The following is a 72089-nucleotide window of genomic DNA, read 5'->3' as shown; positions in this document are numbered from 1 at the left end:
GTTGCTAACTACTGTCCTCAAGCCCCTTCTACAACAGAATTCACTGTTGATGATATTACCCACCCATAAACCTCCTCTGTGATTATTTTATTAAATAATTTCAGAAACCCTGTGGAGTTGTCATCAGTTCAGGGACACGACTGAAATCATAGTGAAGAAATTGTTCATCTCTCTTGTCTACCTTTCCACCAAATCTGTTGTTACCCCAGAAGGATGTTTCTGCAGACATCAGCACATCCTCAGATTAATTCTTCACTATCTCTTCTGAAACAAAAGACTGAGATTGAACATACTCACCGTGTTTCCTGTGTGCAAGGTGGTGGGCTCATTGAGAGATCTTGACTGCCAGGATGGAGGGAGGAAAGCAGCTGGACCCTGAGATAAAGGTCTGTGTGACCTCACTTCCCCTCAGGGCACAATTACCACTTCACCTGGAGAGGCATTGACAGTGCAGGCCTGGGGAGCCCAGGAAATTGCTGAAAAACTCTTCACGCTTGCTAATTAATAAGGCAATTATGAGTTCCTTGTTAGTAACTTTAAAATAACTGTTGAAGAGTTTGGGTTGGGCTATTATTATTTTTTCATGATCCCTGGACACTGACAAGGTCTCCTAAGAAAGGATCAGAAAATAGTGAGATCTGATCTATGTGGGACTTACAGAGGGTTTGTGTGTCTCACTGGACTCCAGGTTTCCCTGATCTCTTGACCCCTAATCTTATTAATTCTGCCTTCATTCTCCCCTCCTTCTCCATCACAGTCCTCTTTGGGGAGAGGGTCAGACCTGGATCCAGGTCTATTTGGTGCCCCTGTGGCCTCATCTCCAGGCAGGCTGGTGAGTGGGGATGCAGACCACTACCAGGGTGAGTGCCCCTGATTGTGACATCTGATGCTGTCATCACACCATCCCTTGGTGATGGGTGTTTTCACTAGGAAGGCTCGGTCTGAGAGGGGCCAACAGGATGGGTTACATGGAGCATCTGCTGAGGGGCATTAAGTGGGGGGCGGAAGAGGGTGGAGACTTAGGAACAGGGAGCCTGCCTCCAGCTCTGGGAAGAACCTGGATTTCAGTTCTGAGGCCTGGGGTAGGCTGCAGCCTGCTCCCAGGGCATTGTGCACTAGTGTTCATGGAGTCTTGAAGGAGATGGTGCACCTGGAGAAGCTCAAAGATGAGATGCTTAACCAGAGCTGCCTGAAGCACCTGCCCTATGTCGCTTAATTGGTCAGTTTAAGCCATTAACATTTAGGGTTACTATTGATATATGGTTTGTAGTTCCAGTCATGTTTGTTTGTTTGTTTGTTTATTTATTTATTTTAATTTGGCTTGTTTTTCCTCTTTGATTATTTCCCCCCCTTTACTGAGTTACCTCCCACTGTTGGTTTTCGTGCTGTTTTTCATTTCCTCTTCTTGTAGTGTTTTGCTTAAAATGCTTTGCAGTGCTGGTTTTCTGGCTGCGAATTCTTTTAACTTTTGTTTATCATGGAATATTTTAATTTCATTGTCAAACCTGAAGTTTAATTTTGCTGGATACAATATTCTTGGTTGGAATCCATTATTTTTCAGCGTTTGAAATATGTTATTCCAGAATCTTCTTGCTTTCAACATCTGTGATGAAAAATCAGCTGTTAACCTAATTGGTTTACCCCTGAATGTAATCTGCCTTCTTTCTCTTGTAGCTTTTAATATTCTCTCCTTGTTCTGTATATTGGATATCTCCATAATAATGTGTCTTGGAGTTGGTCTATTACAGTTTTGTATGTTTGGGGTCCTGTAGGCTTCCAGGATTTGGCAATCCATTCCATCTTTCATGTCTGAAAAGTTTTCTAAAATTATTTCATTCAACAGATTGGTCATTCCTTTGGTTTGGACCTCTATACCTTCTTATATCCTAATGACTGTTAAGTTTGGCTTTTTAAAATGACATCCCATATCTCTTGGATGTTTTGCTCATGATTTCTTACCAGCCTTTCTGCGTTGACTATACTCTTTTCGAGTTCATAAACTTTGTCTTCATTATCTGATGTTCTGACTTCTATTTGACCTAATCTACTTGTAATATTCTCATTTGAGTTTTTGATTTGGTTTATGATTTCCTGCATTTCTAGGATTACTGTTTGATTTCTTTTAAATCTCTATCTCCTGGTAGAGTTGATTTTTTGCTTCTTGAATCTGTTTATGTAATTCATTTTCAAAGTATTGTTTCATTATTTGGACTTGCTGTCTAATGACTTCTTTAAGATTCCATTCCATCTGAGTCAGGTATGCCTTGAGTTCTTTATCTGTCCATTTTTCTGATGCCACTAGGTTCTCCTGTAAACTTAAGTTGTCCTGCATTGTTTGTAATCCTTTTTTGCCTTGTTTTTTTCATGGTGTTCACGTTACTTCCCAACTCTGTTTGACTGCTGTGTTTCTGTTTTCTCCTATAAATTTGTTTTGGTTTTGTATATCTCTGTGGTCCCTCCCTTGTGGTGGGAGACTATGTCTAGAGATGTTGGGCTTTATTGTAATGTAAAGCTGAGAAATGCTCAAGTTTTCTCAGGACTTTATGCTAATACCTTACTAGTCTATTCTAGATTTATTCGTACTGACCTTGACCTTTCCCATAAAATCAGATCTTCTTACATAACCCAAGACATAAACTTTCAGGTCTCTCAAATATTTTTCAATGAACCAAAATTCACAGAATGATTGTGCATGTCTCTATGAGTGATGGGATAGAAGTACCATGGCAGTAAATATTTTCTCTGATAAGTGGATGCTTATCCATAATTGGAGAAGGAAAGGGAAGAATGGAGAAACTTTGGATTGGGCAAATGGGAGTGAGGGGAGTGAAGGGGCATAGGGGTGGGAAAGATGGTGGAATGAGGTGGACATCAGCACATATAAGATTGCATGAATGCTATGACTTTACATCTTGCACAACCAGAGTAATAAAAAGTTGTGTTCCACTTGTGTACAATGAATTGAAATGGATTCCTCTGTCATGTATAACTACTTAGAACAAATAAAAATACAAAAATAATTAAAAGAAGAAATACCAGTTACCAGGTCAGTGAAAGGAAAACAAGTGCATATCTCTGCATTATAAGTTTTTATCTCCAAAGACCCTCTAGGATTCTATGCCCATTAGAACTCTTGTATCACCCACTTGCCCTAGGCAGAGCCCACCAATTTTTTCCACTGTGATATTTTCCATATCCCTACTGTCAACTTATGTTCTATGAAGTAGTCTACTATGAGTACTTGGTTTTCCTTGTGTATAACCTAGCCTAACTACATATGATTTGGAGAGTAACAAATACAAAAATGTTAGTAGAATAGTTAGGGATTTGTCTACTTGTCTTTTATCTCCATTGCAGTTACTTTCCTGGAGTGTGAAAGTCTGAGGTTATTCTACTACTGTTGTGTAGATCCTGGCAGAAGACATAAAATGCCTCCAGAAGAAACCACGTTTTTAAGGCACAGCAGGCAGCATGAGCAATGTGTTTCCCCCAGTTTCCCTTTCCCCTGACACCTGCAGTCTAGGTGTGTGGAGTGTCCCAGATGGATGCTGCCCAGGAAAGGAGTTTACATCACACCTGAGGATCCCCACACGTAGGGAAACAGACCTCTGGAAGACAGCTGCTAACAAAGCTGCCTCACTAATTTCCCCACAGGAGGGTGTTACCTATATTTATATTTGTAGAAAATAATTCTATTACAAAAAAATTGACAATGCATAGTCCCAAACTCAGGGTTTTTTTTTTCTCTACAAACAGCAAACTAAAGATAGTCCTGAAAAGCTCTCCATAAGATGCAAACACGTGGTCAATGCATGAAGAATTGTCTACCAACAAATCCACCACTCATTTCTTTCACTGTATTTGTTTCTGGAAAAGTTTCAGGAATCCATGATGTGGCCAAACAATGATGAAACTGACTTTGAAGGACTGGAAACTAATCCACTGAATCTGGCTGCAAAAATATGAATTATGGTTATTATCAACAGGGTGCTCTTCACCAGGATGAGGAAAACCAGAGCTATTCGCCTGCATGATGCCCATGTTGGTCCCACATCCAGCCAGCTGAGGGTCCAAATGCCTATTAGGGTCTCACCCACATCCTGCACAGGAGGTGGAATCAGAGTTCCTCTGTGTGGAGGGAGCTGGCAGCAAAATAAAGCTAAGAAAAAGAAAACAGTGAAGAAACCACAGGACACAGGAAGTAATTTTAGAAAGTGGGGATGGGACTTCTCTTCCACCTTAGGGCTTGAGCTGCCACACTGGAAAGAGAGTGAGAGCCTGCTTGCTTTATTTATATGGGGGAAGCTTCGAAGGTTTTCCCATGGAATGTTCCTTTGCCAGATAAGATAGGAGGGCGGGGGGCTGTCCAGTTTCTATCAGTTGGTTATGCTCAACTCTGGAGCTGCAAAGACAGGTCTGTGCATTGCGATTCCATCAAGCGGGAGGAGCCACAAGACAAATTGCATTGTCAAACCTAAATCTCCTTGGCTCAAGGACAAGTGAAGATGCTCAAGTCACTCAGGGGCGGCTTCCCACATTAAGGTCTACAGTGGAAAGTCAAGTGACTCACTCCATATGTAGTTTGTCTCATTCAATTTATCTATTAATAGGTAAAACGAAGGTTTCACTTGGGTAAATGAGGAAGAGGAATCAACTAGATTTGGGAAACAAGAAAGACAGTAGGGCTTCCTATTGCTCACATGTCAGACCACAGTATTTACTCTTCCCCTGCATGTGACTGTTGCCTCCAAGGGACATGGATAAGCAGGAGCACCTCCCATCAATCCAGGATCCACTTAAGAGATGCCAACAGGAAACATAATTGTTGTTGAAAAGTGTCCTCAGTTCCCCCGGCCTGCACACCCATGGCTGATACAGGCACAGTGATAATTGCAGGTCCACAGGGAGGTGAGGACACAGAGTCACAGAACCACATCTCAGGAGCTGGCCCCCTCCCTTCAGCAATTGTGTTGGTCACAGAGGCCTCAGCACTGAGGTCACCATCCTGGCAGATAGAGAGAGCCTGGTGAGCAATTTAACGTCAGTCTCTGAGCTGCATCTGTGAGCATCTCAGGAGTCTGGGGAAGTGACCCCATCAGAATCTGGTATTCTCTGTTGGGTCTGGTTGAATGCTAGAGCCACACAGGAAGCAGAGTAGTAGACTCAGGAACAGAAGAAACTGTGATCCTGGATCCTGCAGCTGTCCCTGGTGGCTCCTAGTTGAAGGTACAGTGGTCCTCCCCACGGGTGGCTGCTGAACTGGACTCCACCATTTCCCAAGGTTCATGAGTGTGTTGACTTAAAATCATTAAAGCTGCTTATTCTCCCTTATAGGAATTCTATGCTAAATTTTCTGGATTTAGATATGGACCTACAGCATCCGCCAAGCCTGTTGTACAGAATGGGTAGAACTTACAGGAATCCTCCAGCACTGTGTAGTTGGTGATCTGAATGGCGATGCTTGAGCAGAACTTTTTCTGTAACTCTAGGAATTCCCTCTTAAAGTGATAAGAAATTTATATAGAATATTGAATATAATAATCATGGGTTTCTAAACACACCTACTATACATATGTTTTTTAAGGTGTTTAAAAATATCATCCTAATTGTATCAAGTTCACCACCTGGTTTAGGAATTTCATTGTGGAGTAAGGTATGAGTGTGTAATGATAAGTGTAAACTGCTTCACCTTCTGCTCAATTTTTCTTTCAATCTAAAACTGCTCTAAATAATAAGTTTTGTTGAATATATATGTTTGAAAGCTAATAAAAAACTACTCTTTCAATATTTTGAATGCACAAGACTTCATGCTGAATATGTGCCAGTGTGTATATGTGGCTCCTATTGTAATATCAGTCACCATTATTGATTCTTTGCTAACAGTTGTACTGTATTCAGGTATTGATTAACACATTTCAAAGTGTGTCCTCTGAAATCAGCAATTACGCCACCCCTACTCTACAGGGTTGATGGTTTATGTCACAAAGCCTAGAATGTGGAATGGGAAAATAATTCCTGGATCATCCGCTGTTGCACTTGTGTTTCTAACACACAAATAGTGAGTTATTTGGAGCCATCTCTGGCTCCCCACACAGAACTCAGCATGGAACAGGTGCCTGCTGGATTATGGTTACCTCAGAACCTCTGCATTAACAAAATATCTCATTTTTTTTCTCTCATAATTGACATTGTCCTGTAGCATAATTCTCCATGAGCAAAGGGAAACACACTAGAATAAAAGCTCAAAATACTTTCAGGTTAGAAGATAATAGGAATTTAGGAAAACAGAACTAAACACATAACTGGATTGTTTGAAAGACCCCACTATCCACTGTTAAGGAGCCTTGGTGTTTAACTCTACTGACTCTTTCCACTCAGCCAGTCTCAAGTTCCCTCTATTCCCCTAATCAGAGCATGAATTTAGACAGATGTTTACCTTCTGAGAGATCAAGTTTTGCTGGTCATTGGGCAGTCACCTTGGCACATGCCTCATGTGCTTCAAGAGGTTAGCTTGTGCTGCCTTCATAGCAGGGTTTTAAGCATAATTTATGTTTTACAAATTCACACAAACCTCATTAAAACCTGTGAGTAAAAGAAAACCATGCAATGTTCACAGTGGGTAGTCAGGAGAATGGGAAAGTGCTGGGTTTTGGTTGAGATGACACATGCAGCCCAGGCCTCCTGTTCCCCTGCAGGACCCTCTGGATGAGACAGCAGGGACCTGTCAGGATGGCAGCCAGTGATGTGGCTGTAGGCATCATCTTCCTGGCATAGACTGTGGCTGGAGCCCTGGGCAATTCCTCTCTTCTCCTCCATTATCTGGTCCATTACCTCATAGGGTTCAAGATAAGACACACAGACTTGATTCTTCAGCACTTGATTGTGGCCAACTTGTTAACTCTCCTGTGCAGAGGAGTTCCCCAGACAATGGCAGCTTTTAGTGTGGGATTTTCACTTTGTGATTTTGTATGCAAACTACTATTCTATCTTCACAGGGTGGGCAGGGGTGTGTCCATTGTTACCATGTGCCTTCTGAGTGTCTCCTGGGCCATCACCATCAGCCCCAGGGACTCCAGTTGGGCAGGGCTTAAAGTGAAAACTCCCAGGTCCATTGGTTTCTCCCTGTACCTGAGCCGGATCCTCTACGTGCTTGTAGACATCATTATTCTTAAGTACAAGACTGGAAAATGGAGCAACACAACAATGACAGACCTAAGAGATTTTCGATATTGTTCTAGTGTTCATTCTAATATAACCACAGACTCACTGCATGCAGCATTGCTAACATTCCCTGATGCCCTGTGTGTGGGGCTCATGCTCTGGGCCAGCAGCTCCATGGTGCTCATCCTGCACAGGCACAAGCAGAGAATGCAGTGTGTTCATAAAGCCAGCTCCCTCAGGTCCTCCCCTGAGTCCAGAGCCACCAAAACCATCCTCCTCCTGGTGGGCACTTTTGCATCTTTTTACACACTTCCCTGCATGTTCCAAGTTAGTTTAATAGTTATTTATAATCCCAACTGGTTCCTGGTGAACATGACTTTAAAATAGTCTCTGGGTGTTTCCTAGCTTCCAGTCACTTTCTGTTCATGAGCAGAGACTCCAGTTCACCCAGGTTCTGTGTGGATACCTAATAGAAACCCCCTGATCTTATGACAAACATGGAAATAGTAAGTTTTTGCACAATTCTTATATGTTTTCATTGTAACCCATAAAATCTTCATCATAACTATATACAGTTACATCACATGGGAATGGGGTTTTTTACACATGCACTCCTGTGTTTAAGCTGACTTGCTGGTTCTTGCTGGTGGCCTGGTGATCTGGCTGCCTGACCATGGTGAGCTTCCTGCATGCCTGAGGACCGTCATGGTGCATGTGTGGGTTGGATCAAGGTGACTTTTCTCCAGAAGCCTGCATCCCTACCTGAAGCTAGCCTGAGTCATCTTGCATCTGCTTTCTGGGCATTAATTCTTTCACTTTTCCTAGAGCAAGCATTCCTGTTCTCTTTCCTAAAATCCTGTGATGGTTTGGTTTAATGTGTCTGGATCATTAATGGAAAGTTCATGCTATGATGCCATCTGCTGCTAACCTGGCTGCTGGCTTCCCTAGGAGTGGAGTAGAAAACTCAAGTCTCCAGCATAGAGGATGAGGACTTTGGCCTGTAGGTTAAGAAGAGCCTTGCTGAGGCTCACAAGGCACTGCTCTTCCTCTGTGATGTTTTTTATTGGTGCCTCCCATTGTCACAGGCCCCCTCCTGCTGTCAGGCTGCATCTAGGGAAAACCTATCTGTCCTCGTGTGGAGCCTTGGCACTCTGGTGTTCCTGCCAGGACTTCACCATCTGCATACCTGCTATGGATTGCTCCTGAGCTGACATTCCAGATGTCAAAGACTGGCACCCACCTCAGCCCTCCGAAGAGTGACCGAGGGACTGTCCCCAGTTTTAGGATGTAGAGCAAAACGTATGGCTAAGGGCTGAAGAATAGTGCAGTGTGCGGATGTTTGACAAAACAGTGGCCAGATTTCCTGGGTCCACCCCAAAAATGTTCACTGAAGTTGAGTTAGCTTATTAGACATGCTCTGTTCTCACCTCGTTGACCAACAGTTTTCCATGTGAACATGCATCCTGGAGGAATGGCGTCCATAATTGTCGGGAGAGCAAGATTATCCTGTGGGGGAAAGGCCACGCTGCACCCTCTTTTAAAGGGAACATTTCTTTTAAATAGTCTTCATTATCAATTTGTTCTTGAAGCTGATGGCAGAATGCAGAATGTCTATTTTGTTGTTGTTGTTGTTGTTTGTTTTGGAATACTAAAAGATCATTTATTATGGTGTGAATTTTTTGTATGTTAAATATTCTTCAAACACAATATTTAAATCAATTATCCACATACAACACAGTGTATCATAATTTAGTTTACCAAATCATTATTTTAATTCAAATATATGTCTATTCACATATGTGTGTATATATGTATTGCATGAGATAAGATACATATGTATGTTTTGAGGGGGAGGGTATCAAGGATTGAACTGTTCAGGGGCACTTGACCACACAGCCATATCCCCAGATATGGCTCTGCTGGTCCAGAGCATATATATATATATATATATATATATATACACACACACACACATACATATATATTTGTGTGTATGTGTGTGTGTGTATTGCACTTTTAGGTATAATTTTATGTTTTAAAATTTTTTATTTGTTCCAGTTAGTTGTATTAGTTATGCATGATAGTAGAATGCACTACAAACCAAATATAAATGGAGTATAACTTCTCATGCTTCTGGTTGTGCATAATGTATAGTTACACAGGTTTTGTAGTCATATATGCACAAAAGGTAACAATGTCAAATTCAGAATATCTAATTTCTTATGACTAAGCAATTCATTTCTAAAAACATCTAAGCATCTTATACCTCACACTTATTTGCACCTTCATGTTCTGGTGCTAGACCTTTGTAAATCAAAGGACACAACTAGGGCCCCAAATCCCTTGTGTTTTTGCAGGAATATTCAGAAGGTGAAATGATTGCATTGTGAGACACGTAACTTTATCAGTACATTCAGTTTGAATGAAGTGTTCTGGTGGTAACTGGAGGCAAGCGTAGTGTGGTTGTATATATATACACACACACATAACACTTGGATTAGGTTTCTTATGCATGAAACGATTATTCTAGAAAATTTTATATAACAAAGTTCAGATTTATATGCTATTTTACCAATGGCAAATGCTTTAGTATAAAATCTGTTTTCATCATAAAACCTTTTTTTTATGTTTTCTTTCTAATTTGTTGATTCATTTTTAAAATTATCTAAAACACATTTCTTATGTATCTGCTTTTATGCCTCTATGTTAGCTATGTCTCTTGAAGAAAATAACAGTGTTTATATCCTCAAACACCATTTGCCTTTGCTAATGAAGATTGTCATTTGCCCATTGTCACCTGTCCATCCCAGTTTTTTTTCTGTATCTTGGTCTGGGCTCCACATGTGAGAGAAAGCATTCCACACTGGACTTTCTGAGTCTGGCTGATTTCATTTAGCATGATGTTTTCAACTTCTATCCATTTAGCAGCAAATGCCATGATTTCATTCTTCTCTATGGCTGACTAGAACTCCATTGTGAATATAAATGACAGGTTCTTTATTGGTTCATCTGCTGACAGACATCTGGGCCGGTTCCCTAACTTGGCTGTTGTGCTGCTATAAGCATTAAGGTAGCAGTATCTTTGCAGTATGCTGATTTTTTAAAGAGAGAGAGAGATGAGAGAGAGAGAGAGAGAGAGAGAGAGAGAGAGAGAGAGTTAGTTTTTAATATTTATTTTTCAGTTTTTGGTTGTCACAACATCTTTATTTTATTTGTATGTGGTGCTGAGGATCGAACCCAGCACCCCGCACATGCCAGGTGAGCGTGTTACCACTTGAGCCACATCCCCAGTCCAGTAGGCTGATTTTAATTCTTTTGGATAAATACTAGAAAGTGGGATAGCTGAATCATATGATGGTTCCATTCCCAGTATATACATACATACATACATACATACATATATATATTTTTTTTTGAGGAATATCTCTCCTTATTTCTACAGTGGTTGCATTAATTTGTAAACTCATTGACAATGTACAAGTTTACCTTTTATCCCACATGCTCATTAGCATTTATTATTATTTGTATCTTGAAAATTGACATTTGGGCTGAAGTGAAATAAAATCTTAGTGTAGTTTTAATTTGCATTTCCCTTATTGCTAAAGATGTTGGATTATATATATATATATATATATATATATATATATATATATATATATTTTTTCATATCTTTTTTGGGAAGTGTCTGCATAGTTCTTTTGCCCATTTATTAATTGTGTTATCTGTTTTATTTGTGTTAAGTTTTTTGAGTGTTTATATATTCTGGATAGTAATGTCCTAACTGAGGAGTAGCTGGTAAAGATCTCCCATTGTGTGGGCTCTCTCTTCTTGCTCTTAATTGTTTTCCTTTGCTGTAGATAAACTTATTATTTTGATTATGTTCCACTTATTTGTTCTTGGTCTTATTTGTAGCATTTTAGAAGTGTTTTAAATGTTTTAATATTTTGGTTTATTTATATTGGTTCATTTCAGTTATAAATGACAGTAAAATCCATTTTGATATAATTACACAACCGGTAATATATTTTTTTCTAATGGGAAATCTCATTCTAGCGTTTGCACATGATGGTGAGATTCACTGTTTTGTATTTATATATGTACATAGAAAAAATTATGTCAGATTCATTTTTAGGAATCTTTAGGGATGTTAGTGTCTGTGCTCAATTGTTGGAGTGTTGAATCTACATTTTCTTATAGCAGTTGCAGAATTTCTGGTCTAATTTCTGGATGTTTTAATCCACTTTGTGTGGACTTTTGTGCAGGGTGAGAGACAGCCATCAGGATTCCATATTCTATACAGGAATATCCAGACATTTACAGAAATGCTAGATCTGGCCTGACAGACCATCTCTATCTGTGGCTGTTATTAGGGAGGAACCCATTAAGAACACGCTCCAGTCCTTCTGTGGATGTTGATCTGTTTCTCCTCCTGTCAGGATTGGGGGTCAGTATTGGGAGAATACATGTATCCACACTAGGGGATAGCAGTTACAATTGGATTGAGCAAGTGAGTCCAATTAACTGACTCTCATTTGTGCAGAGGCATCCAGTGACTTCCAAGGTGAACAACTAGCACCACATTCTTCCGTTTCCTGGTTCCTGTGTTAATATCCTTCCTGTAGGTGTCTCTCTCTCCATTTCTCTGATGACACCTTCAATGATGCTGCCACTTGTTGAAATGAAGAACAGGAACCAACTAGACTTGTGGCAGAAACTTCTCAGGGAAGCAAGGAATGCCATGGGACGTGCACAGCTCACTGCCAGTCCTTCACATGACAGGCCTCAGTATTTCCTGTTCCCTCCAAGTGAGAGACTCTGCCTCCAGGGACCAAACACTCCAGGGTCCCCTTAAGACATGTTATGAAGAAACCTATACTTGTTTTTGCTGCATGTCACCTGGGGAGAGAGTTTTCACAGTGTCCTCAGGTCCCCAGCCTGCATGCCCATTGCTGCTACAGGCACAGTGATCACTGCAGGTCTCAGTGGAGGTGAGGTCACAGAGTCACAGGCTCATATCTCAGGACATGGCCACCTCCCTGCAGCACATGTCCAGGTCACAGAGCTCTGTGCACTAGGATCACCATCCTGATAAAGAGAAAGAGCCTGAGGAGTAATGCACATTCAGTGTGAGAGCAGCATCTGGGAGGGAAGACCCAGCTCAGGAGTCTGGGTAAGTGATCCCATCAGGACAGGAGAGGCTGGATTGAATACCAGAGAAGCCAGAGCCACACAGGAAGCCAAAACATTGAAGAATGGGCTCTGGGTAGTAAATAAATGGGGTTCTAGCCTCAATGCCAAACTGGACCTAATTTAACTTCGTGTGATTCTTGATAACAGCCATTGCTATGGTCTAATCCACGTGAAAATGAAATGTATTTTTCAAGGTGTATGAGGAGGTTGTCTGAAATTCACTCAGTTGCTCAGTTTCTATTCCAGGAAATCTACATTAAATTGTCAGGATTTCTATAGCCAGACCTATATTTTTCCCTGCCTGTTATGTAGAATAGGAAGAGCTCACAGGAATCCTTTAGTCCTGTGAAAAATGAGCTGATGGTGATGCTTGAGCCGAAGGTTTTCTCTGACTCTGAGCATGGTGCAGCCCATGGGAACAGTAATTGTACCAATCCTGAAAGCCTCAGAGTTCAAAGAGAATGAAGCCACTTCTCTCTAATGTGGAAAAGTACATGTATGAAAAAAATGGACATGATTATTACAGGTTCCCAATACCACCTATTGGATATGTATCATTTTTCCATGTCAAACATATTCTGATTGTAGCCAATGCACCATCTGTTCTAAATATGATAGTGGAGCAGGGAATAAGTTTACAAGGGGTATAGAAAATCTCTACACTGTCTATCAAGTTTCTGTGAATCTAACATATATCCAAATTTTATATTCTGTTAAATTTATACAGTCAAAGGACCTCAGAAATTCTGGCATTTAAATTTTTAAGTGGGCATGTTTTCAGGTCCCTATGTGCCAGTTAGGATGGGTGGCTCCTATTTTGATATCATTTATTAATCTTGTTTCCTTGAGAGATTTTTAGATAACTTGGTATTAATTAACTAATATATACTTATAACTTCTGAAACCATTAAAAAATATCTACTCAATATTATTTTAACTTATATTGATGCTTTATGTCCCAAGACTTAGGACATGGCCCAGGAATGTGGCACAATACCTGTGATAATTGTTATTTTTCTTGTGTTTGTCACACACAACCAAGTGAGTCATGGGGTAGCTGTTCTGATGTGGAGTCAGTCCTGCCTCATTGAATGGGACTCACCAGGGGGCACACCATGGGACAGGTGCCTGCAGTGCTATAGTTCCCTCAGTGTATCTTGCCATTACTAAACTATCTAAATGTTTATTTGTAATTAATATTGTATGTAGAATCAGTCTTTTCAAGCAAATGAAAACATTTTCCAAATAAGAAGTTATAAATGCCACTAGTTTAGAAGATAACAGGAATATAGAAAAGCAGAACTAAATATGAGCTGGATAGAAAAACTCCAATCATTAACTTTAGGAATGGCTGTGGCTCATCCACCCTCTCTGTAACCAGTCAGGCAGTTTCAAGACACCTCTCAGCACTTGATCAGAGTACAAATTTGGATAGAGAATTAACCTTTATGCCCCAGTTCTCCTGGTCATCAGCAAAATCATCTCAGCACCTGCCTCATGTTGTGAAGATTCCAGAATCACCATGTTCTGCCTTCACAGCCGGGATCTATACACACTTCATGCCTTAGCTAGTCACACCAGGCTCATTACAACCTGATAATGAAAATAAAACATTAAGTAAGCTTTCACAGTGGAAACTCTGGGGAGTGGGCAATGCTGGGTTTTGGTTGACAGGACATGTACAGCCCAGGCCTCCTGTTCCCCTGCAGGACACTCTGGATGGGACAGCAGGGAACTGGCAGGATGGCAGCCAGTGATGTGGCTGTAGGCATCATCTTCCTGGCACAGACTGTGGTTGGAGCTTTGGGCAATTCCTCCCTTCTCCTCCATTACCTGGTCCTTTACTTCACTGGGTGCAGGGTAAGACACACAGACTGGATTCTTCAGCACTTGATTGTGGCCAACTTGTTAACTCTCCTGTGTAGAGGAGTTCCCCAGACAGTGACAGCTTTTGGAGTGAAAATTGTCCTCAATGATGTTGGATGCAAGCTGCTTTTCTATCTTCACAGGGTGGGCAGGGGTGTGTCCATTGGCAGCACCTGCCTCCTGAGTGTCTTCCAGGCCATTAAGATTAGTCCTGCAGACTCCAGCTGTTCAGAGCTTAAAGTGAATATTTCCAAGTACATTGGCTTCTCCAGAAACCTGAACTGGATCCTGTATCTCCTTGTAAATGTCATTTTTCTTATGTACATAACTGGACAAAAGAGCAACAAAAACATCACAAGCCTGAAAGATTTTGGATACTGTTCTGCTGTTCGACATGATAGAACCTTAAATTCACTGCAGGCAGCATTTCTCACATTCCCTGATGCCCTGTGTGTGGGGCTCATGCTCTGGGCCAGCAGCTCCATGGTGCTCATCCTGCACAGGCACAAGCAGAGAATGCAGTGTGTTCATAAAGCCAGCTCCCTCAGGTCCTCCCCTGAGTCCAGAGCCACCAAAACTATCCTCCTCCTGGTGAGCACCTTTGTCTCTTTGTACACACTTTCCTGCATGTTCCAAGTTAGTTTAGGTGTTATTTATAATCCCAGCTGGCTTCTGTTGAACACGGCTGCAATATTGACTGGGTGTTTCCCAGCTGTCAGTCCCTTTCTGTTCATGAGCAGAGACTCTACTGCATCCAGGATCCACTCTGCCAGGGAGCAGAATAGGAAGAATGCCAATCATGTGAGAAAAATATACATCATTTAGTTTTGTACAATCTTATCTCCACAGACTCTTAGTGATAAAGCAGTCACACTGTCAGTGTGCAACACATGCACACACATTTGTATAGTGTGTTATAATGTGTGTCTCTGCACCTTAGTGTGTCTGATCATCATTATGTATTACGAATAAAGCAATATTAGAAAAATTTATGTAAGTTGTGCAAATTTGAGATTTTAAAATAATTCTCATTTACTGATAACAATCTGCTTTTATATAATATTTATTTATTGCATGTTTGTCTGCCATTCTAGTTGATTAAGTGGTTAAAATGCCATGAATATATCTTTACTTACCTACTTAATTTCTTAGGTCTTAGCTATTTCTGGAGTCAGATGTGCTACTGCTGTTCCTCAGGCATTCATATCTCAGTCTTTTCTCTTGGAAAAAAATGTCCAAATGAATATATTCAATAGAAATTGACTGTAAAATTACAGTTAGTCTTCATGTGAATGCAATCATGGACATACTTGGTTTAGGGTTTACCAATAAACCATGTGTACTTCATGACACTTGTTCTGTGTTTTGAATGTCTGTATTGATTCCTTTTCTGCAATTTATTCTCATAATTCCATACTTTACCTTTTTTCTTTCATGATGTGTATTTACTATATCTTAGATGAACCTAGATATAATAGTACACATGTGGATAGTCACACAATAAAGATATTTAGAATGTTTGGCCTCTTACTTGACAATATAAGACTGTTGTAAATTAATCTGTTTACCTTCTTTCAATGTACTTTTAATTGCTCCTGTGTCTTTAAAATAGTTATATGCAGGGGTCATGATTGGTCTGCTCAGTGAGATTTCACTAGCTGACCACAGCTCTGCAGGCAGCTCCAGTGTCAAAAAGAAGCAAGGTCCCCCTCACTGGCTCCTCCCCATTCCTCTCCAGTCACAGTCCCTGGGTGACCACAATGTGACAGCTAACTACATGGTGACTTTCTTCCATTTGTATTCTGTATAAATGAATCGATACAGTACAACTTCTTTAGTGTTTGACTTTTAAAGTTCCATATGACTGTTACCTTCTCTTCATTTTCACAGTTAGTGACAGGATTCCACTGTGGGGGTCTCCAGCAATGAATCATCCCTCCCTTGATGCCAAGGTGAGGCTTCAGTTTGGGGCCCCATGGATAGTCCTGCCATGAAAGTTCTACCTCATGTTGGAGACACAGCAGGGCTTTCTGTTGGGCGTAAGTGTGGGAAAAGTTGGGTCTCTAGCTTGCAGGTATACACAGATTGATTTCTCCTCATTTTACAAAATATTTCCAATCAGTTTTCTAAAATTCATGTACATATTTCATAAGAAAAATCTCTTAATTTCAAACTATATCACTTGATATTTACCTTGATTCTTATGTCTTTGTTGTTGTTTTCTTTAACCGTTATTTACCCAGGACAGGGACACAGGTGAGTAGTGGAGCACCTGTTGTTCACCCCCTCTGTGATCCTGGTCCCTTCTTGGTTTCCTTGGTGACTCCTGCCCACTGTCCCCCTAGAGTCTTCTCTATCCTCTGCCCTATTGCCCCTTGCCCAGGTCTCTTCTCTCCCTCTATCTCAATCTCCCCCTCCCACAGTTTTAACCTCCTTGGACCACTGCCTGCTTCCACGATCTTCCTGCCCCAAACATGCTATTCACCCCTACAACAACTCATTCCCTAAACCCCTCAGGGAACTTCTGCTGTGACTTCTACAAACCACCAACTTTCACCCTTTTCCCAATATCTCCCCATACCCACTTCCTCCTTCACTCTCATATATCCTGCCCTCCCCTCCTTAGCATCTGCAGTGCTCCATGCCCTTAAATCCCCTCTCTGAACTTTGCATGTCCTCAATCCCTGTAATGCACATTGACCCCTCAGCTTCATGTAACACCATCAGATCCTCTCTCCTACTCTCTATGCTGCCATGCCACGGACTGTCTGCCTCACCTGACTCTTACCCACCAACACCCTGTCCCTTTACCCTTCTGGATCCCACTGTCCTCCAACCAAGCAGTGTCTCTCCTGCAAACACTGCGGCCTGCTCACCGGATTTCTTGGTGTTAGGTGCTCACACTCATACCAGTTAGGTGCTCACACTCATACCAGTTTTTAACCTATGCCTGATGTTTGGATGTTGAATGTCCCCACAGATCAGTGTGTTAAAGGCCTGGTTCCCAGGGTAGACTCTTTAAGAGGTGGGGCCCAGTGAGAGGTCCTCAATCTCTGGCTGCTGCCCATGAGGAAGACTGTGGGATTCTGGAACTTCCTCTTCCTGTCTGCTTCCTGCCTACCGAGGTGAATGGTTTTGCTCTGCCACAAACTCTCACCATCATGTGCCACCTAGTCAGTGTCAAAGTATTGGCACCAATGGGACATGGAATGGACCATTGAAAATGACCATTTTCCCTTTATGAGTTGATTATCTCTGGTACTTCATCACAGTGAGGGAAAGTTGACAGAGCTGTATGCCACACTGGCTTGGTGGGAAATTATATGGCTAGGATTAAAAATGATGAAAGGTGGCCCTTTTTTTCTGGCACGCAGAGGTATAGATATATAACTGTTGTGTATGTGGACATGTCATCAAGATGCATGCATGGTGACTACCTAAGTTATAAAAGTGTGGCCATGTGTATCATTAGGGGTTTTATGAATATGAGTTATATTATGAATATAAATATGAACATGCCAGGGACAAAAATATAAATACCAATTTTTCTATTCAAAAAGGGAGGAATTAGGGAGTATAAAAAGAAAAATAGGACCAAAACACAGCTGGCAAATAATTCCTGTGTTTCTGGGGCATGTGTGAGAGAGATATATCATATATATATCATATATATATCATATATATCATATATCCAAAGGGCTTGGGTATCTCTGTATTTAGGGACTTGCCATTTGCAAACCATGGGCCTCTCTCTCTGCCTGGCTCTGTCCACAGCCAGCAGCTTTTCTCTGCAGACATTGCACATTACTGCTCTCTCTTAACCAGGGATCTTCATCCAGCTTCAGATTTACATTTACTGCTTCATGCATTGCCCTCTCAGGGGCTACCTCAAGGGATTCCAACCCTGCTACATGTTGTCTGTCCTCCCATGTTTTCCCTTTAAATCTCAATGGAAGCCTCTGTGTGGCCTTAATTCCATCATCCTGCATTCCTGCCATGCAATTTTCACAGGGATGACACCAAACTTTCCCAACAGGTCAAGCAGTATATCTGGGCCCCATTGGACTGTGGATGCAACAGCCTCTGAATGCCTGGGCAGGTGACCATGGTGAGTACTTCCTGTGAAAACAGATTCCTGCTGATCCCTGTGTGGGAACATTGTCCTGATGGTCTTTTCTCAAAAGAGTTTTCTTTTGAACAACCTTAAGGGATGGGTTGGTCCTGCTAAGGAATTTTTTCATTATCCCTTTGCAAAGAACTTAACTTCTCTTGATTGGCAGTAATCTCTCAACAGCATTGCCTTCCTTGGTCCCAGTTTTACATGTTTTTTTTTTTCTTACCAAACTGCAAGTTTTAAAAATTCTTCTACTCTGCTTTCTTCTGCTGCTTCTTGCAGTCATCCATACTCTTGCCAATGGCAATGTTATAGTGCCTGGAAACTTCCTCCCTCAAATTAAATAAAACACCACCATAAAATTTCCCCCAACACCTCCAAAGTCTCAGGACATAAGCAAAATGTAGATTCTTCTTTGTCAAAACATAACACTCATAACCTCTACCCCAATTCCTGATTCATTACCTTTCCCCTCTGAGTCTTCATAAGCACAGTCCGTACTGTCTGCATTCCTATCAGCAACTGGTCTTCTGAGTTTGCACCAGAATCTTCCATTAAACTCCACTTAAAACCATCTCAGTCAATCTCCATCCTGCATCTCCAAACTTTTCCAAGCTCTTCACACAAACCAGTTTCAATAGCTCAGAATTACATGGTTTTACTAGTCACAGCAAGGATCTGATTTCTCAGTACCAATTTCTCTGTTCACTTTTAATTTCTCTGACCAAAATCCTGAAGAAAAATAATCAGGATGAAGGAAATTTTATGTTGGCTCATGGTTTCAGAGATTCAGATTGTGGTTGGCCAACTCCATTGCTCTGTGTGTGAAATGAGGCAGAAGATCACTGTGGAAGGGCATGGAAAAGGGATACTTCTCACTTCACAGAAATGAGGAAGCAACAAGAGAGCAATCAAAGTTTCAGGAATAAATATAAACTCCTAGTGACTTTGTTCCTCCAGCCCATGCCCCAAGTGCCTAAAATTACCATCCACTTAGTTTGCTCAACTGTGTATAGACCTATTAGGTTACAGCACTCATAATCCAATCATTTCACCTGTGTATACTCCTGCAGCAAAACACTGCTAACAGAATTGTAGGATGCCTCATATTCAAACCATAAAACCCTGACATGAATATTTGATATCATTGGAACAAATAGTGAGGTGGCCTGGAATGGATAGTGAATTTGTCTGTTAAGAATAACCAAAGAATTAATTTCATCTCCTAAATTACCTTATTCTTATCTCAGCGAGGTTCGAGGAGGAAACTCTTAGTGATATAAACTCCCTGAATTGAACATGAGGATCTTTGCTTGAGGATCTGTACCTTCTAATTCCATTATTCTCACCATATAGATATGCTCTGTTGACAACTGAGAAGCTTCACTGATGTTTTAAGCAGTGATGAAAACTTGGATAAATGGCTTTATGCTGGACCCTACACTTGAGGCAAACATCATTCATTCAGAGATGTCACTAAAGATTTTGGCTTATGGCCAGACAGATATAAAGAGGTACCCGTAACACAAGAGGTGAAAAACCTCTATAATGAAAACTACAGAATACTAAGAAAGAAGTTGAAGTAAACCTCAGAAGATGGGAAGATCTCCATTGCTCCTGGATATGCAGAATTAATATATTTTATCTTTAGGGAAAGGAAAATTTTTTCTTTTTGATCTCATATTGGTGATGCTTTAAATAAAATTTTAACTTTGATTTATTGGGTCTTTCATTTGGTTATTTTTCAGAATTTCTGTTTATTGAAATGATCTTTCATTTTTGGTGTTTTATTTCTTACTTCATTTCTTATTTTTTAAAGTATGAACTTTCTAAATTCTTTTTCTGATATTTCCTCCACTGTGATGTAAACAGAATCAGGTTTTTCAGTGTTGTGGGCTAATAAGGAAGCTTGTACCCTTGCTTTTTCATATTGTTTGTATTTCTAACATGTGAAGGGATGACTACATCCTCTAAGTTTTGCAAGGCACTATTTAGTGAGCTTCTTTCTCTCATTTGCTTCCCGCTGGGCAATATCTAAGTATTGACACTCCCGTGAATCATCTGCTAAGCCCTATATCAACATCATGTGTACATTTCAGCTCAGGTGTATATTACAACACACAGTGCGCACCCCCGTACTCCGGCATACTGAAACATACATACACACAGTCATTCCCAGACTCTCACGTTCACCTTAAACACACTCACGATGCAGACACCAACACAACTGTCATGTTCCACTCTCTGTCACATAATCACACATTCATCTTCATGTGTGCCTCAGTACGATGTGTGTGTGTGTGTGTGTGTAAATTTGTGCTCATCACATGCCTGTGAAAGCCATGAAGAGGTGGCCTTGCCTGCAGTACCTCTTTACATTCCTTCCAACCTCCCACACACAACCAGGGCAGCATGTCCACATGCAGCATTTAAACAGGCTCTGGTGTTCGCTGGGAATGCACAGCTGTGATGTGAAAAGCCACAGAGATCAAATTTCAGGCATCCTCAACTCCTCCGTGAACTGCAGGCATGAGCTTGACCCACTGCTCATAAACTGAAAGCCTCTGCCCTTTGCTCCTGGGTGCTTTAGCCCTCTTATGCCAAATCCCCTCCTCCTTCAGGCTCCCTACCTTTCCTGTGCAGGTATTTTCTCCCTCCCCTTGTCTATCATGTCCCCCAAGCTCCACTTCCTTTATTTACACTCTGTATGGGCCTTAGTCCATTACTCACCAAGACCTGCATCCTCCTCTCATGATCTTTACACACAGCAGTTTTTATCACATTTCTCTGGAACCTTGATCCCCTTTTGCCTTTGAACGAAGCATTGTCATTTTACCCTCTGTTAATGGGACACCTGTCATCCTACTCCCCTCCAGAACCCAATATCCTTAACTTCCTCACACACATGCTGTCTTTGTAACCTAAGCCCAGCTCTGACTTGAGCCCCTGAGCAACATGTGATATCCTTCTGTCTTCTCACTCTCCACCTTCTGCTCTTCCCCAGCATTTTGTAAACCCACCCTCCAGGCTCTTCGCTCCACCATCTTAACTCTGTCATCCCATTTCCTTGTGTCCTCTGTCACTCTCATCTGTCACACAGCCAGACAGTCTCCCTCTTCTAAATGCTTAACTATTAAACAATTGCTGCTGGTTATTGTTGACATGTGCCCCAAGAGTTGGAGTGTGTGTACAGTGATCAAATTCTGTTGCAGGTCAAATGGAGAAAAATTATGAGAAATTAGTTTATCAGGAAGGTATCAAACAAATTAATGAGTGAAAATTTGTGGAATTTGTTGTTGTTGTTTTTCAGAGTCATATCTGTTTTCACCAGCCTCTACAAAAGTGATGTTTTCAGCATACTGTAGTTTCACAGTGGTTGCTTTCAGGGCAGCCTTGGAGCTGAAGAGTTGGAAATAGGATTAAGCCTGTTTAGAATGACAGGAGTCTCTCCTGTGCCTTCCCATATGGACTTATTTGGCTGTTCTAGGTAACTTTACTTTTGATTGGGGCCTCCAAATTACAGCAGGCCTCAGTAGTATGCATGCATTCAAAAAAGCATCAGAGATGTTGGACTGCATTACCCTGCGTAAGGCAGGATGACCACATTATAATGCTCTACCTTCCGGTGAACCAAATTTCAATCTCAGAGCCATTACCATCTACCTACTTTTGTCTGGGTCTCTGTTTATTTCATCTTCATTCTCTAATCAAACTAATGGTACATTTTTGGAAAACTATGTATTAATCCCACTTACATCCCACGTACCCTTCAACAAAAGCTCTACAGATGATAAGGATATGTGAGATAAATATAGAGAGAATTGTTAGCTTACAATATCCACACTCATTTCTCTACTGTATTTTCTTCTGGCAAATGTTTTCAGGAGTATAACACTTGTTCAGTTATCGTGATTTAAAGGACTTCCCAGGACATAGAACTCATTAATTTGATTTGTCTTCAGCTATAAAATTCTAATGACTATCTACAGGACACCATGCATCATCATGAGGACAATCAGCTGTATTCCCAGCACCATGGCCATGTTGATACCACATCCAGAGAGCTGAGAATCCCAATGTCCTTTGGAGTTTACAATAGAAAGACAAGTCACTATTCATAAGTTTTTATTTATTTATTTATTATTAGTTGTTGAAAACATTACAAAGCTCTTGACGTATCATATTTCATACATTTGATTGAAGCAGATTATGAACTCCCATTTTTACCCCCTATACATATTGCAGATTCACATCGGTTCCACATCCACTTTTTTACATATTGCCATAGTAGTGTCTGTTGTATTCTGCTGCCCTAAGACTAAACAACTGCATATTGTGCAAAAACATACAATTCATATACTTGAGAACAAATTTAAAATTGGTTTATGCCTCAGAAGTAGAGCCTGGATAGAATGGAGTCAGGGCTCATGAGAAGAAAGGGGCTGACGGTGGGAAAACACATGGAGATGAGTGAATTGGTGTTCACCAACAACAAACTGGGATTAAAATCAAGGGAAACACAAACATTTAATAGGGAGGAGAGGGTGTAGAAACTCACAAAGGTGCCCACCAGGACAAGTATTCTCTGGGTGGCTCTGGACTCGGGGCAGGATCTGGGGGAAACTTTGATGCTGTGAATGTGCTGAACCCTCTGCTTGTGCCTGTACAGAAGGAGAACCATGGAGCCACTGGACCAGATCATGAGCAAGGAAAAGACAACTTCAGGAAATACAAATAATGCTGCATATACTGATTCTGTGATTTTGTCACCAGCTTCAGAAAAACAGTACCCATAATTTGTTTTCCTTGTCAGATTTTCGCTACTCCATTTGCTAAACATATAGAGAGGGAAAATGGAATTCACCACCATGTATAGGATCCAGCAGAGGGAAATGGAGAAGCCAATGAACTTTGGAGCTTTTCCTTTGAGAGCCTTCCAACAGGAGTTCATGGGGCTGATGGTGATGTTCTGGAACACACTCAAGAGGCAGGTGATGAAAATGGACACACTCCTGCCCACTCGTTCCATGTACAAAAGAAATTTGCACACATAGTCATTGAAGTAATGTTTCAGCCCAAGAGTTGTCATTGTCTGGGGAATTCCTTTAGAGAGAATGATCAAGGTGTTGGCTATAATCAGGTGCCTGAGAATCAAGTCAGTGGACCTTAATGTGCACTCATTGCAGAAAAGAACTAAATAATAATAAAGCAGAGAGAAATTTCCCAGAACTCCTACTGCAGTCTGCGATAAGAACATCAGTCCCATGGCCACGTCTCTGGAGTCCATTTTCTCATTCTCATATTTTCCTTTTAATTACAGCAATAGTCCTTCCTATGAGCAAAAAGACACATTAAAAATTTTGAAGGGAAGCTCATTCATGTACACCTGTAGTTCCCAGCTCCTCTGGAGGCTGAGACAAAAGTTAGGTTTTAGCCCAAGTATTAAAACTGAGCCTGGGAAGCATTGCAACACCTTCTCAAAATATAATTATTTTTTACACCAAGTATAAGTTTTACTGTATGCACATATTGGATTAAAATATATCAAGGTGCACATGTGAATGAGGGGAGTTCCCAGATTTTTTTCATAGAAAAGCCAACTTGAAAAATCAGTTGATGATAACCTGGAGGAAGCATCAAAATGCAGTGGAGGGAAAAGAAAACAGAATTTGCCACTTCCAGATTAAATTGATATTTTATAGTCATTTTGAAGAAATGGAGAATTCTGTCACCACTCACAACACACAACATATCAGTTTTGAATAAATATCAGGCTTAAATTTTAAAGAAAATGAATGTAACTTTTACAGTACTCTGTTTCTTGATCTGTATGTGCACAGAGAAGTGTGTTTTATTTGTAAAATTCCACTGAGCTGTGCACTTATGACTTCTGCATGCTTCGTTAATTAAAAAATGTACATGTCATCAAAAAAGTGAGCTGGGGAAAAATCATCTCTTGGATGTGTTGACCTGCTTTAGGTGTCTGAACAAGATGAAATATAACAGCGAGTGTCCTTACTAGGATCCTGAACATGCATCATTGAAGAACAACCATAGTAATAAATATTCTGATCATAACGTTCAAAAGGACAGTGTCCAAATATTTTCATTTAAAAAATTTGTTTTAGCCACTCAATTTGATGCCCATATATGGAAAGAAAATCATATTTACTGGTATATGCAGGCATATATGGAGTAACAAAAAGCCCAATATGTTTGGGACCTTTATTATCTGTTCTATCCACATAGAGTCCTTGGGCTTATTAAGCTGGATAGACACTGAAGAGGAAGAGAGTAGAGATCCTGCTGCTGAGCTACACTCACAACTCAGTCAAGTAACAGTGAACCTCTGTTCCCACATGCACTATCCCCACTGGAGCACCAACAATACTTCAACACAAAGGAGAGAGGAACCAAAAACCGTAGACCAAGAACCAGGCATCAGGAAGAAACAACTAGAGGGGACCTCAGGTCATATCTCCTGGGCATCTCATATAGCAAAAACAGAAGTCCCAAGAACAAAAATGATTACTACTCACCAAGTAACACTTGTAGAAATGAGGGAGAGTAATTCTTCACAACAGAAGTGTGAGTTTGAGACCTCCAAAAACATGAGAAAATATGCAAACAAGATTCCCTGTGAATTCACAATCCCCCAAGAAAGGAACCCTCAGGTAGGGACATGGATAAAATTCCAAAGAAAAAACATAAAAACCTGATTATTAAAATGTACTAAGTACGCAAGATCTAAGGAATGACTTAAGAGAACAAATACAGGAGATGAAAGCCCACTTCAATTAAAAACACTAGAGATAGTGAGAAGAAACAAATCAGAGCTCCTGGAAATAAAATGCCTAATGAATCAAATTAAACATTCACTTCAAAGTATGGCCAAAGATTAGATTGCAGAGAGAATGAACTTCAGTCCTTGAAGGCAGAACTTTAGACTTGATGACAGGTGTCATAGAACCTGAATATTCAGTATGCAATAAGTCAAAAAAGAAACCAATAAAACAGGATGAGAATACACAAGAATTCACAACAACATCAAAAGACAAAGCCAGAGAGTCCCTGGGATAGGAGAGAACATGCAGATACAGACTAAACCATCAAGAACCTCTTCAGCAAAATAGCAGAGAAATTTTCCAACCAAAGAAAGGAGATGGACAGCCAAAGTGAGCAGCATATAGAGCCTCAGGTGGACAACACCTAAAAGGTCCAGTTTGAAAGGCTTTAACAACCCTCAGACCTCATTATCTTGCTCAGTACATGGCTCAACTAGAAATGGAAGAAAGATAATCCAGGCATTGACTGTCTAGTCTCACTGACTATTCTGAACATCTCGGTGGAAATGATTCTTTAATTTCTCATTAAGAATGTTTTTCCCCCTACCTTGCTTTTTTTTTTTACTATTCTGATGATTTCAAGGAAATATATACATGCACATAAGTGTTTTTTCTCATTTTTTAGCATTTTTGAAAATGTTTAACATTTAAAAAAGTTTTTTCTTCCCCTTGTCTTCAGAGATTTAGGGATTTTTATTAGTATATTTGGTTTTGTATTTTATTGTTTCTTTGTCTGTTTCTCTTCTTTTTCTTTCTTCTGAAAGCCCAATTCTATTGTTCTCTTCCACCCTCCATTTACTGTTTGACTTCTGTTTTTTCTGCTCCTTTATAACCAGCACGTGCTTCATCTCTTCTGCATTCTCCCTGTTCAATTTTTGAAATTATGAACCCTTTTCTATCTCCCAATCACACGCTCTTTTTTTCTTAATTAACCGTATTATCATAATTTTTAGCACTAATTGGTTTATATGATTCCCAAACCCACATTAATGCTGTTGCAGTTGTCACTGCTGTGGGTGTGATAGTTGACACCTGTTGTTTGCTTTCCTCCCAGATATAGTTCATGGTTACTTATGGGTTTTGCTGGTACCAATCAGTGACTCTACCATTTCTGGTTTTTTTGTTTGTTTCAAATTCACATTGTAGAAGACATAGTAAGAACCATTTCACTGAAAGTTGTGTATTGTTTGCAGAGTTGTTGCTAATTATTTGTGTTCCCTATTCTGGGAGGTGCTGGAACCTGTAGGAACACTACAAGTTCACAGGGTAAAAACTCTGATGCTGAACTAAACTCAGCCAAAAGACAGCACACCTTGTTTCACACACTAAGTACTGAAACTCTTCAGCTATACCTCAACATAAACATCAGAAGAGACAAAATCCCAGACTAATGACGAGGCCCCAAGTAGAAATGACTAAAGGTGGGCCCCAGGGGCCCCACCTACACACATCCATATCTATAGCAAAAACAGAGAGAAGTAACCCAAAGGCTCTGGATACCAAACCTATGAGAGCGTCTCAACACAGATCACTCTAGGATGCTTTTCACTAAAATATATTCTCAGGTACAATGTAAGTCTTATCAAATACAAAATTAAAATTGATGTTATCCTGTGAATCCTATCAAATCAGAATGTAATGAAACTACAAATCAACAGCATGGTGCATAGAAATCATTCAAGTACATGGATATTGAAAAAATATATTTTAAGTGAGAGATGGATCATAGAATAAATGAGAGAAGAAATCAAGAATTTTTTTTAGAAATAAATGAGAGCAGAGATATAATGTGTTAAAATTCTTGGGACAGTATGAAGGGATTTCTAAAAGAAAATTCCATAACATTGAATGCCTACTTTAAAAAATACCAGGAAGACCACAAATGCATACTGTAATGCTAAATATCAAGGACCTACAAAAGGAAGAACTGATATAAGATCAGTAGAACACATGAAATGACTGAGATCAGAGCCAAGGTTAATGAAACTGAGAATTCTTTTTTAAAAAAAAAAGCAATACAAGGAAACAATAGAACAAACATGATTATTTGAAAAGATAAATAAAATTTATAAACCTATGGCCATCTTAAAAAAAAAAAACGATAGAGAAACCCCAAATCAACAAAATATCAAAGGAAATATTACCTCACCACAGACACTTCTGGACTACAGAGGTTAGAAAATATTTGAACACGTTTTGAACATTTACTCCCTCTCCTCCCACCAGTCTCTCTTCCTCCCCTTCTCTCTCCCTCCCTCTATTCTTTTCTCCCACAGTAGGGATCTAACACAGAGGCACTTTACCACTTAAATACATCCCCAGCAATCCCTAGCCCTTTTCATTTTTCTATTTAGAGACAGAGTTTCACTAAGTGGCCTAGGAACTTGATAAATTCTGGGGCTGACCCTGAACTTGCCATTCTTATGACTCAGTCTCTGAGTCACTGGGATTAGAGGCATGCACCACTGCACCCAGCTGTTAAATTCTATTAAACTGGAAAATCAACAACCTTGACAAATTTCTATACATATATGACTAACTCAAATCGAGCCAGAAAGATAGAGAAAACATAAACATAGCAATATCAAGTAAGGAAATTAAATCAGCTATTAATGTCTTTTCTAATAATAAGAAGCCCAAGACCAGATAGATTCTCAGCTACATCCTACGGTACCTTTAAAAGGAATGAACACCAAGCTTCCTCAAATTATTCCATGAAGTAGAAAGAAAGGGAATTTTACATTCTGTGTAGTATTTATAATGCTGATAGCAAAACCATACAAAGAAACAACACGGAAAAAATCTATAAACCAAAAATCTTGATAAACATAGATGCAAAAAATACTTAGTAAGATATTAGCAAAATTCTTTCAAAAATAATTCAAGAAGGTAATACACCACAAACAAGTGGGTTTTATTCCAGGGAATGAAGGCTGGTTTACCATATGCAATTCAATAAATGTAACTCCCCAAACAAAAGGAAATTAAGAACAACAATCACATGATCATCTCAGTAGGAGCAGAAAAAGCCTTTAATAAAATCCTAAACCATTCAAGTTAAAAAGACTGGAGAAACTAGGGATAGAAGGAAGTTGACTCAACTTCATAAAGTCTGTATATGACAAAGTTAAACCCAGCATCATCTTGAATTGAGGAAAAAGGAAAGCATGTCCTCTAAAACCTTGAACAAGTAAAGGATGTCCCTATGACCACTCCCATTCAATATAATTACATAAACTCTGTCTATAGCACTCAGACAAAAAAAATTAAAGGCCTCCATATAGGAACAGAAAAAGTCAAATCACCTATTTGGAAATGAGATGATCCTGTAATTGTTTTTAGAAAATCCCCCAAATTTCAGCAAAGTAGCAGATACAATAGCAATGTTCAGAAATCAATAGCTTTCCTATATTCCAACCATGAATCTGTTGGGAAAGAAATCAGGAAAACAATCCAATTCACAATAACCTCAAGAAAAAAAAATAGTTGGGGATCAATCTAACCAAGGAGGTGAATGATCTTTATAATTAAAACTAGAGAACCCTGAAGAAAATAAATGAAAAAAGATCTTAGAAGATGGAAATACTTCCCATATCCTTGGTAGGGAGAGATAATTTTGTCAAAATGGCTGTATTTCTAAAAGCATTACACGGATTCCTCTAAATCTCCATCAAAATACCAAATGACTTTCCTCACTGAACTAGAAAAAGTGTTCTAAAAATGCATGGAAGAGTAAAGTCCAAGAATTGCCAAAGCAATCCTGAGCAAGAAGAGTTACGTAGAGGGATCACAATTCTGTGCCTCAAATCAGACTACAGAGCTATAGTAACAAAAAGAGCGGGGCATTTTCATCAAAAGGACATGAAGACCAATGAAGTAGAAGACACAGAGACAAACTCGCACAGTTACAGCCCTCTGATATGTGACAAAAGTGCCAACAATATATGTTGGAGAAGATGGCCTTTGTAACACATGTCCCTGGGAACACTGGATAACCATGCACAGAATAATTAAATGAGATCCTTATCTCTCAACCTGAACAAAAGTTAATCAAATTGGACCAAAGATACAGGAATTAGACTGAAAACTTTGCAACTGCTAGAAGAAGACACAGACTCAACACTGCAGCATATTGGTGCAGACACCAACTTTCTTAAAATCCCTAACACTCAAGAAATAAAACCAAGAATGAGAAAGAGAGATGGCATCAAATTAAAAAGCTTTTTAACATCAGTGGATATCACTAAGTGCGTAAAGAGAGATCGTACAGAATGGGAGAGAATCTTGGCTATCTACTCTTCTGACAGAGTCAATATTCAGAATATATAAAGAATTCAAGATGTGTACCATCAAAAAAGCAAAAACAACACACACATACACACACATCACACACACACATCACACACACACACACACACACACACATCACACACATACACACACACACACACACACACACACACACACCAAATAGCCCCTGGGTGCAGTGAAAGAAGTGTGTAACTCTAGCAGCTTAGGGAAATTCTCTACGCAACTTAGAGACCCTGTTTCAAAATAATAAATAAATAAATAAATAAATAAATAAATAAATAAATAGGCTGAGAGTGCAGCTAAGTTTAAGTGCCCCTGATTTTAATTCCTAGTAAAACACCAAAAACAACAGCAACAACAAAGAAAGTCCCACCCAAGTAATCCAATCAATAAATGGGTCAATGAACCAAACAGGCATTTCCTAAAAGAAGAAATAAATGGCACACAAGTATATGAAAAAATGTCCAACAACCTGGAAAAAATTGTTTCTCTCCCTTGTCTGCAGTGGAAGTGAATCTGTTTCTACCCCAAATCCTTTTCCAGAAATGAGCACTTCCTCAAACTTCCCTCCTTACACACTCTGCCTCTGAGACACAAATAGAAAACACTCACCATGTGCTTCATGTGTGCAGGGTTCTGGGCTCAGTGTGAGGTCCTGACAGCAGCATGGAGGGAGGGAGGCAGCTGGGCCCTGAGATAAAGGTCTGTGCTCCTGTGACCTCACTTCCCCTCAGGGCTGCAATTATCACTTCACCTGGAGAGGCAAGGACAGCACAGGTCTGGGGAGCCCAGGACAAGGCTGAAAAACTTTCTCCACACTTGCTAATTAATAAGGCAATTATGAGTTCCTTGTTAGTAACTTCAGAATGAGTGTCAAGAACGTTGAGGGAAACTGTTGTTTTTGCATGAATCCTGGGGACTGACAGGGTCTCATATGGAAGGTTCTGGAATTACCAAGCTGTGACCTATGAGGGACTAACAGGGAGATTGTGTGTCTCACTGGACTCCTGGCTTCCCTGAGTGCTTACACCAAATCTTGCTAATTCTTAATATTTAGATACTGAAGCTTCATGATTCTAAGGTATTAAAAAGAACAGAAAGAAAGCATCTGAGAAAGAAGTCTAATGAGGTAAAAGTGAAAAAAAAAAACTGTCACAATCTACATTAGAAAACCCTGGACTCATTTGTATAATTGTGAACTTTTTTGGAAATGATAGTAAATGTTTGTAGGAAAAATTACTCATGAATTTTGCCCCAGCAGTAGGAGGAAGTCTCAACAGAACACTGTCACTAGAAGAGAGATGTTTACAACAGTCTCTCACAGATAAAATCACCAGCATTAGAAGATCAGCCAGCAAACTCTCTATTTTTCATTAGTATTCAATAAGCGAATACCCTCTTCTCAATCCACCAGAATTATTACAATTATTTTTGCACAGAAAATTAAAGAGTATGCATTGATAGTTTGATTAAGGAGGAAATATAAAATAAAACTGTCTCAAAATTTAGCTGTTTCAATGTGGACCTGTATCTACTATTCATTCTTCTGTGAGGGTTTTAGGATAATTGGGAATTTTAAAGGACACGGATCACAAAAGACAACAATTACTTCTGACCCAGCTGTCAGTCTGGAGGTCCCCAAATCACACGTAGCTTCCCTACAGGAACTCGTGACATTCACAGAATACTTTTATGGACATGGTTACAGTTAAATTCAGGGAAGGGATATGGGTTACAGTCAGCCCAGACAGGCAGAGCCCAGGAGAGGTACCCAGTGTGCAGCCTCCTGTCATCCTCCCTGTGGGTCACAGATCCTCTGTTTCCCCACCACATGAGACAACACTCCTGGATACTGTCCTCCAGGGCAGCTCACCTGGGCCTTGGGGCCCAGAGCTTCTCCTGGAGACCCTCACACACTGTCCACATGGCTGAGTGTAGTCTCAGGTCTTCCTGAAGCTGAGAAATTACCATATGGTCCTCAATTCCAAGCACAAGTCACGTCATTAGGCTGTCTGGTGGCCAAAGCACCCAGGCAAGCAAAGCACTGTTCAGGCATGGCATTTCAAAGACCTGAAGACCACCACTCAGCAACAACAGGGAGAGTCCTGACCTCACTTGTCTAAGGCTAAACTTTAGCCCCCTCCTGCTCTCGGCTGAAGCCTGCCCTATGTGAGCATGCTGCCTGGAAATCTGTGTCCTTCTGCAGCCCTGAAGGACACAGGCAGAAGTGGGTTCATGTACGTTCAGTATCTGGAGAATTCAGGAATGGAGGATGTAGATTTAATGAGACAGTGCCTCCAATCTCTTTTTAAAATTTATTGTTTATTTTTAGGTGGACACAATATATTTATTTTTTATTTTTAAGTGGTGCTGAGGATAGAACCCAGAGCCTCATGCATGCTAGGAGAGCACTCTACCTCTGAGCCACAGCCCCAGCCCCACAGTGCCTCCACTCTATGCATCCATATGTACATTTGCAAATTCCCATGATATCTTGATTATCCACTTATCTCCTTGATCTACTAAAATCACTTTGGGTTTCCTAGTTCTTCACTGCATATACTGTTAGAAAGCGATGGAAAGAGCTATCTGTTAACAATTCACACTCTAACACACACACAGTGCATTAGACACTCATATGCATAATTCAACACACACTGTGCACACTCATACCATGTGGATTGAAATATGCATGTGATAGTCATTCCCATACTCCCATCTTCACACACTCACAATACAGACACCAAACTAAAGGTCCTGTTCCATTCTCTGTCACATAGTCACTCACACATTCTTCTCAATGTGTGGGAGTGCTTCATGCTTTTATATATATATATATATATATATATATATATATATATATATATATATATATATATATGAACTGTGCTTATATCCAGGCCAAAGAACCCCAGGAAGGGGGGGGGTCAGGTCTGCCCTTTGCATTCCTTCCCAGCCTCCCACAGCCCACCAGGACAGAATTGCACACATGTAGCATTTAAGCAGGCTATTGTGTTTGCTGTTGGTGTGAGGGTGTGGTGTGAGAGTTGATGTGTGGGGGTAGGCTGAGAGTGTGCGACAGATAGTGAGTGATCACCTGAAGGTGCTGGGGGTTAGATGGGGTGCAGGGGTCTTGTGGCTGAGCACTGTAGAGTAGTAGAGAAATGGCAGTGGGGAAAGGGCACATGGGGTACAGGGTGTGGTACATCTCAAGGGCACTGGTGACTTTAAAGGCACAAAGGGGCAAACTGTGCACAGAAATTAAGGGGATGAGATAGTTTGGGTCTCAGATCCTGTGGGTACAGCAGCCCTGGGGATAAAGGACATAGTGGGGGGTGGAGAACATAAGCTCAAGTGCCTGAAAGACAGAGGTAGGAAAAATTCTAAGGCAGTTATGTCCACAGGGATGACAGGACCTGGGGGTGGGGGATGCATAGGTTTTCCTTGATTTAAAGGCTCTTTGGATGGAAAGACAAACACTCTGACACATGGACAGAAGAACTGCAGAAATCTTCCCACATACAGCTGCAAAGGAGAGCAGAGGTCAGGTGGGCCACACAGGAGTTGCTGTTGGACACGAGGGAACAGCCAATGGGGACGGCTTGAGCAGGGTAAGGAGGTGGGGTTGCCGGGGCTCCCGTGCACTGTGTGCAATGTCTGGTTGGAATAATTTCATGGGCTCTGTCATTGAGGGACCCTCCATAATTTTCTGGACCTTGCCTGTGTGCTCATGCACACAAACAGTTAAGTTTTGATGAGCTTAGCAAAACAAAGGGGTCCTGTGAGAAACTATGAACTCTTTGAACTGTGTCCTTGTTGCTGTCTTAAGAAGATAAGAAAAAAGAATGTTTTGCCAAGTTTAAAATCTATCTATCTATCTATCTATCTATCTATCTATCGATCTATCCATCCATCCATCCATCCATCCATCTATCCATCCATCTATCCATCTATATCTATCTATCTATCATCTATCTGTCTATCTATCTACCTATCCATCCATCCATCTATCTATCTATCTATCTATCTATCTATATCCATCTATATCTATATATCTATGACTATATATAGATATAGATATAGATATATGTGATTGCCAGGAAATTAACTAACTTCAACTCAAATAATAAGAATTATGGAGCACTATGACCATGAACAAAGTTATTCTGAGAATGTTTATCCATGCTTGATAAGATTAAGCTGCCAAGAAGATGTGTTTCTTCTTTGCTGTATAAAAGAAGTAGGGAAAAAATAAAGCTGCTGCTCATTCTCTACTGGGTGTGTGTGTGTGTGTGTGTGTGTGTGTGTGTGTGTGTGTGCATGTGTCTTTCTTTATGTATCCCTGCTGTACCAGAAATTGCAGATTGTCAGGGGGTTCTGATACTGGCCCTTGGGAAATTTGGTCAGGTGCCTAGTAGCCCTGGGAGGACATGCTAAGCCCTGGACAGTGGACACCAGTGACAGTGTCCACATGCAGCAGAGGCAGCATAGTGGACCTGGGGCAAGACTGGGTGGGTGCACTTAGCTGAGTGCCAGAGGGCTAGGGTCAGAGGACCTTGGGAAGTAGTGGAATCATGTGCAGGCCAGTGTCCTCCAGCACCTGTTGTTCTATTTTCTGTGAGCCTCAGGGAAGCTGTTCTGTAGACAGGAGGGCCAGCAATTGGGTTGTGGGGTCACTGCTCAGGAATCCATTGAAGGAATCAGTACTGTGGGGCTTCCTTGAGCAGTGTGCTGAGTGGATTGGTGTATCCACTGGCTCCAAGCACATGTGATCCCCTGTGAGCCTGAGAACATGCATCTGAGAATGTGCAGGTCTAGCCTGAGAAGACAGCAGATGGCTTACATCGGTCATCCTGACAGCTCTACACTGAGCCCAGGAAGGTAGCAGACACCCAGCTAGGGCACTATTTTTAAAACAGCCTTTTGCAGCCAGGAATCAGGCCTGGATTTTCATGAAAGCATCTTCTGGTATCTGTCCAGATGCCTGAGCTTCTCCTCTGCCCTGAGCATCTGCAGGGCCATAATGTATGCAACAGGTGCCAAGCTAAAGCACAGTGAACAGTGTATGCTGCAGAGTCAGTCTCTGGGAGGAAAGGAGACCCTTGAGGTTCACTCCCTTACACGTCTGGCTACATCCTCCATCCCTCCATTGCTGTGACCTTTAGAAATGCATCAGTCTTCATTGTCCTTCACTTCCTCCCACCCTTTCTAATATACATTCCCTGGACCCACATTCTGTAACATTTCTGAAAAATAAACACACAAAGAAACAACAGCAACAACAAAAACCAGGACAAAACACAAACCTTTTTTCCCTGTTCCAAGGACCACAGTCTGACCACAATCCTCCTTGCCTTCAGTGGCTCCTGCAAACTCTGTCACTTGTCTTCCTTCCCCTTCTCTGTATCCACTCCCAAATCTAGTGTCAGCCTGTTCCTTGTGTCCTCTGCCCAACACCCTCAAATCCACAGTGCTCAACCTCCAGGCACCTCCGCTCCTCTGTGAAGTGCATGCTGCCCCTGACCACCATCCACCACCCTGCAGCCCTGCCCCTTGCTCCTGGGTGCTTCAGTGCACTCACAACCAGGGGCCCCACTCTCAGGCTCCCTCCCTTCCTGTGCACATCCTTCCTCCCTCCCCATGTCTGTCCCCTCCCCAGGCTCCACCTCCTTTGCTTACACTCTGGATCCACCTCAGTCACTGTCCACCAAGGTGGGCTCCTCCTCTCCTGATCTTTGCCCACAGCAGGTCTCCACATGCTTCCCACTGACCATTGGCCCCCATTGCCAATGTCTTGTGTTGCCATCACACCCTTGTTCCTGTCACCTTGCCATCCACCCACCTGGAACCCAGTGGGTTTATGCCTGTGCCTTCCTGGCCCACTCCTCCCTTTGTAGTCATAGCCTGGCATTGGCCTTAACCTTGGAGCAACACGTGACATGCTTCTGCCTTTCCCCCTCTCTCCCCTCCATCATCTTTAGACCTGGCCCTCCAGGCTCACTGCTCCACCATCTCACATCTGTCATCCATTTCTCTGTGTCCTGTGCTCACTCTTGTCCATCACACAGCCGTGCTCTGTCCCTCCCTCAACACTTCACTGTTAACAGTGGCCCTGGGTGTTTTTAGTAAATGCCCTTGAGTGCCAGGGCTCACAGGTGAGGGAGTGCTGAGGCAGCCACTGGAGGAAGGTGAGGCCTGAGCCTCTCGGCAAGCCTCCAGGCAGGTTCCAGAGCGAGCATTCCCCAGGATGTGCAGGGCCAGCTCCACCTCTCTCCTCATCCTGGGGCCTCCCTTTATTTCATCTCTGTTCTCATGATGTGAAAGTTCCTTGTTGGGAAGAGTCTGTTCATTCCACAGGTAAACCCACTGGTGTTGGGGCAAACATTTACCACCCCACTTCCCCACCCTCTATATATTGACATTTCCCTAGGAACTTACCACAATACTCAGGGGTTTGCCATATCAGAATCCCCTCTGTACCCAACTCAACTTTTCCATAAAATTAGACTTTGCCTTAAATAAGTGAAGCCTTAAAACTCAAGCTCTTTCAAACATTCCCCAAAGAGTCCACTTTCAACAGAAAAACCTCAGTGACTCATGTGGCCTTCTCAGAAGATATCACATGGGTGACAGGCAGGGACAGAGTTACTAGGTCATGGAGTGCAAATCAATAAATGTTCCTATAATGATTGCTTTTTACCAATTCCCTCCAGGATGCTGTCACCCAGGAAGCCTCATGTATCTTCCCCTCCCCTTTGCAGGTCTCCACCTGTGGGACCTGCTGTGACACTTCTCACAACCCTGCCTACACCAGCAACTGCACTGTTTATAGAGGAATTGAATCTCCTAAGACTACAACCTAGCACAAATAGATGAATATACTCTTATCTAGAGAGCTGTAAGTGCTATTTTTAAAAGCATAGGTAAGACATGCCCATCTATCCTCCTGTTTTGAAAGACAGCTGTGGGTGTTTCTTCAAAATGTGAAAGTGTGAGATTACACTGCAACCCTTGAACAGATCCCAGCAGAAGACAGCAGAAGACGTGCATTTCCTAGATAGAACACAGGGCTTCCTTCCTTGTGGCACCACAGGCAGCAGGAGCACTGTGCTCCCACCAGCCTTCCTCTCTCCTGCCAACTTCAGTCTGGGTGTGTGGGGTGGCCCAGGTGGACGCTGCACAGGAAAGGAGTTTGCATCACACTTGATGATCCCTGAATGTAGGGAGACAAATATTTTAAGGACAACTACTCACAAACCTGCCTTGCACCAGAGATATTATGTTTATTTCACCATGCAGTAAAGAGTTCTCTCCTTTATTCCAATAGCTAATGCTAAATCTGTCTTCTGAAGCTCTGTTTTCACAGGAATCCAACAAAAGACAATTTGGAAAATAACTTTTCTGGGAGTTATGCTAAGGAGAATTGTCCTCCCACAAAGTCCACCCTCATTTCTCCACTGCATTTGCTCCAGGCCAAATTTCCAGGAGAACAGCACTTGATTCAAATGACCTGGAAGGACTGGGGACTCATCCATTCCATTTGCCCAACAGGAACTAGGATGGCTAGTGAACATGATGTGAAAATATGCAATCACGTACTTATGATACAATGGGGCAACGTTTGACTTGTATTCTGATGCTGGGGACTGAACCCTGGGTGCTTTACCACTGAGCTTCATCTCCAGCCCTTTTCTTTCTCATTTCTGAGACAGGGTCTTACTAACTTGCTGAGGCTGGCCTTTAAGTTGGGTTGCTCCTGCCTCAGCTCCCTGAGTTGCTGGGGTTTCATGCACATGCCACAGCACCCAGCAGGACTTTGTATTCTTTATGAAGATGAAACAGAGCCTGGATAAAGTGGAGACAGTGGACTCACGGCTCATGAGAATAAAGGGGCTGACATCTTCCTGCTTCCTTCACCTTCCTATGCACATCCTTCCTCCCTGCCCATGTCTGTCTTCTCCCCAGGCCCCACCTCCTTCTCTTGTACTGTGTATCTGCCTTGACCCATTGACATCCAAGGTCTCCTTCTCCCCCTGTGTCCTCCATTCTCCACAACATGCTTTTATCCCATGTTTTCCCAAAAGCTTCACCTTCATTTGCCCTTTAAACTGTGCACTGCCATGTTTCCCTTGGTTTCTCTGAACCTTGAAACACTCCTCTTCCTGGAGTCCAATATGTCCATACCCTTGGCTTCCTTCATGCCATCTCTCTTGGCAAACTTAAGCCTGGCACTGACTTCACCCCGACAACATGTGCCCTTGTTGAACTTCTGTGCCTCTCATGCTCTTCTCTTTTCATGTCCCTACTTCAGGCTCTGTTCCACCATTTTGTGCCTGTGGTCCCTCTTTCCCTGTGCCCTCTGTGTCATGTGGCATACAGTCATACACTGTCACTCCCTACATGTTACACAGTAAAACAGCTGCTGGTGGTGGCTGTTGACAAGGGCTCTATGCATTGCACTTGTCACATGGAGATCCAGGTCTGAGTCAGGAAAATAGAGGAAAACTATGAGAAATGAGTTTATCAGTGAGGTACCAGACAAGTTAGAGAATCCAAATTCTCCATGAATATGTTTTTTAGGGCTAAGCAGGACGGATTCTGATCCCCCCCAGCCTCTGCTGAAGCGCTGATTTTCACTGCGCTCTAAGTTAACAGAGGTTGCCTTCACAGCAGTCTTGGAAATGAAGAGATGGGGTGGATTAGCTAAGTTAAAAGGACAGAAGCTTCTCTTGTGCCTGCTGGTGAGGGCATATGGGCTGTTCTAGATGGGGAAGCACGGTGCTTTTAGCTGGAGCCTTCAAACTAGGCTAGGACAGCACAAAAAAGTATGCCTCATCCCAGGTTCAGGTACTGTGATGGAGTTCAGATGAAATGGAGAATCCCAGAGACCAGAGCACGTTCCCCTCACTTTCACTAGTACCTGCCGTTGTAATTGTTCTACTTTATCTGTAAGTTCCTATCCATACTTCAGAGCCTGAACATTATCATAGGCATATGGACATGTATAGGAAGGTAGTGTGTAGGGTTTAGAGCGTATGTGGATTCAGCAATGCAGGGGGATCATGGACGGCTTCCCCTGCATACACAAGGACTAGGGCATGGCAGTCTCCACTGTTAGAGTCTGTAAACAAGTCAAGATGGCGCCTGGCATTTTGCCAGGGGGAGTGGTTTTTGAAGTAACACCAGCAAGCCATTAAGTGTGGAGATTCTTTATAGGTTGACTACTGTATCTAGTTTATGTTAATTAAGATAAGTTGTGTGTAATGTATACATACCCCTCCTGTCCTACAATAAATGGCTCCCACTTCTGCTGTATCAAGGTACACAAGTTGCTCGTCACCCCCCAGTTATTTTGCTGCAGCCGGACTGCAGCAGATGGTGGCCCGTACCAGGAGCCCCGGGACACTTGGGGGTAAGTGACAAAAAAAAGCTGCCTGTCCCTAGATAGGACAGGAGCAAATATGCTCGTCCCTAGGCAGATAGGGTGAGAGGAAAAATGGCCATTTTGAGAAAATGGAGAAGATTGATGCAGTATGTTTGTGTCTTGTTTTGTCTTGAAATGTTGTATTGTCTTTGTGACGAAAATATGGAAGGGGTGTTAAGTAAATTGTTAAAAAAAGGAGGCACCCCAGTGGGACCAAGAATAATTAGGGCATGTGTTGATGGAAGCCCAGGAACTCTAGTCAGAAAGAAAAAGAAAGTTCAGAGGAGGAAGGATTATCAGGAAAAAAAATGCAGCAAAAGGCTATTACTGAATACTTTTCATTACCGGAGGGTGCGTGAATCGGCGCCGAGGCTGCCACGTGCGCGAGCCGGTCATGGTGCAGCAAGGACTTTCCAAGCGGTGGCAGCCGGCTCTTCCCCACCCCTGCCCAGGGAGCCCAAATCCAAATGTGACCTGGAGGCACAGTCTCACATGCTCTTGCTCCCTGTGCCTGGAAGCAGTTTGAGTCTGGTACACTCCCCAGGACCATCTGGGGCTGCCCAGGACGCTAGAGATGCTACTGGGTGTCCCTGATGTTTGGTCATTTTCAATGCCAATAACTAAGCTACAATGGTTCTCCCACACCTGGAGGCTGATGAATAATGAGCACAATTAAGGCTTATTTCAAATGTAAAAAAAACCTTGAGATAATGCACTAAATTGTTCAGAAGACTGTTTTCTTAGTGCCTGCTGCAATACTACAGGATTTTCTTTAGCAGCATTGCTGGAGTTCCTGCCTTCGACCCAGTGCCAGTGAGGATGAGGATGGAAGAATTTCCAGTGTTGCTGAGAACTGGACAAGACTTCGTATCAAGCTAGCTGCCTGCAGAACTTACCTGGACTGTGATTTACCTGGACTATGAGTTAATCTATTGAGACACTGCTTTACCTGGACTGAGACAAACTGTAATCTACAACAAATTGTAACTCAGTATCTTTGCTAACGGTGTCATTGCTGGTATAATTTTTCCAAGGGCTTCTTGCATGGAGCCATCAATTGGCTTAGTATTGTGGCATTTTGTATCCTCTCCTTCTGCTTGTAGCAGATTATTTATGGTGTTTGTGTAAAAACCACTATGATCATTATTTAAATTAAACAAAAGGGGGAAGTTAGAGTCTGTAAACAAGTCAAGATGGTGCCTGGCATTTTGCCAGGGGCAGTGGTTTGTGAAGTAATGCCAGTGAGCCATTAAGTGTGGAGATTCCTTATTGGTTAACTGCTGTATCTAGTTTATGTTAATTAAGATAAGCTGTGTGGAATGTATATATACCCCTCCTGTCCAAAAATAAACGGCTTCCACTCCTGCTGTATCAATGTACACAAGTTGTTCGTCATCCCCCCGGTTATTTTGCTACATCCGGACTGCGGCACTCTACTGCCCACGGCAGCAGACCCCAACCTGCAGGGCAGCTCCTCAACCTACTCTTCTTTGGGCCTCCCTCTTGTTCACCTCCATTCTCTAAACACACAAACAGTACATTTTTGAAAAATATCTATTAACTCCATGTGTATTTCAGCAAGTTTCTGGGCCTGGCTTCACACCTAAACAAAATATTTCTATAAGATAAAATCTTAGGAGGTAAAACATGGGAATTGTTGGCCCACAATATCTACCACTCATTTCTATACTGCATTAGGTTCTGGCAAACGTTTTCAGGAATTATTGTAGTTAAATGACTTTGAAGGACTAGTAAATGATGCATTTGGTTGGCCTCCAGCAACATAGAGGATGCTCTGCACAGGATGAGGTTAACCAGCTTCATTCCTCTCCATCGAATGCCGGTCTCCTATTCAGCTGGCTGAGGACCCCAGTTCCCTTGAGGATTGACAACATAAATACAAGTAAATCTTCCATAAGTTTCTCTCTTACTGTTTTGATAGGGAATAATGAATAAACCATTGCACATTGTGCAAAAATTATAATTTATATGTTTATGGTCAGACTGGGTAATTTTGTATTCCTTAGGAGCACAGTCTGGATAGAATGGAGTTATGGTTCATGAGAAGAAAGGGGCTGACAGTGGGAAAACACATGGAGATCAGGGAATTAGTGTTCATCAGCCACCAACTGGGATTAAAATGAAGGGTTACACAAACATTTAATAAGGAAGAGAGGGTATAGAATATCACAAAGGTACACACCAGGACAAGGATTCTCTGGGTGGCTCTGGACTCAGGGCAGGATCTGGGGGAAAGTTTGATGCTGAGAATGTGCTGAACCCTCTGTTTGTGCCTGTACAGAAGGAGAACCATGGAGCCACTGGTCCAGATCATGAGCAAGGAAAAGACAACTTCAGGAAATACAAAGAATGCTGCATATAATGAGTCTGTGGTTTTATCATGACCTGCAGAAGAACAGTACCCAAAATCTCTTTTCTCTGTCAGATTTTCACTACTCCATTTGCTAAGCACGTAGACAGGAAAAATGGAATTCACCACCATGTACAGGATCCAGCAGAGGGAAATGGAGAAGCCAATGTACTTGGGAGCTCTTCCTTTGAGAGCCTTCCAACAGGAGTTCATGGGGCTGATGGTGATGTTCTGGAAGACACTCAAGAGGCAGGTGATGAAAATGGACACACTCCTGCCCACTCGCTGCATGTACAAAATAAGTTTGCATCCAAAATCACTGAAGAAGTATTTCAACCCAAAAGCTGTGATTGTACTGGGAACTCCATTAGAAAGAATGATGAGGCAGTTGGCTACACTCAGGTGCTTAAGGATCAGATCAGTGGACCTTAATGTGCACTCATTGCAGGAAAGGACTAGATAGTAATAAAGCTGAGAGGAATTTCCCAGAATTCCAACAATAATCTGTGATAAGAACAAGAGTCCCATGGCCATATTCCCTGAAACCATTCTGTCATTCAGCACATTGTTCTTTACATCATGGTAACAGTCATTCCTCTGAGCAAAAGAGCCCATTAAAACTTTTTTTGTAGACAGAACCATGGTGTGTACCTGTAGCCTCCTGCTCCTTGGGTGGCTGAGGCAGGACTATCTTTTCAGGCTGAGTTTGAGACTTGCCTAGAAAAAACAGTGACACCCATCACAGAATATTATGTATATTTTACAGCAAGAGTAACTTTCCCTGTGTGCACCTGTGGGATTGCAAAGATATCAAGATGCACATACGGATGGGGGGATTTCCCAGATTTTTCATGGAAAACTCAGCATGAGAAATAATGAGGTGATAACCTGGGAGAAGCAATGAGAAGTGAGAGCAGTGGACAGAAAGCATGATTCAACATTTCCAGAATAAACCAATGTTTGCTAGTCACATTGAAGAACAGGCAAATTCAATCCCCATCCACATCATAGGATGAGTAAGTTCTCAATGTATTTTTGATATAAATTTTAAAGAAAATAGTACTTCATGATGCAAAACAATATTTCTGTGGTCTTAGGTATAATGATATTTATTGAAGAGCATAAACTCTTAAAGCATATATATTTAAAACAACAAATTAGGTCACATTAATTACAAGCTTATTCTCATCACTGCCATATGACACACCCCGTGAGAAGAGTCCAGTGGCAGTGACTTTACAGAATATACAATACAATAAAATAGGCAACATATTCCAGCAAAACCTACAAGAGAAAAGACACTATTCAATGGATAAACATAAGTGGAATATGTTTGGTGCCTCTCTTAAGACCACTCCCTGGTATCATCACACAGGAACAGAAACTAGAATAAAGAATACCAAGAATACCAAGTTTTGACATTGTGGAAGTTAACTAGGAATCTCATACAATGGCAGTGCATGCTGAAGTTGGTACAGATATTTTACAAAAGTGTTTGGTGGTTTCTAAGGTAGACTGATATCACCACCATGGCACCATGCCACTGGACTGTGGATTCCCCAGTCCAATTTCTATTTATATCATAGAATACAAATTCCAGAATTTGTGTCCCAGGAATGGTCATAATAGCTTCAACTTGAAGGCCACTCAGGTGTATCAATTAACAGCAGAATAACTCACTCAACTGACTGATATTCACACAGTGGAATCCCATACCACAATGTCATTGTTGGCAGACACCACAGTCACAAAAATCACAAGGACTGAAAAGAAAGCAAAACATAGAATACTTCAGCTGTGTGAATTCATTTGATTAAAGTATGATGCAGGTAAAAGTCACTTCAACTTGGAAATGTTAGAACAGAGTAAAAGCTCCCTTCCCACAATTCCACTCCTACAAACAACCCAGGAGACGTCTCTTGGGGGCTATTGCCTTAGGAGAGGCACAAAGGGTCTTCTGAGAATCCGACAATATTGTGTTCCTTGATCTGTGTGTTGCACAGAGAAGTGTTTCATTTGTGAAATTCCACTGAGCTGTGCACTTATGACTCCTGTATATTGACTTCTTCCAAAAGTAAAATCACCAAAAAAGTTACCTGCTAAAAGGTCACTCATTGGATGTACTTGACCTGCTGCAGGTGTCTGCACAGGGTGAAATATTCAGAACCAGAGTCCCAGATGACAACTCAAACAGAAATCACTGAGAATAACTGCAAAAATAGTTTTAAGAGGTTTCTACTATCACATTTGACAACCAAATATACACGTGAATTTACTATCACTGGTCTACAGACATGGATAGAGAACCATTAAAAGCTCAATATATTGGGGGTCTCATTTTCTGTTCTGAGCACATAGATGACATTAAAAAAGAATGCCACAGCCCACATCATAGATTTGTGAAAATCCAGGAAGAGACTACTTTAATAGTACAGAATTATAAAATTGTTCTCAGGAATTGATGAGATGATTAGACAGTGGACAGAAAGATGCGACCCATGAACATATTGTGCAGAACTGTTAGGACACAAACAAAATGTGTCCTCACAATTTTGGGGTCCGTGCTTCCACATAAAACCCCCATGTTCTTAGAGACAACATTGGAGAGAATGACTGAGAAGTGCCCATCCTCACGTGTTTCAGAATCCACCACATTAAGCACAGCTCTGAAAGGTTCACGGTGACAAAGATGGAAAATGCCCAGGATTCTAATTGCAGCCTGAGATGTGGGGGACATTCTTATTTTTATTTCCCTGGAGGGGACTCTTGCAATTTCTCCTAATAACTGCTATTTTCATTCTGAGCAGCAGAGTCTTGCACAGGAACAAGCCACACCAGCACATTTAACTATCAGTTGAAATCCAAAGTCCCACTGAGAAATGCATACTTAAGGTTTTGTTTTGAGGCTTCTCAGAGGCAAATGTCTAAATAGTGCCTATAATTTGTTACCACCGTCACAATTCTGTACATATCATCCCATCCTGAACTTTTATAAGTCCATAATAGGGACTCTGACATTATTTTTAGTGTCAAAACAAGGAGATCTCAAACAGGTTATGAGAGTGCCTAAAGTCACAGGTGTTTAGTGAATAAGTGGAGATGTGAGAAACTTGAACATGGCTAGGCCAGGTGCAGAGTCACCTAAGCTCTGTGCTACACTAGCACAATGTCACATTTAGCTGTGTTTTCAGCCAATTTAGAGGAGGGCTCAGTTTGTTTTCATAACTTACCATTTATCGTAAATTGCTAGTTTCTCTTGGTATATTTGATGTAACAACTTTATTGATCTAAAGTCTTAATTTGTAGGCCAATATGAATTACAAATGAAGCTTTACAGATCCTAATAAAATGTTTTGCATTAATAAAAGTTAAGCCTCAGGAAACTGCTCTGTTGGATTCAAAATGCAAGACCCACTCAATATTTAGGTTTGTAGTAGAAATCTTAACTGGTTGTCATTCCAAGGGCAAAAGTATAGTGGAATGTATAAATAAATAATTGAATAACTTTACTTTGTACTTAAACTGTGGCAATGAATTACTAGTATAATGTAGGATAGAGACTTATTTGCCTACTTAACAACACCTATGAAACCATTGATAATATACAAGGTTTTTGAAATACAATATAAGAAACTTTGAAATAGAATCTAGAGACTAGTGATACCTGTGTTTGGTATGAATTGAAACACAAATAATCACATGTCATGTGTTTGGGATTAAGGCAAGAATATCAACAAAGCAGAAGAAACAACACAAGACAGCTTTGGTCCTGACCCCTATTGTCCAATACTCATAAAGAAACTTCCCCCACCTGCTGTGTTCTTGAGTTCATTAGGGGAAGAATTCTCACCACAATCAACATACCAGAGGTGACTAACTGGAGACCCACATTCTGTCTCCACTGAGTGAGTCAGAAATAGATGCTCAACTAGGTTTCTGTTCAGGATGAGGATTTTCATTGTTTTATCCTCATCTTTATTGTAGCTACAATAATACTGATAATTCTGTGTGTTTGTTATTCTAGGTGTTGAAGCCAGGGGCATGGAACCACCAGTATATATATTTTTAATTGGTGACTGAGTCTCATGGAGTTGCTTAGGGACATACTAAGTTGCAGAGGCTGGCTTTGAACTCGAGATGCTCCTGTCTCAGACTCCCAAGCTTCTGGGAGTACAGGCATGTGCCACTGCGCCCAGCCAATACTGATGGTTTACTCTATGACTCGTGTAAGGTAATGTGGACAGCAGGGAGCTTTAATTGTGATGATGCTTCAGCACCTAAAACAGTCAGGTTTCAGTATCAACATCTGGAATTATTGACAATAGTTGCCCTCAGTGAGGATTTTATTACATGCTACTTAAAGCCACCCTCAATTGACATCAGGTCAGGGACACAACTCCTTTACTATGGTCACACCAAAATAATTTTTCCTCTCCCTTATCTAAACAGGCACTGGATATGTTTCTATCCCAAATCCTTTTCCAGAAATGAGCACTTCCTCCAAACTCCCTCCTTACACTCTGAGACAGAAACAGAAAACACTCACTGTGCTTCTTGTGTGCAGGGTGCTGGGCTCAGTGTGAGGTCCTGACAGCAACATGGAGGGAGGGAGGCAGCTGGGCCCTGAGATAAAGGTCTGTGCTCCTGTGACCTCACTTCCCCTCAGGGCTGCAATTATCACTTCACCTGGAGAGGCAATGACAGTGCAGGCCTGGGGAGCGCAGGACAAGGCTGAAAAACTTTCTCCACACTTGCTAATTACCAAGACAATTATGATTTCCTTGTTAGTAACTTCAGAATGAGTGTTGAGGAGTTGTTGCTTTTCCCTGATCCCTCCAGGCTGACAGGGACTTATATGGAAGATTCAGAAATATTAAGGTGTGACCATGGGGCCAAGTGTTTGTACATCTTACTGGACTTCAGAATTCCCTGAGTTCTTCTACGTCCAATCTTGTTAATTATTAATATTCAGATATTTGAAAACTCTCTGTTTTTTTAAGTGTAGGTACTCAATGCTATAAATTTTCCTCCTAGAATCCCTTTCATACTGACCCAGAGATTGATATATGGTATCTCTGTTCTCACTTGATTCTAAGAATTTCTTGATTTTATCCTATCATGTATTCTATGATCCATTCTTTATTTAAAGGAGTATGGTTCAATCTCATGTACCTTTTTTTCATTTTTCTTGTGGTTGATTCCTAGGTTCCCTCTATTAGATCTGATAAGATGCATGAGATTGTATCTTTTTTTTATTTGCTGAGACATCCATTGTGACCTAGAATGTTTTTTCTTATGGTGTTTATATTCTTTCTTTATTTTCTATCTTAATTATGATGTGTCTTGGAGAATTTCTCTTCGATCTTGTCTATTGGGCTCCTGTGTGATTGCCCATATGATGATGTCTATCTCATTTCTTGTAGAGAAATTTTTCTGTCACTCTCATTGTGGAAGAATGTCATTGATATTTTGGTGGGTATTGCACTGGATCTGTAAAGTGGTTTTGGTTGTATGGGCAGTTTTATAATATTAATTCTACCAACTCAAGAACATGGGAACTCTTTCCATCTTCTAAGGATCCCAGAAATTATGTCTATTTTTAGTAATTGTTATGATTTGCTTTGTGCCCTAAAAATATGATCTATTTTAGAGTATGTTCATGGGACACTGAGAAGAAAGGGAATTCAGTTGTTGATGGATGAGATATTTTCTAAATGATTGTTTGATTAATAGTGGTTTTTAGTTGTGAAGAATCTTCATTTAGTTTGTGTCTGGATGATCTATATCGTGCTGAGGCTGGGTGTTGATATCACTCAATATTGTTGTCTTGGTTCTACTAGATTATTAATATTTAGAAGGGTTTATTTTATGTCCATAAAGGCACCGCTGTTGAGGCATATTTACAATCATTATGTGTTGTTTTTGGATTATTCCCCAGTATATCACTTTCTTTAACTCTTCTGATTAATTGTGGCTTGATGTTTATTTTGTCTGATGTGAGAATACCTACCCCTGCTTGTTTCCAGTTTCCATTTTCATGATCTATCCTTTCTCATGCATTCACTTCATTCTGTGGGTGTTTTATTTTGAGTCTATATACACAGCATATGGTTGGGGGATTTTTGAATCCAAACTGCCAGTCTACATTATTGACTGAAGCATTTGTACCACTTGCATTTCATGTTCTTATAGGAAATTGATGTTTATTTCCTGCCATTTTGATTTCTGTTATCTTCTGTGACTCATTACACATTCATATATGTATTATTTAATCTCCAGCTTAGATGGGCTCTGTTTTTGTCTTGTTAGTGATTTCTAATTTCATTTTTTCTGTGTATAATATTTCATTAAGTGTATCTTGTACTGCTTGCTTAGTGGCTATGAATTCTTTTAGTTTCTGTTCATCACCAATTCTGAACTATAGTTTTAATTGACATAGAAATTATAACACCTATTATCTTTCAGGGATCCAAATGTATTTTTCAGATCCTTTGGCTTTTAAGTTTTGGGCTACTAAATCAGTAGAAATTTTAATTGTTTTACTTCTAAATGAGATGTGCCATTTTTATCTTCATGTTTTCAAAATTCCAACAACTATGCTATGAATTTTAATTTGATGTGTTCTAAAGAGGTCCTTATTTTGGATATTATCTATTTGGATTTTAAAATGCCTCTTGCATGTGGATTTTCATGTCATTCCTAAGATTTGAAAACTTCCCTCATACTATTTCTTTGAAGATGTTATGCAAACTTTGTAGTATTTTTCACTTTTTTTCTTTTTAGATATACATGACAGTAGAGTGTATTTTACATATTATACATACATGGAGTATAATTTGTTCTAGTTAGGATATTTTTCTTGTGATTGTACTGAAGTGGAGTTTCATTGGTAGTGTATTCATATATGGACATAGGATAGTTGTCAGATCCATGCTACTGTCTTTTCTATTCCTATCCCCGCTCCCTTCCCTTCATTCTCCTGTGTCTAATCCACTGAAGCTCTACTCATCACCTCTCCACCCTTGTTGGGTAATAGCATATACATCTTGGGCTTCATCTATGCCAACGACTTTTAGATGGGTCCCTTAATGTTATGTTTCTTAAATATTCTATAATTTCTATGCATCTTTTCTTTATTGTCAAATTTATTTTCTAGATTATATAGTTTATATTTGGGAACAGAACATCTTTCTCCTTTTTGATCTCATATATTGGTGATGCTTTCTATGAAATTTTTATTTTTATTTATTGAGTCTTTCATAGGTTTCTTTTCCCCAGAATACATCTCTTTATTGAAATGATCTTTCATTTTTGATATTTTATCTCTTAGTTCCTTCATTTTTTAAAATATAAACTTTCTAAATTCTTTATCTAATATTTTCTGCACTGTGTTGCAAATGGGGTCAGGTTTTGCAGTGTTGTGGACTAAGAGGGAGTGGGGGTTGTTCCCTGGGTTTTTTATATTGTTTGTATTTCATCTATGAAGAAATGATTACATCTTCTACTTTTATGCAAGTACTATCGAGTGAGCTTCTATCTGATAATTGCTCCAGGCTGAGAAAATTTTCTAAGTATTGACACTCCCCTGCATCCTCTGCTATGCCCAGTATCAACAACACGTGTATATTTCAGCTCATGTGTATATTTCAACACAGAGTGTACACACCCATACTCAGGCATACTGGAGCATGTAGATACTTACCATCATTCCCAGACTCTCGCTTTCACCCACACACACTCACAATGCAGACACCCACACAATGGTCATGTCCCACTCTGTCACATAATCACTCACACATTCATCTTCATTGTGTGTCTCAGTACCTTGTACAGATATGTAAGTTTGTGCTTCTCTACAAGCCTGTGAATTCCATAAAGAAGGTGGCCTTGTGTGTTCTTTACATTCCTTTCAACCTACCACACACAACCCAGACAACATTGTCCACATGCAGCATTTAAACAGGCTCTGGTGTTTGCTGTGAATGCACAGGGGGTGATGTGAAAAGCCACAGAGCTCTCTTGCCAGCTGCCCATGTTGGTGAGATGAGCTGGTTTTAAAAGAGCAACTTTGGGAAGAAATCATATAACAACAGACATGAGGTTTTCAGGTCGAGGGTAGGAAGGTTCTGCGACGGGTCAGCTTCCATGCTGAACAGTGCTGGAAAGACAGCATGCAGCGGGATCTATTTTATAAGGGGGGACACTCAAAAGAGCTTTGATAGAATGTTCTTCACCAAATAAGGTGGGGGATAGGGTTTCAAAAGAAGGTTGTCCAAACCCATTGGGTAACAACTAAGTACATGGTTAGAATAAACCTCTTTGCCAAGTAAAGGTGGAGTCCCCTTGCTTCACGCAGTGCATGTGAGGTGATGCCAGACCAAACACCCCCTTTACTCAAGGTTGAGAGAGGAAGCTCAGCCCATGGGCAGGCAGCCTCCCACAGTGATCAAATTTCAGGCATCCTCAGCTCCTCCATATACTGCATGACCTTGACCCATGACCCATAACACCATATGCCCTACCCTTTGCTCCTGGGTGCTTCGGCCCACTCATGACCCAGGTCCCCTCCTCTGTCAGGCTCCCTACCTTTCCTGTGCAGGTCTTTTCTCCCTCCCCTTGTCTATCAGGTCCCCATGGCTCCACTTTCTTTATTTACACCTGTATGTGCCTTAGTCCATTGCCCACCGAGATCGACATCATGCTCCTTTTCCACAGCACACTTCATCACATTCCTACGAACCGTAACGTTCTTCTTCCTTTGAACCATGCATTGTCATTTTACCCTCTGTTAATGGGACACCTTGTCATCCTCCTCCCCTCCAGAACCCAGTATCCTTAACTTCCTCACACACACACAGTCTTTGTAACTTAAGCCCAGCACTGACTTAAGCCCCTGAGCAACATGTGATATCCTTCTGTCTTCTCACTCTCTACCTTCTGCTCTTCCCCAGCACTTTGTGAACCCGCCCTTCAGGGTCTCTGCTCCACTGTCTTAACCCTGTCATCCATTTCCCGGTGTCCTCTGTCACTCTCATCTGTCACACAGCCAGACACTCTCCCTCTTCTAAATGCATCACTATTAAACAATTGCTGCTGGTTATTGCTGACATCTGCCCCAAGAGTTGGAGGGTGTGCACAGTGATCAAATTCTGAGGCAGGTCAAATGGAGAAAAAATATGAGAAATGAGTTTCAGACAAGTTAATGTAAATTCTCTCTGGATATATTCTTTTGCTGGTTTTCTGCACCATATCTGACCCTTCAGACTCTGATAGGATATTGATTTTTGGATTTCCTATAGTTGAACAGTGGTTGCTTTCAGGGAAGCCTGGGAGCTGAGGAGATGGAGATAGGATCAAGGTAAGTAAAATAAGGGAGCCTCTTATTCCTTCTGGTGTGGACTTGATTGGCTGCTCTAGATTCCAACCACATTGTTTTTAACTGGGGCCTCCAAACTACTATAGGGTTCAGTAGTGTGCATGGGTTCTGAAATGCATTGGGGATCTTGGACTGCATTACCCTGCCCAAGGCAGGATGCCTGCATGGCTCTGCTCCTCTGCGTGGTGCACTCGGTTCCAACCTGCAGGACCACCATCTACCTACTGTTGTCTGAGCCTCTCTTTGTTTCATCTTCATTCTCTGATCACTCTAATGACACAATTTTGGAAAAACATATCTATTAATTCCACATCTATCCCAGATAATGTCTGGATCTGGTTTCAGTCTTCAACAAAAGTTCTCCACATGATAGGAACATTTGAGATAAATACATGGATAATTGTTATACTCCTTTATCCACCACTCATTTCTCCACTGTATTTTCTTCTGGCAAATGTTTTCAGGAGTACACCACTTGTTCAGTCATTGTGATTAAACCACCTTTCAAGGACTGGGAACTCATTTATTGGATCTGCCTCCAGCTATATGAATTCCAATGACAATCTACAGGTTGCTGTGCAACAGCACGAACACAATCAGCTTTACTTCCTTCCACAATGAATATGTAGGCAGCTGAGTACACCAATGTCCTTAGGAGTTTACAATAGAAAGGCAAGTGACTCCTCCATGGTTTCTGGATTGGTGTTTTGGGCATGAACAATGACTGAACAATTGCACATTGTCTCAACACATACTATTCACATACTTATTTCAGAATTAAGAATTTTATATTCCTTAGGAGCAGAGCCTGGATAGAATGGAGTTATGGTTCATGAGAAGAAAGGGGCTGACAGTGGGAAAACACATGGAGATCAGGGCATTGGTGTTCACCAACCACCAACTGGGATTCAAATGAAGGGCAACATTAACATTTAATATGGAGGAGAGCGTATGGAAACACAGAAAGGAGCCCACCAGGATGAGGATTCTCTGGGTGACCCTGGACTCCGGGCAGGAAATGGGGGAACCTTTGAGGCTGCGAATGTGCTGAACCCTCTGCTTGTGCCTGTACAGAAGGAGAACCATGGAGCCACTGGACCAGATCATGAGCAAGGACAATACCACTTCAGGAAATACAAACAATGCTGTATATAATGAGTTTGTTATGTTGTCAGGACCAATGTCAAGACAGTACCTCAAATATCTTTTCTCTGTCAGGTTTTTGCTATTCCATTTGCCAAGCATATAGAGAGGAAAAATGGAATTCACCACCAAGTACAGGATCCAGCAGAGGGAAATAGAGAAGCCAATGTACTTGGGAGCTCTTTCTTTGAGATCCTTCCAACAGGAGTTCACGGGACTGATGGTGATGTTCTGGAAGATGCTCAAGAGACATGTGATGAGAATGGACACACTCCTGCCCACTTGCTGCATGTACAAAATAAGTTGGCATACAAAATCACTGAAGAAGTACTTCAACCCCAAAGCTGCAATTGTCTGGGGAAATCCTCTGCCAAGAATGACCAAAGAGTTGGCTATGACCAGGTGCCTGATAATCAAATCTGTGGTCCTTAATGTACAGTCATTGCAGAAAAGGACTAAATGATAGTAAACCAGAGAGAAATTTCCCAGGATTCCAACTGCAGTCTGTGATAAGAACATCAGTCCAATGGCCACGTCTCTGGAGTCCATTCCCTCTCTCAGCACATATTCCTTTAAGTGATTGTAACCATTCTTCCTGTGAACAAAATGACTCATTAAAAATTTTGTAGTGAGGCACAGAGGTTTAGACCTGTAGTCACCAGCTCCTCAGGAGGCTGGGGCAGAAGTGTGGTTTGAACTAGGCATTAAAACTCAGCCTGGGAAATATTGCAGTACCTGACTCTGGGTGTGTATTTTACACTAAGTACAACATTCATTGTTAAAATATCGAGATGTACATATGAATAGTGGGATTCCCAGATTATCTTCTTAGAGGATTCAACTTTGAAAATCAGGTGATGATAACCTGGAGGAAGCAATGGAAAGTGAGAGTATGGAGAGAAAGCATAACTCAACATGTGCAGCATGAATTGATATTTGATAGTCATTTTGAAAAAAGAGAACTATTTTGATCCCCTCAGTCTGGAAAAACTCTGCTACTGTTACAACAAGAAATAGATTCCACATTGCAACATATTGGTGCAGACACCAACTTTCTTAACAAGACCCCATAACTCAAGAAATAAAACCAAGACAGATGACATCAAATGATAAAGCTTCTTAATATCAGTGGAAATCATGAAGATAGATTCTGCAAAATAGCAGAGAACTCTTGCTATATTCTGTTCTGACAGAGGATTAACATTCAGAATACATAAAGAATTCACAATGTGTAACATCAAAAGTAAAAATGACACAATACAAAAAAAAAAAAACAAAAACAAGTATCACCGGGTGCAGTGATTCAAGTCCATAATCCCAGCAGTTTGGAAGGTTAATCAATAGAATTGGGAGTTCAATTCCAGACTTTGCAATTTGAAAAGATCCTAAGGCACTTAGAGAGAGACCCTATTTCAAAATAAATAATAAAAATGGGCTGAGGGTGTAGCTTGAAAACTAAGTGCCCCTGGGTTTAATTCCTACTAAAACAACAAAAACTTATGCAAGTAATCAAATCAATAAATGGGTTAATGAAGAGGCATTCCCCCCAAAAAAATAATATAAATGGCACACAAATATATGAAAAAAAGTGTTCAACAACTTGGAAATCAGGGAAATACAAGTCAAAAGTACACTAATATTCCATCTCACACCAGTTAGAATGGCAATCATCAAGAATACAATAATAAATGCTGGCAGGTAACTGGAGAAGGAGGTTCACTCACTGTTAGTGTGACTGTATATCAGTACGACCACTTTGGAAAGCAGTGTGGAGATTTCTCAAAAGATCAGAGATGGCACCACCATATGACCCAGCTATCCCACCACTTTGTATTTATCCACAAAACAAACTGACCATACTATATGCTGCAGGCACATCTATTCATCATAGTGTAGAGCTATTCATCATAGCCAGGTTATGGACCAGACCAGGTACCCATCAGGAGATGAAGGAATTAAGAAAATGGTGTGAATATTCACACTGCAGTTTTACTCATCCATAAAAGTGAATGAAATTATGGCATTTCCAGTAGGTGGGTGGAACTGGAGAGCATCATGCTAAGTGAACAAAGAGACTCAGAAAATCGAGGGATGAATGGTTTCTCTCATAGGTGGAAGCTCGTGTGAAGTAAGGAGATCAGGGGAAGGGGTCTTACAAGGGAAGACTGATGGACCAGGAGAATCAGATTAAGGGGGAGGCAGAAGGGACAGAGAAGGGAGGAAATGGGGAATGAATTTGACAATATCACACTATGTCCATATATACATAGGCCACAATGAATTCCACCTGTATGCATATCTATAAAGGGCCAATTAAATTGATAAATAAAAGGAAAACCAGTACAATTGTCAAAGAGAAATGGAAAGGAGAAGGGGGGAGAAAGAGGAAGCACATGGGACTGATACGGAGCTGATTAAACCCCATGCATGTATGGTTAAGTCAAAATGAACCAACTATACTGCAAATATAGATAGAATAATATAGAATAAATAAATAATTATGGAAAAATACTTTTTCCCTAAACCATGACACATGAAATACTAATAGCTGATAAAATAGGATAAAATTAAGTCCCTAGAAATTTCATGTTAAAAGCTTATATTTATTAACACCTATTAAACTTCTGATGAAAAATGCAAGTTTTAAAAGACAAAAGAAAGATTTACATGGAATATGAAGACCAGGAACTCCTGGGCACTGAGTGGATTGAAACACAAATCAATACATGCCAGGGACTTGGGGTAAGATGAGAACATTAACAAACCAGAGGAAACAACACAGAGTACCTTTGGTCCTGACAACCACTGTCCAACACTCATGAAGATATGTCCCTTACCTGGTGCATTCCAAGTTCATCAGGGGAGGAATTCGCACCTGGAGCCTCACACCATAGGTGACTCAGTGAAGACACAATTTCTATCTCCACCGAGTGGATCAGAAGTGGATGCTGGTCTGGATTTCTGTTCAGGATTAGGACATTTTCATGGTTTTATCTTCATCTTCACTGTAGGCATGAAGGCATGGTAAACACAGCTACAATGATACCTGACGATTTGGTCCATGATGTCCTGTGGACAGCAGGGTGCTTTAACTACCACAGTGCTGCAGAACCTACACAACCAGACTTCAGTGTCAACATCCGGGATTATTGACAATACTGAGGACTTGATTACATTCCATACGGAGCCATCCTTGGTTGACACCAGGTTAGGGACATGACCCCTGTTACTAACTCAGCTCATCACCCAAAAATTCTTCCTCACCCTGTGTACACAGGCTCCGAATCTATTTCTACCCCAAATTCTCTTCCTCAAACTTCCCTCCTTACACACTCTGCCTCAGAGACAGAAGTAGAAAACACTCACCATGCTTATTGTGTGCAAGGTGCTGAGCTCAGTGTGAGGTCCTGACAGCAGCATAGAGGGAGGGAGGGAGCTGGGCCCTGAGATAAAGGTCTGTGCTCCTGTGACCTCACTTCCCCTCAGGGCTGCAATTATCACTTCACCTGGAGAGGCAAGGACAGTGCAGGCCTGGGGACACTGTTGAAAAACATTGTTGTCACTTGCTAATTACTAAGGCAATCATGAGTTCCTTGTTAGTAACTCCAAAATAAGTGTTGAGGAGTTTGAGAGAGGCTGCTGCTTTTCCATGATCCCTGGAGGCTCATAGGGTCTCATATGGAAGGTTCAGAAAATTTTGAGGGGTGACCTATGAGGGACGTGCCAAGAATTTGTGTGTCTCACTGGACTCCAGGCTTGTCTGAGTTCTTCTACTCTAATTGTTGTTAATTCTTAATATTCAGATGGTTGAGTTTCTGATTCTCAAAAAAAAAAAGAAAAGAAAAGAAGACAAAGTAAATAAATACATATATATATATAAATAAAATGGGAGAAATCTGAGAAGGATGTCTAATGAGATAAAAGGAAAAGCAAAAATATAATGTCATGATTTAGAATGCCCTGGACTTATTTGTATAATTGAATATGACTTAATTTGAATATTATGATATGAAATATTGTAGGAAAATTACTTTATGAGTATTACCCCAGCGGTGGTAGGAAGTCCAATCAGAAGAGTATCACTAGAAGACAGATGTTTATGAGACTCTGTCACAAACTCACCAGCATTAGAGGATCAGATTTATTGAGTCTCATATAAGCAGATGCTACCACCTCAATCCACAGCACTAAAAGTTTTTCAGAATCATTACACATACTTTTGCAGGCAAATTAAAGAAATTTGCATTGACAAGTAACTAAGGAAGTGAGGAAGAAATGTGAATTTTCATGGTCAAAAGCAATCCTTTGGTTTTGAAAAGTTGAACCATGTCCACTGTCGATTTGCCCATGAGGGTTTTATGCTGAAGGAGAGGTTGAGGGACACAGGAAACAAAAGACAACAATCACCTCTGACCCATCTGTCAGTCTGGGGGTTCCCTCAAGCACTCTTGGACTCCAAAACTCCCCAGAAGCACTCATGACATCCACAGAACACTCTTGTGCCCAGGATTACCACTCATTGCAGGTTAGGGAGGCAGGTTTCAGCCAGCCCAGGGCAGACACTGATGGGCAGAGTCCAGGAGAGGCTCCTGTGTGGAGCTTCCCGTCCTCCTCTCTGTGGGTACAGATGCTCTGCTTCCCAGCACCTCTGGATTCTGTCAATCAGGGCAGCTCACCCAGGCCTTCATGACCAGAGCTGCTCCTGGAGCCTGTCACATGCTGTCCATGTGGCTGTGTCTAGCCTCAGCCACTCCTGAGGCTGCATTTACCACATGGCTACAAACTCAGCCCAGAACACATCCTGAGAGTGTCTGGTGGCCAAGCACCAAGCAAACACAGCCCCTCCCCTCAGGAATGAGAGTTCCAGGGTCTGGAGACCACTGCCTGGTAGCTTAAAGGCAAAGGCCTGACCTCACTGGGGTAAGGCTGATTCTCCACTTCAGTCCACCTCCTTGTCTCTCCTGATCATTCTCTTACAGCAAAATGAGCATGTTTGCCTGGAAATCTGCAGGACTCAGGCAGTAGAAGGATTGTGTGAGTATGAACAGCACTTGGAGGAGCCAGAAAGGGGCAGAGGAAGTTTTAATGAGGCAGTGACTCTATCCTGTGAGTCCATTACACACATTTGCAAATTTCCATTTCATCTTAATTTCACATTTATCTCTTTGGCCTGCAAATATCACCATGTTAGACTAATTCTTCAGTGTGCACTCCATTTACGTATCATGGAATAGAGCCATATGGTGGACAACACAAAAGCAAATCCATTTCCACACTCAGATCAATATGTTAGAACATAAAACATTCTCACATACTCTAGGGACTCAGTTATATGCCTACACACCCTCATTCCCCAATCTCACTTTCATGCACAACTGATACCAAGAGCTTGGTCCTGTCCTCAGTCCTTATCACTGATGCCAATTCAATAATGAGGACAAGGTTTTGACAAGAGCAAGAAAAAAAAATTAAGCCTTGAAGGTAAAGGAGAAATGCAGAAGGCTTCTGCACCAGAGGCTGTGAGTCTCATTGCCAGGAAAACCTTAAGCTTTTAAAGAGGAGACACCAAGGCAACAATCCAATTGTGCCGTCAGGAGTCATGGTCATTTGTGGCCTTAGGGAGAGCCATTGCTTAGTTCTCCACTGTATCCCCAGAGTCTGGATTCCCACATTCCTGTGACCATGAGCTGAGGAACATAACTGTTCTTAGGATGTGCAGAAGGCGCACCTTGCTTCCCCCATGGGTACGGAGGGGATCAGGGAGAAGAGGAAGGGGAGGTGTCAGTAATAAACTGAGCCACAGTGGCAGAGCAGCAGGGTTCTACTCAAAGCATGAAGTGGAGCCCTGTTAACCCACAAGCAAACAGCAGACAAGTGTCACAGACCCACCCACTTTCACATGTTGGTCCTTCCATGGCAGCTGGTGTGTGTGCAGCTCAGTAACTCTGCACATGTATGAAGCTGTGCATATCAGCCAGTGAGGGCCAGGGAAAGGGTGGTCACGTCCTTCCTTTATATTGCACCCAACCCCACTGCACCACAGCAGGGAAATGTTTAACATACACAGCGTTTACCAGACTGATGACTGCTATCAATGTGGGTGGTGTGGTGAGCAATTTGAAGTGTGGGGTCATGTCTGAGAGTGGTGAGATGGAGAGTGACAGATGGGAGAGTGCAGGAAGTGGAAGTCCCAGGCTCACCTGAGGTGTAGAGGGTGGGGTCAGGTGGTGTAGACAGTGGGATAGGGAGAGATGGCAGTGGGTGAAGTGCACACAGGGTTAAGAGGTAATTTGTCTCCTAAGGGTTCCAGGTGTTTGAGGGCACAATTAAAAAAGGATGTGCAAGAATCCAACATGGTGGCCAGTGAGGAAGCAGCGATTCCAACATCTCCACTTTAACGGCATAAGAAAGACCCATTGGAACAGCTGCAGCCTACCTACGGAGGAACTTCTAGCATAATTCCCTTAAGAGGAGAGCTGCCGTGAACTGGTAGGTTTATTGGAAGTGACAGTTTGTCCCAGAGAAGTGGATCTTGGACGGTCACGCAGGCACAGAGGTCTAATCCCGCAGCCATCAGCAGCTCCGGCAAGTGGCTCCCCCGGGAGGCCTAGCTCTCGCTCTGCGAGCAGCCACCTCACCTGCCCGGTTCCTAACCACGCGGCCACAGCTACCCGGCTCTACAGGTGGCCCCCCCGGCGGGCGCAGAGGTCCAATCCCACAGCCACCAGCAGCTTCTGAAAGCAGCGGTGGCCCGGAGTGGAGTGGCAGCCCAAACTGGCAGACGCCCCCGCCATCCCAGCTCTCCCGGGAGGCCCTGCTTTCGCTCTGCAAACAGCCAAACCACCCGCCAGGATCTTAGCCACGCAGACACAGCTGCCCCGCTCTTCAGGCGGCTCCCGGTGACCCGACTCAGCTAGAAGGGTCCCCGCATGGTCCAGCACATGGCCATGCCCTCCGGGCTCTGCTAACAGCCCCACCCACCTGGCGAACAACCAGGAAACTTCAAAATCTCTTCGTGGACATGACCGCAAGGACCAAAGGACTCTCGACCCCCAACTCCCCCTACTGCCAGAGTCAGGCAGACCTGAGACCCACCAGTGGAACAGGCCTAGAGGCCTGCCAGCATGGTAGACACGTCACTCCAATTGGAGTAGGGGCAGAGCAGAGCAGCCACCTGCATCCGGATCAGGCCCAACGACCCAAGGGGGTGGTAGTCACATCGCCACAATTGGAGTGGGGGCAGAGCAGAGCCACCACCCACACCCGCAGGGTGGGCAGACCTGCGAACAACCAGCAGAGCAGGCCTAGCGGCCCACCAGCGTGGTAGACAGATCACCCAATTAGAGGAGGAACACAGCCACTACCCACCCTTGCAAGGGAGATTTTTCAAGTATACAAGAGCAATATAAATAATTAGGGGGAAAACCTCATAAACACAACAGTTTCACCAAGCAGAAAGAAACGTGAGCAGCATGAAAAGACAAGGAAAGAAAGGACCACAAGCAATGTAGGTCAACTCAACCTTAGAAGAGGTAATAGTTGCAACAGAGGGAATGTCAGAGAGAGAGTTCAGGATATACATGCTACAGATGATCTGGAGTCTCAAGGAAGACATGAGACAGCAAAATCAGACAATGAAAGATCACATTGACAAACAAATCCAGGAAGTAAAAGATCAATTTCACAGGGAGATTTGATTGGCATTGCATTGAACTTATATAGGACTTTTGGTAATATCGCCATTTTGATGATGTTAGTTCTGCCTATCCATGAGCAGGGTATATTTTTCCATCTTCTAAGGTCTTCTTCTATGTCTTTCTTTAGGGTTCTGTAATTTTCATTGTATAAATCTTTCACCTCTTTTGTTAGGTTGATTCCCAAGTATTTTATTTTTTGGGGGGATATTGTGAATGGAGTAGTTGTCCTCATTTCCGTTTCAGAGGATTTGTCGCTGATATACAGGAATGCCTTTGATTTATGCGTGTTGATCTTATATCCTGCCACTTTGCTGAATTCATTTATTAGCTCTAATAGCTTCTTTGTAGACCCTTTTGGGTCTGCTAGGTATAGAATCATATCATCTGCAAATAGTGATAATTTAAGTTCTTCTTTTCCTATTTTTATGCCTTTAATTTCTTTCGTCTGCCTAATTGCTCTGGCCAGTGTTTCGAGGACTATGTTGAACAGAAGTGGTGAGAGAGGGCATCCCTGTCTTGTACCAGATCTTAGAGGGAATGCCTTCAATTTTTCTCCATTCAGAATGATGCTGGCCTGTGGCTTATCATAGATTGCTTTTACAATGTTGAGGTATGATCCAGTTATCCCTAATTTTTCTAGAGTTTTGAACATAAAGGGATGCTGTACTTTGTCGAAAGCTTTTTCTGCATCTATCGAGATGATCATATGGTTCTTATTTTTAAGTCTATTGATGTGGTGGATAACATTTATTGATTTCCGTATATTGAACCAACCTTGCATACCAGGGATGAATCCTACTTGATCATGGTGTATAATTTTTTTGATATGTGTTTGAATCCGATTCGCCAGAATTTTATTGAGGATTTTTGCATCTAGGTTCATTAGAGATATTGGTCTGTAGTTTTCTTTCTTTGAAGTGTCTTTGTCTGGTTTCGGAATCAGGGTGATGTTGGCCTCGTAGAACGAATTTGAAAGTTCTCCCTCTTTTTCTATTTCCTGAAATAGCTTGAAAAGTATTGGTGTTAGTTCCTCTTTAAAGGTTTTGTAAAACTCTGCTGTATACCCATCCGGTCCTGGGCTTTTCTTAGTTGGTAGTCTTTTGATGGTTTCTCCTATTTCCTCTATTGTTATTGGTCTGTTTAGGTTCTCTATATCCTCCTGGCTCAATCTGGACAGATCATAAGACTCAAGGAATTTATCTATGCCTTCACTATCTTCTATTTTATTGGAGTATAAGGATTCAAAGTAATTTCTGATTATCTTCTGTATTTCTGAAGTGTCTGTTGTGATATTGCCTTTTTCATCCCGTATGCTAGTAATTTGGGTTCTCTCTCTTCTTCTCTTCGTTAGCATGGCTAAGGGTCTGTCAATTTTATTTATTTTTTCAAAGAACCAGCTTTTAGTTTTGTCAATTTTTTCAATTGTTTCTTTTGTTTCAATTTCATTAATTTCAGCTCTGATTTTAATTATTTCTTGCCTTCTACTTCTTTTGCTGTTGTTTTGCTCTTCTTTTTCTAGGATTTTGAGATGAAGTATGAGATCATTTATTTGTTGATTTTTTCTTTTTTTGAGGAATGAACTCCAAGCAATGAATTTTCCTCTTAGAACTGCTTTCAATGTGTCCCATAGATTCCGATATGTTGTGTCTGTGTTTTCATTTAACTCTAGGAATTTTTTAATTTCCTCCTTGATGTCTTCTAAAACCCATTGATCACTCAGCAACCTATTGTTCATTCTCCAGGTGATGCTTGATTTTTCCTTTCTTCTTTTATCATTGATTTTCAGTTTCATTCCATTATGATCAGGTAAGATGCATGGTATTATCTCTACCTCTTTGTATTGTCTAAGAGTTGCCCTGTGACATAGTATATGGTCTATTTTTGAGAAGGTTCCATGTGCTGCTGAGAAAAAAGTGTAGCTACTTGATGTTGGGTGGTATAGTCTATATATGTCAATTAAGTCTAGGTTGTTAATTGTGTTATTGAGTTCTATAGTTTCCTTATTTAACTTTTGTTTGGAAGATCTGTCCAGTGGTGAGAGAGGTGTGTTGAAGTCTCCCATGATTACTGTATGGTGGTCTATTAGACTCTTGAACTTGAGAAGAGTTTGCTTGATGAACACCGCTGCACCATTATTTGGGGCATATATATTTATGATTGTTATGTCTTGTTGGTGTATGGTTCCCTTGAGCAGTATGAAGTGTCCTTCTTTATCCCTTTTGATTAACTTTGGCTTGAAATCTATTTTATTAGATATGAGTATGGACACTCCTGCTTGTTTCCGTGGTCCATATGAGTGATATGATTTATCCCAACCTTTCACCTTCAGTCTATGTACATCTTTTCCTATCAAATGCGTCTCCTGTAGACAGCATATTGTTGGGTCTTGTTTTGTGATCCATTCTACTAGCCTGTGTCTCTTAATTGGTGAGTTTAAGCCATTAACAGTTAGGGTTATTATTGAGATATGGTTTGTTCTTCTATCCATATTTGTTTATTGATGTTACTAAACCTGATTTGTTATCCTCTTTGACTACTTTCCCCCCTTTACTGTCCTACCTCCCATTGTTGGTTATCAATGTTATTTTCCATTTCCTCTTCCTGTAATGTTTTGCCAAGGATTTTTTGAAGAGATGGTTTTCTAGCTGCGAATTCTTTTAACTTTTGTTTATCGTGGAAGGTTTTAATTTCATCTTCTAACCTGAAGCTTAATTTCACCGGATACAAGATTCTTGGTTGGAATCCATTTTCTTTAAGCGTTTGAAATATGTTATTCCAGGATCTTCTAGCTTTTAGAGTCTGTGTTGAGAGATCAGCTGTTATTCTGATTGGTTTACCCCTAAATGTAATCTGCTTCCTTTCCCTTGTAGCTTTTAAAATTCTCTCCTTATTCTGTATGTTGGACATCTTCATTATAATGTGTCTAGGTGTGGATCTCTTATGATTTTGCACAATCGGCGTCCTGTAGGCTTCTAGGATTTGGGATTCTGTCTCATTCTTCAAGTCTGGGAAGTTTTCTTGTATTATTTCACTGAATAGATTGCTTAATCCTTTGGTTTGGAGCTCTGTGCCTTCCTGTATCCCAATGACTCTTAAGTTTGGTCTTTTGATATTATCCCATAGCTCTTGAATGTTCTACTCATGGTTTCTTAGTAGACTTGCTGAGCTATCTATGTTCTTTTCAAGTTGAAATACTCTGTCTTCATTGTCTGATGTTCTATCTTCTAAGTGATCCACTCTGCTGGTAGTATTCTCAATTGAGTTTTTAAGTTGGTTTATTGTTTCCTGCATTTCTAGTATTTCTATTTGTTTGTTTTTTATTACCTCTATCTCCCTGTGAAATTGATCTTTTACTTCCTGGATTTGTTTGTCAATGTGATCTTTCATTGTCTGATTTTGCTGTCTCATGTCTTCCTTGAGACTCCAGATCATCTGAAGCATGTATGTCCTGAGCTTTCTATCTGACATTCCATCTGTTGCAGCTATTACCTCTTCTAAAGTTGAGTTGACCTGCATTGCCTGTGGTCCTTTCTTTCCTTGTCGTTTCATACTGCTGGCGTTTCTTTCTGCTTGGTGAAATTGTTGTGTCTTTGATATTTTCCCCCTCTATTTATTTATACTGCTCTTGTATAGTTGAAAAATCACCCTTGCAGGGCAGGTAGTGGCTGTGATCCTCCTCCAATTAGTGTGATCCGTCTACCATGCTGGCAGGCCCTAGGTCTGCTTTGCTGGTCGGTCAAAGGTCCACCTACCCAGCAGGCGCCAGGGGCACCTGTGTCACTCCATAGGTTGCTGGGCCTAACCTCCCGATGGGTTGCAGGTTCGCCTAGCTTGCAGGCACTGGGGGAGGGGCCGGTTCCGCCCCTCAGCAGGCTTTGGGCCCCCTCTGCTGGTGTTCACAGTCCCGCCAACCTGCAGACACTGGGGGAGGGGACGGGCCTAGCCCTCAGCCGTCCGCCGGACCTGTCCTAGTGGGTCCGGTCCGCGTTCCCAGCCGGCGCGTGTAGCTGCAGTCACTTGGCTGGTTGCTGATTTCTAAAGGTCTACATGTAGTCTCCACATGTTTATTATATAGAGAAAGACAAATTTACAGATATCCTCTTGTCCTGTGTAGAAAGTGATCTTATGGTAACTTCTTGAGCAGAAAGTTTTCTCTAATTCTGGGCATGAGGAAACAGATAAAGACGGACTTTGTAGCAATCCCAAAAACATGTGATTTGAGATTTTGATGGGGTTATTTTCCTCTTGAAGTGCTAAGGAATTCATGAGTATAGGTCAACAAAATTATTATCGGTTTCCAACATCCAACCTTTATTCATATATCATCTTGTTTTCACCTGTTGGAAATATTCTTCTTGTTGTATCAAGTACACAATCTGGTCTAGATATTTTATTGTGGAGTGTGCAGAGATGTATGGTAAATCTTTTTACATTTTCTTAATGCAGATGCAGCAAAGAAATATAATAGAGTAGGCACCTGTCATGGTGCACCTGCATTAATAAAATGTCTCAGTGTTCCTTCATAACTGATATTGATTTATAGAATAATTCTTTCCAAGAAAATGGAAACATGTTAAAATGAAAATTTAAAATACCAGCAGTTTAGAAGATAATAGGAATTTTAAAAGACAAAACTAAATACGCAGTGGAATTACTTAAAGAATCTCACTCACTAGCGTAGGAATCCTTGGTGGTTCACTGTAGAGTCTCTGTTACTGCTCAGCCAGGTTCAAGAGCACTTTGTTCCTATTCAGACTGGACAATTCAACAGACACTGGACCTCTGCGATTCCTCTGCTCCTGATTGTTATGCAAACCTCTCGGTGCCTGCCTCATGTTGTGAAGACTCAAGAAGTCACAATGTATGAACTTCATACCAGGAATTTATGCACAGTTTATGCTTTTAACTGTTTGAAAAAAATTCATTAAACCTAATAGAATAAAGAACTCAAAGTAAATTTTCACATTTACTTTGGGTTCTGGAGAGTGGGCAATGCTGGATTTTGGTTGAGAGGACACATGCAGCCCAGGCCTCCTGTTCCCCTGCAGGACCCTCTGGATGGGACAGCAGGGAACTGGCAGGATGGCAGCCAATGATATGGCTGTAGGCATCATCTTCCTGGCACAGACTGTGGTTGGAGCTCTGGGCAATTCCTGTCTTCTCCTCCATTACCTGGTCCTTGACTTCACTGGGTGCAGGGTAAGACACACAGACTGGATTCTTCAGCACTTGATTGTGGCCAACTTGTTAACTCTCCTGTGTAAAGGAGTTCCCCACACAATGGCAGCTTTTGGAATGAAAGGTTTCCTCAGTGATTTGGGGTGCAAGCTGCTTTTCTATCTTCACAGGGTAGGAAAAGGTGTGTCCATTGGCAGCACCTGCCTCCTGAGTGTCTTCCAGGCCATGAAGATCAGCCCTGGAGACTCCTGGTATTCAGAGCTTAAAGGGAAATCTCCCAAGTACATTGGTTTCTCCATACACCTGAGCTGGATTCTGTACATGTTTTTAAATGTTATGTTTCCTCTGGTCATGACAGGAAAAGGGAGAAACAGAAACATCACCAGTCTAAAAGATTTTGAATACTGTTCTGTTGTTCGTCGTGACAAAACCACAGACTCACTGCATGCAGCATTGCTAACCTTCCCGGATGCCCTGTGTGTGTGGGGCTCATGCTCGGGGCCAGCAGCTCCATGGTGCTCATCCTGCACAGGCACAAGCAGAGAATGCAGCACCTTCATAAGTCCAGCTCCTCCAGGTCTTCCCCTGAATCCAGAGCCACCAAAACCATCCTTCTCCTGGTGAGCACCTTTGTCTCTTTTTACACAATTTCCTGCATCTGTCCGATTTGTCTGGCTCTGGTTTCGAATCCCACCTGGTTCCTGTTGAACACAACTGCAGCAATCACTGGGTGTTTCCCAGCTGTCAGCCCCTTTCTGCTCATGAGAAGCAACTCCAATGCATCCAAGCTCTTGGTCACTTGGATAAGGAATAGGAAAACCCTGTTACCATGAGGAACGTGTAAATTATAAGATTTTGAACAATTCTTAATTTTTATCCATTCTTACCCACAAAATTGAAAGAGTAATTTATGCACAGTGGTGTCACCTGTGTTTATATATGATCACACATGTATATTTGTGTGTGTGTGGATTAAGTTTATAGCCATCAAGCAATATTTCTGGAAAATTATTTGTAGCAAATGTAAATTTCTGTTTAAATGTAATACTACTTAAAACTTTATTTTTTCCTCCTGATATCTTGGTTGATATTTTGTTAAAACAAATGGGCTATATTTTTTATTTATCTATTTTTATTTTTGTCTTAGCTATGTTTCTTGGGGAAAATATCAAGGTGAACTTTGTCAAACAATCTTCATCTTTTGTCAGTGAAATTCGACCTCTACATTTCACATAATATTGGGCATACTGGGATACAATATATAACATCTTCTTCATGACACAGGTTACATTAACTAATCTTTGTTTATTTCCACTGTGATGTTTTATAATATTACATTTTGCTTTTTAAAAAACTTATCAGAACACAGACTTATTTAATACATTTACAGTTTACATTGGCATTATATGACACTAAAAATGATGTATTTTTGTTACTGATATATATCTTTAAAACATTCTTATGAAGAAGTTAGGCATGCATAGCTCAACAAAATTATACAAACCAGCCACACACCTCACATGAAGCTGCTTGTGAAAAAACCTACCCTTGATTTTTAAGATGACTCTTCTTGCCTTCCCTTAAATATTGCCCAAAGTGACCAGCATTTGACAGAGTCACCTCTTTTGTATTGTACATAACAGAAACTCTTCAGTTTGCACTCTTTCATATTTGATTTAGAAAATCCCATAACTTCATAAATTTGTATTTCTACCTATTATTGGTGATAGAATTAAACTGCAGGAATTTCAAATAGTTAATTTTAACATTCCTTTCTTGATGTACTCGTGTTCTGATTTGGATATAATTTTTTATAAAGATTTATGATTTGAAAGCTTTGCCTCTGGTGTGATGTGTTGGGATGTCTGAAGCTTTGAGAGTGGAGGCAAGGAGATGGGGGTTGGGTCCTGGGGAGGTCACCCTTAAGGATAAGTGATGATCTCCTGGAGTGTACTGTAATGCTCTCAGGAGAATGGGTTGTCCTATAGACTGCAGCTGTCTCCAGTCTCTGGTACCCCTGTCCTTCCCTGAGGTCTCTTCTGCACATGCTCCCACCACTGTGATTCAGCTGGCTGTGAGGCCCTCACCAGAGCTGAGCAGATGCTGGCACCATGCTCTTGAATCTCTAGAACTGTAAGCTAAATAAATTCTTTTATCAGAATCCTATGAGGAAAATAAAAAGAGACACAGAGACAAGAAGCAGAGGCAGGAAAAATGGCAGAAAGACAGAGAGGCCAAACTTCCAAGCTTTATTTATATTGATAGGCTATTTAGGTTATTAGTGCCACAACTACATTATTGTTTGGTGTTCCTTTATTCCCAGGAGCTGTATGCCTGAGATCAAGTTCCGGGCTGATAGGACTCTAACAAAGAGCCTCCTCATGCAGGACATTGCTTCAGCACCTAGGCATTCTGTGTCTCTGACCAGAATTTTTCCCAGCAACCAGGCATTCTGTGTCTAGCACAGAAACTTCCTAGCCACAGCATGCCACAGTCATGAAGGTATCAGAGACCCCAATCCAAAACACAGAACCCCTACAGAACCCAGTTGTAGATGATTGGTTAATGCAGCAGAAAGAGATCAGCAAAACATGAGAGAGTCTTTGTGTGTGGAGCAGCAGATCAGCTCTGGCAGGCAGGTTCTACAATGTGTTGTCCCTGTGTTTCTGGGCATCTCAGCTGGGGAAGTGTGCAGCGATGCCCTTGGTTTACACCTATGTACCTCTAGGATAAATTTCCTAACAGTTTGACAGTCTTTGTATGAATTTCAACCCACTTGTTCCTCCTATTTTTACCATTATGCTTTTTAAAAAGAAGGAAAAATGCATTTAATAATTATAACATGAAGAATCATAGGAAATCATTTTGGAATTGAGTCAGGATAAATAATGCTATTATAACATTTACATTTCTCAGATAAACTTGAAAGAAAAAGATCACATACTAGGGCCCTTCTTGTTGTTGCAGACTAACTTTAGCAGAATATTATGCAAAAATAAAATAATAAATAAAACAAAAACAAATAGCAATTGACATTTATTCCTAATCAATGTTAAGAGATAGTTTAAAAGGAATCTAAAATCTATGATGATAGCAATCAGCAGGATTAGGACTGCTTTGTTATACATTTAGAACTACATTTCTACTATTCCCTATTACCTATAAGCAGGTCATAACTAGTTTCCATTTTTGCAGATGACTTAAAAAATAAGATATTTGATGTCTCTTATACCAATTCCTTTTTTCAACTACAGTTTTCACTCAATAAAGGTCCAAGTTATTGTTCTGAACAATTTCTACATACAAAACACCTTTAAATAACTTCTGATTTCATTTAATGCATTTTCTCACTTATGTTTCCATGAGGATTAATTTGAGCATGTACACACATACATGGCATACATACATGTATAGGTGAGCCAGTTTACCTCTAGGATAAGCTAGATGTTGTGTGAGGTGCACTTTGGTCTTTCTAGACACCCTCCTCTGTGTCAAAGAAGGCAGATAGAGTGTGCTGCAGATGCCTTGAGGCTGTAAGAGGGTCCTCCTCATCTGTTAACCCTCATCACTAGGTCTCCACAGCTACATGCACATCTGCTTCCCATGTAGCACTGGCTCTAAGGTAACTTCTGTATAAAACAAAACTAAATATAGAACTGAATCACTTGGAGCTGGGGATATAGTTCAGTTGGGAGAGTGCTTGCCTTGCATGCACAAGACCCTGGGTTCAATCCCCATCACCACACCAAAGAGAAAAAGAAAAGAGAGAAAGAGAGAGAGAGAGAGAGAGAGAGAGAGAGAGAGAGAGAGAGAGAGAGAGAGAGAACTGGATCATTTGTACAATCCACTCACTAGTTAGATAAAACTTGGGTGGTTTATGGTACTGTCTATTACCACTCAGCCACTTGTAAGACTGCCTTCTACCACTAATAAAAAGATAAAAATAAAATTAGGCACACATTTAACTTCTGCATGCCCAATTTCTCCTGGTTTTTGTATAAAGTAGTCTTAGCAGTGCCTCATGATTGTGAAAATTCCAGAGAAAGAAATAAAGGGCAACAAAATGGGCAATAGCATATCAAACTGTCACTGTTTCCATGTGAGATGGTCTTACATATAGTAAAATCCAAACGCCAATTTTTGTTTTGTTTTGATGTGAGTGTCTGGAAAAGTCATGGGAACTTTATGATATGACAACATCTTCTCCCAACCTGGCTGCTGGCATCCCCAGGAGTGAAGGAGAAAATTCAAGGCTCTCCAGCAAAAGGGATGAGGCAGTTTAAGAAAAGTCCTGCTGAGGCTCACAGGCTCTTCCTCAGTGCTGCTCTTCTGTGGTGCCTCCCATTGCCATGGGCTCTCTCCTGCTGCCAGGCTGCATCAGCCAAGGTGGAATACCCTTTGTTCCTGTCCTGAGCCTTGGCACTCTGGTCTTCCTGACCAGACTTCACCATCTGCACATTACTGTGCATGCAAACAGGATTGCTCCTGTGCTGACATTCCAGATGTCCTTGACGAGCACCTACCCCAGCCCTGGGAAGTCACAGAGGGACTGCCCCCAGCTATAAGATGTGGATCAGAAGGTGTGGCTAAGGGCTGAGGAATAGTGCAGTGTGCAGATGCCAGGTTTCCTAGATCCATCAAGAAAATATTCACTGAAATTACAAGTTAGCTTATTACCTGAGCTCTGTTCTTACTCCAAGCTTAACACATTTCCATGTGAACACGTGTCATGGAGGAATAGTGGTCTTTATTGTCTGGAGAGAAGGAGGCTATAGTTTTAGAAGAAGTGCCACCACTGCATCCTCTTTAATTGGGAGCATTTCTTTGAAACATTCTTCAATGTCAATTTGTTCTGCAGCCAATGGCAGAATGCAGAATTATCTAATTTATTACTACTAAGGAATTCATTCTTGATTCACCTTCCCTGTGGCCCCTCCCTCTCTCCCTGTCCCTCTGCTTCCTTGCTACAATGAGAGAAGCAGCTCCCCTCTACCCCACTCTTCCCCATGTGTTCTGCTTCCCCCTGAGCCCACAGCAATGGAGCCAGCCTCCTGTGGACTGAGACCTGAGATCCATGAGCCAAAATGAACTTTTCCTCCTCTAGGTTGTTCTTTGTGGGTATTTGGTCTCAGCAATAAAAATCTGACTAAAACAGAAATTGGTAGCAAGAAGTGGTGCTGCCGCTATGACTAACCTGAGCAAAACAAAGAATTACAGAGCAGTTGAATTGGGCAAGAGAAAGTCAAACTGCCAGTGTTTGCACATGAGACGATTTTACATATTGGAAAACCAAAAGACTCTGAAAATCTACTAGAGCTAATAAACAATTTTAGTTTCTGCATGTAAATCAACACACAAAACTGAGTAGCAAATTATATGAAATGGAAATCAAGAAAGCAATATCATTCCAATAGCTATAAAAATTGTCTCAAATAAATTTGACCCAAGAATTGAAAACTTTAAAACACGGATTTTAAAAAATAAATTAAAGAAAACACAATTTGTGGAACGACTTCTGATATACATAGATTAGAAAAATGAATTTAGTTAAGGTATCCACGATATTTTGAGTGATCTATAGATACAATTCAATCTCTATGAAAATATCCATTGGACTTCACATAACTATTAAAAATAATTTAAAAAATTATTTGAACCCTGAAAGTACCAGAATACCCAAAGCAATCTTGAGTAAAAAGAACAAAGCAGATGGTATGATGCAACCTGACTTTAAAATACACTGCAAAGCTGTAGGAATCAGTACAGCCAGGTGTTGGCATAAAGTCAGACACACAGACCAGTGGGCCAGAAAAGAGAGCCCAGAAGTGGGCCCAGGTCTCCATAGCCAACTAACTGACCTTCCACAGCAGTGCTAAGAAGTTACACTGGACAAAGGACAACTTTTTAAACTGATGGTCGAGGGGAAATTGAGTGTCCACATGCTGACAAACAATGACACCCTGTACAAAAAGAAATCAATGCAAAGTGGAGAGAAAAAATAAATGTAAAAAAATATACTGTGAAAGAGGTATGTTTAGCCTGATTGGAAAATACCCAAATATGGGCATTGTGTGGAAGTTTCCTTGCCATCAACCACAAGGTAAGCACATCACAGCTGGTACAAAACTGAATCACTGTATCTGGACAGTATGACTTGAAAAATTATTCAAAATGCTGCTTCTGCATCATAGCACCCACTTAGAACTACCCAAACAATCTGAATTAGACATTCACATATTACTTATTTTTTTTAATTGACATTTATCAGAAAACAAGAGAAAAACAAGTGCAGGATGCCTCAATTCAAAATGCATGAAATTTATTTTTCCATGAAAAAATACTAAAGATAAAAATTCAAAACTAGATTTTAAGACATAAACTGTAATATCCTAGTGGTTCTCTTATAATCTGGAAGCTTTCGACTTTCAAAGCTGTTTTTCATAGTGTTTTGATATTTTTTAGCAGAAGGGTTTTTTTTTTTAAATTCTGGAAAGTTGGGTAGTACCAGATGAACAATAGCTTTTTTTAGCACCATTTTCAAAATAGCCTTTGCAGCAGGAGTCAGGCCTGGAGTATCCTGAAAGCATCTTCTGGTATCTGTCCAGACGCCTGAGCTATTGGAAGCTTCTCCTCTGCCCTGGATGTCTGCTGGACCACAATGTATGCAACAGGTGCCAAGCTAAAGTGAACAGTGTGTGCTGAAGAGTCAGGCTCTGGGAGGAAAGGAGACCCTTGAGGTTCACTTCCCTACACGTCTGGCTACATCCTCCATCCCTCCATTGCTGTGACCTTTAGAAATCCATAAGCCTTCATTGTCCTTCACTTCCTCCCACCCTTTCTAATATATATTCCCTGGACCCACATTCTGTAACCTTTTTGAAAACAAAGAAACAACCACAACCACAAAAACCAGGACAAAACAGAAACCTTTTTTCCCTGTTCCAGGGACCACAGTCTGACCACAATCATCCTTGCCTTCAGTGGCTCCTGCAAACTCTGTCACCTGTCTTCCTTCCCCTTCTCTGTATCCACTCCCAAATCTAGTGTCAGCCTGTTCCTTGTGGCCTCTGCCTAACACCCTCAAATCCACAGTGCTCAACCTCCAGGCACCTCCGCTCCTCTGTGAAGTGCATGCTGCCCCTGACCACCATCCACCACCCTGCAGCCCTGCCCCTTGCTCCTGGGTGCTTCAGTGCACTCACAACCAGGGGCCCCACCCTCAGGCTCCCTCCCTTCCTGTGCACATCCTTCCTCCCTCCCCATGTCTGTCCCCTCCCCAGGCTGCATCTCCTTTGCTTACACTCTGGATCCACCTCAGTCACTGTCCACCAAGGTGGGCTCCTCCTCTCCTGATCTTTGCCCACAGCAGGTCTCCACATGCTTCCCACTGACCATTGGCCCCCATTGCCAATG

The 72089-nt window shown here is 41.4% G+C and overlaps 4 protein-coding genes and 1 pseudogene across 4 annotated transcripts; 2 read left to right on the top strand and 3 right to left on the bottom strand.

Annotated features, from left to right (window-relative positions):
* Positions 1-14094: 14094 nt before the first annotated feature.
* LOC113177359 (vomeronasal type-1 receptor 4-like) lies at positions 14095-15042 on the top strand. The gene has a single exon (XM_026381877.2). The coding sequence runs from the start codon at positions 14095-14097 to the stop codon at positions 15040-15042; it is 948 nt and encodes a 315-aa protein (XP_026237662.2).
* A 7679-nt stretch (positions 15043-22721) lies between these two features.
* LOC113178141 (vomeronasal type-1 receptor 4-like) lies at positions 22722-23621 on the bottom strand. The gene has a single exon (XM_026382591.2). It carries the CDS (start codon positions 23616-23618, stop codon positions 22722-22724), a length of 897 nt encoding a protein of 298 aa, XP_026238376.1. The 5' UTR covers positions 23619-23621.
* A 17313-nt stretch (positions 23622-40934) lies between these two features.
* LOC144250400 (vomeronasal type-1 receptor 4-like) lies at positions 40935-41840 on the bottom strand. The gene has a single exon (XM_077793196.1). The coding sequence runs from the start codon at positions 41829-41831 to the stop codon at positions 40935-40937; it is 897 nt and encodes a 298-aa protein (XP_077649322.1). The 5' UTR covers positions 41832-41840.
* Positions 41841-51453: 9613 nt separating this feature from the next.
* LOC144250482 (vomeronasal type-1 receptor 4-like) lies at positions 51454-52377 on the bottom strand. The gene has a single exon (XM_077793316.1). It carries the CDS (start codon positions 52348-52350, stop codon positions 51454-51456), a length of 897 nt encoding a protein of 298 aa, XP_077649442.1. The 5' UTR covers positions 52351-52377.
* Positions 52378-64580: 12203 nt separating this feature from the next.
* Positions 64581-65509, top strand: LOC144250481 (vomeronasal type-1 receptor 4-like; annotated as a pseudogene).
* Positions 65510-72089: the final 6580 nt, after the last annotated feature.

Source organism: Urocitellus parryii, chromosome 15, assembly GCF_045843805.1.
Source record: "Urocitellus parryii isolate mUroPar1 chromosome 15, mUroPar1.hap1, whole genome shotgun sequence".
In the NCBI taxonomy this organism is placed as follows: Eukaryota; Metazoa; Chordata; class Mammalia; order Rodentia; family Sciuridae; genus Urocitellus; species Urocitellus parryii.
This window is presented reverse-complemented; position numbering and strand designations above follow the sequence as displayed.

Coding starts and splice junctions, on each gene's coding strand:
- LOC144250400 (XM_077793196.1), bottom strand. CDS start 41,831: ATGGTTTCAGGGAATATGGCCATGGGACTCTTGTTCTTATCACAGATT.
- LOC113178141 (XM_026382591.2), bottom strand. CDS start 23,618: ATGGACTCCAGAGACGTGGCCATGGGACTGATGTTCTTATCGCAGACT.
- LOC113177359 (XM_026381877.2), top strand. CDS start 14,095: ATGGCAGCCAGTGATGTGGCTGTAGGCATCATCTTCCTGGCACAGACT.
- LOC144250482 (XM_077793316.1), bottom strand. CDS start 52,350: ATGGACTCCAGAGACGTGGCCATTGGACTGATGTTCTTATCACAGACT.